Source organism: Ylistrum balloti, unplaced genomic scaffold (genome assembly GCF_031769215.1).
Source record: "Ylistrum balloti isolate Yb309-2 unplaced genomic scaffold, AGI_CSIRO_Ybal_v1 Utg371074, whole genome shotgun sequence".
Lineage (NCBI taxonomy): Eukaryota > Metazoa > Mollusca > Bivalvia > Pectinida > Pectinidae > Ylistrum > Ylistrum balloti.
In genome coordinates, this window is record NW_026782593.1 from 83,472 (window position 1) to 155,560 (window position 72,089).

The 72,089-nt window shown below is 34.2% G+C and overlaps 1 protein-coding gene and 4 long non-coding RNA genes across 6 annotated transcripts in view; 4 read left to right on the top strand and 1 right to left on the bottom strand.

Annotated features, from left to right (window-relative positions):
• Window positions 1-17,689: 17,689 nt before the first annotated feature.
• LOC132560534 (uncharacterized) lies at window positions 17,690-18,816 on the top strand. Its single transcript, XR_009554660.1, has 2 exons — window positions 17,690-17,756; window positions 18,158-18,816. It is a non-coding gene; the product is annotated as an uncharacterized LOC132560534 (long non-coding RNA).
• A 1,415-nt stretch (window positions 18,817-20,231) lies between these two features.
• LOC132560533 (uncharacterized) lies at window positions 20,232-21,351 on the top strand. The gene is made up of 2 exons (XR_009554659.1): window positions 20,232-20,298; window positions 20,693-21,351. It is a non-coding gene; the product is annotated as an uncharacterized LOC132560533 (long non-coding RNA).
• Window positions 21,352-22,429: 1,078 nt separating this feature from the next.
• LOC132560532 (uncharacterized) lies at window positions 22,430-23,549 on the top strand. Its single transcript, XR_009554658.1, has 2 exons — window positions 22,430-22,496; window positions 22,891-23,549. It is a non-coding gene; the product is annotated as an uncharacterized LOC132560532 (long non-coding RNA).
• Window positions 23,550-24,622: 1,073 nt separating this feature from the next.
• Window positions 24,623-25,742, top strand: LOC132560535 (uncharacterized). Its single transcript, XR_009554661.1, has 2 exons — window positions 24,623-24,689; window positions 25,084-25,742. It is a non-coding gene; the product is annotated as an uncharacterized LOC132560535 (long non-coding RNA).
• Window positions 25,743-68,591: 42,849 nt separating this feature from the next.
• LOC132560528 (uncharacterized) overlaps window positions 68,592-72,089 on the bottom strand; it is a 13,593-nt gene continuing 10,095 nt past the window's right edge. For both annotated transcript variants that reach the window (XM_060225197.1, XM_060225196.1), the window contains exons 3-4: window positions 70,939-71,094; window positions 68,592-70,658 (exon numbers count right to left, since the gene is read on the bottom strand). In XM_060225197.1, the coding sequence (XP_060081180.1) occupies window positions 70,519-70,658; window positions 70,939-71,094 (296 nt within the window). In that variant the 3' untranslated portion in view covers window positions 68,592-70,518. The remainder of the gene's footprint in view (window positions 70,659-70,938; window positions 71,095-72,089) is intronic.

Consider the following 72,089-nt stretch of genomic DNA (forward strand, 5'->3'; position numbering starts at 1 on the left):
GAAAGATAAAAGTTGTTTAGCATTTTCTCTAGTTTCGTGAGATATAATCATTAGATCAATACCTCCAAAAATGTTTTTTCGGGTCACTGTTTATACTTGGTAAGTAGTATAACGCTTGCGTGTTTTTGTGTGAATGTATTAATTGTTTTGCACTTTAAATGTACATGTATACTGATGATACGGTTAGGGAGGGAATAAATGAACCATAACCGAAAATAACGTGGACTGGTTTCTTCCATTATAACCCTTCAAACCATATAACATGTTGTTAAAGAGAAAATGAGCGGAAACGAAATTATGACCAAATAACGTTCATTAATATACATGCTCCCGACAATAAAATAGCGGAGTATTTAGTTGATACGTTGTCAGTACCGTAGTTATCACTTTGAGAACTTGCAATTACTTAAAATGGCCTAGAATACGATGACGCACAGAATGGATTTCAGATAAACTTAATTAATCTTTTCACTTTAAGTTCAAAATATATTTTTTTTTTATTTACAAGTCAACAGTATCCTTCGAATCACTAAAACAACACAAATTATTATAAAAACCTGAAAATTGCTATTTTACAACATATCTGCGTGCTCCACCGTTGCTAATTTCTTAATTGTAAATGATGACCTGATAACAAATTCACATAGATACGTATTCCAAATATAAAAATAACCAAATACAGTTAATGAATATTAATGAAAATTTATTGTCTTACTTCCTGTTATCTGTGATAGAAAGCATTCTATTCAATACGACTGATAATCGAAGGAAGTGATAGGTTACCGATAAAACACACAAAATCAAACAAATGAAATAAATGAAAATAGATAAAAATTATCACTTTCGTAACATTTACGTCATAATATACATGATATAAGAAAATCGGAAACAAACCAACCGTTTTTTATACACAAATAAAACTTAGGATTATGCACATTATTACCTTAATTTCTTGCGTATATCATGGAGGATATATAATTTTTCTGCGATTTAAAGCACTGCTTGAAGACTATCTGTGTTTCATTAATCATATATGTAAAAATGAAATCGAGCTTTATGTATTCATTGAAATGATAAGAACAGTGTTCGTTGTTCACAGGAACATGCAGTATTCATTTTAACATTACTGTGAGCGGTTCATGTTTGTATACCTTTAAATCGAACCGATAGAATCATAACGGGGGTAATTTGTATGTAAGAGCTAATGGGAATTATTTCTATGGAATACTTGTATTTGTGTATGAGTAGTTGTCGCTCACCTTGTAAACATAAGACGAAACTTCAGTTAATTTAGATCCATGATTTATATCTATTCAAGGGAATTACGCAAGAAATTGTGGTATTTAAATACATGCTATCGATTAACTGAAAACCTTTCCACTGAAGCAAAACTCAACTTGTAGGCAATAATGCCGCATTTCGGTTTCCCCGTAACATGACTCTATACCCTGAAACGATAACTTTTCTTATAAGAGAAAAGTAGAATCAACAAGGTATTTTTCCAGTGTCGGAAGCAACGAAAAGGAAAGCGCTGTTTACTAGTACTTCTATCGAAAACGAAAGGCATCTGATTTAGAAGTATACAGCAATTCCTCGAAACATTCGTAACGTATTCGATCTAAGCACCATAGATAACGTTTCTAACTATATATAGGATGAAGTAATGTCCCACAGTACATTACGTTCCATGATCCTTCCCACATAATTCTTGTCATTCTGCAAAAAATGTACATATTAGTCGCAATTGTATTAGACATTGGAAACATACAATACTTTTAAAAGTGCGTTCGATTAAAACTGGAACGTGAACAAGATTCTTTTACAATCATCCATTAATCAGAACATACTCAATGATATTTGTGCAATTTGATCAGTATTTTAAATTATTTTGTTGGATTATGATTTCCATAACTCGCCATATAATTGTTCATACATTATGCCTCCAGCAACACTAACGTTACCTATAATGGTAGTTCTGTTGCGGTTAACCTTAATCGTATTTGGAAACGTGACATTACTAACTTGGATCGTCCAAGATTCACATGGTGGATGACGTCGATGACGCAAATAAAAAAAACGTCTCTGGAACACCTGATCTTATTCTCCTTGTACTTATCATGAATCTCTTTGTAAATATTTCTTTTGTTCACAATCTTGCCAGTTTCAATCACATCACAAATAACAAAAAATACCCAATTGAAATACAATGAAGATATATCATTCTTACATACAAGTCATAAATACTATGCCACTATGCAATCGTTTTCTTTTTGTAAATTGTATTTGATAGTACCAATGAATGATCGGATTTAACTTACATCAGTCTTTCTCTATCGAAACAATTCGTCAGAATTTGCAGGAATTCCTTCTTCAAAATTTTCGTCTACAGGATTTGTTTCCAAAAGTCTTGCTACAACAGTATTAGAAGATCAGAATGATATTTCAATAAATGTTTAGAAAGAGCCATAGACTTAAGTGGTCACCTGGATCCTTAAATAATCATAACTTTCTCTGCTGTTGTGAAGCCGTTTAGGTATCACAGACTGTAACATTAAGTTGGTAATAATTCGTAGTGAAAATAGTAAAAAAAAAATATAACCAAAAGTAGTATTTTCTTATATAAACTATTTTCAAAATTAACCCTACTTACTAGAGGGAAACAAGGTATACCAAAAATCATTTTCCTATATGAACTAGAGCAAAATTCACCCTTCCGTAGAGGAAATGGTGGACTCGTTTGTTACTTAAATTACGATTTTGACAGCGATGCTTATCCATAACGATTTTTTATGCTACTGTGTATAAGTGTGGGAAAGGAAAAATGCATTGTGTAAGCATAATAGTCCACGTTTGGTTCCACCCTTCGTATCCCTTGGTAAATGGAACCTAAAATCTATTTTCACCTTTAACTTAATATTGAGGACCACACGATCACTTGTTCTATACTGTGAAGGTATCAAGTCCATCATTCCTTTCAAAGATATATTTTAATTATTTTTAAGATATTCACAAATATATTTATTGAAAGGTAAAAAATCACCAAGCTTTTATCCGAAGTAAATGAAACATCCTTGCATCTGATTGATTGAAAGTTAAGATACAGACAAGACTTTCAAGTATTTACCATAAAGAATGGGTGTGATACAACAGTCGAGATTGTCCAATCTTTTGGCGTTGGAATCCACCAAGGCTGAAATATCAAAAATACTTTTAATTAAATTAATTAGATGTGATATAAAATCTTTCAAATCGTCTCTTCCCTAAGACATGACAAGGATATCTCATTTACGTAAAATCTGTATACTTCAATGACAAGAAAATTTGATATTTCATATAAAAAGATATTGTTTAATAGAATTGATGTTTACAGGAACATTTACAACAGCATTTGTTCTTTTTAAAAGAATCAGCGCCTGAAAGGTTGATTGCATTCCGATATTATTGATTGCTGTCATGGTTATAAACTGATTACCTGCCAGATGTGCCACCGTTCTGTCTACATTCCCAAACCTCACTGAAGCCATAAAAAGGTCAAAGCAAACTCAGTTTGGAATGTATTTCATAGTTTGCATGCAGCAATTATTTAAAATGTAGATATATATATTTATTATATTTATCATCAATGAAATAAAAACAACAGTACGGACAAGCGAATTTTCAACTTTTCAAGGCAACCTGTCCCTTTATCAAGACATAAATATTACATTAATTACATCACACAAATAGAACATAAAACAAACATAAAGTTAAATCGAGAGCGGTTGTGTAAATTTAGGTGTCTCGATAATCCCTTTTTTATTTTAAACTATACGACTTATTTAAACATGTTTCTATATTGTTATATTGTTTAATGATAAGAATTATTTTATTATCAACAGTGAAATTAAAATTTCTGTCATTAATAAACCCGAATAGGAAGGATTGTTTGTTTATAGAAATGGGTATGTAAAGATCAGCTCATATAGGACTGTTTCTAAACTTTGTAATAGGTTTTACACTTCCTGACATCCACATATTGCAAAACGCACATTGTGGACTAGCTTTTATACCATCTTTAAATAGTTTACAATTTGTGGAAAGAATATGGTGTGATATTCAGTATTGAAGCCATTGAATACTAGAATTTTTTCTTACTTTATATAGAATTGTATATATCTTATTCCATTCTTTTTTATCACACTATAACTTTCCGTTTCACTTTACCAGTGACTACATCCTTTCGATTAAGAAGGTTGTAAAACAATTCGGATCGACAAGTGTTTTGAAAACGATCTTAATATTTGGAGATAGGAAAGGCCGTATAATCTAATATTAAAAGTGTCGAGCCTTTGCGAATTGCAGATAATAATCCATGCACTTTTCATCATTATTATTATGACATTTTTAATGGCCCGTCAACATGTAAAAGGTCATTAAGGCCATCAAACGGTAAAACACACAGCGATCCAAAAAGGAAATAACATCAAACAAACTAAAAGGTAAAAGACAAATGTTAAGAATTTAAAATGGTTATATTATCACAAAAGATTAAAAAATTATAAGCCATAATCTTTAGTACGGACCAACATTCTTTTCGGTAACCTAGAATTTTATCAATCTCAACAGTTCCACAAGGGTCTTTAGACTTGTAATGTTACGATAAAAAGTGTCTCGAGTAGACAGATGGTCAATGCAGTCCAATTAACAATGTTTAACGGTGAATGGCTCATTACATCATATGCACCGAAGCTGGCACGTTTTAGAACGTTTTTAAAAAAGGTAGAGAGGGACACGTTTTCTGCATTTTTTATAATATCTGCAATAGTCTATAATCTTGATTTAAACCATGATTTATAGAACATTGATCTACCTGCAATGGCGATATTTATGTTATTTTTAATTGTTTCTGTTAAAAGTGATCTTTCCTCATTAAAATTCCTTAATTTCTTTTTAATCATTCATTTTGTACCCAGCTTTCAACACATCTTATTACATATCAACTTTTTTATTGCAATTCCGTATATGAGTTTATTTACTTGGCTAATCTGAAATATTTTGAACTGATAAAACAGAAATGCGTTTTATGGGAACATTTACAGTTTTTCCCGCAATTTCATGAAATCTGAATCCCTTCCTTCCAGAATGTAGTTCCAAAAGTATTTGATATAATAAAACGTTCCCATTTCACAAACATCAACAGCGTGTCTTTTTTTGATATTTTGTATATCTTATTATTAATTTCACAAAAGCATTGTATACGTTTAAACCAGTTTACATACCATTGCTTGATTCTAGTGTTCGTGCGAGGAAGGTAATCACGTGTTGAACTCTCCAGTTGTTCGTATTTATTTCGATGATCTGTTTATCCAAAGCCGAAAGTGCTAAAATAAAACGCAAAACAAAGAAAATGGCATAGTAATCGCTAGAAAGTCATTCACTTAGATTATTAATAGTTTGACTGATATCGACAGCTGTTTGTTCATTAGAACTTTTGTCTGAGTTTGTTTTTTTCTAATCTCTACTTGATGTCTCACCATTGAAAATATTTTCTATGTATTGTTAAGGAAAGGTTAAGGAAAACAATATCACAGCAACCAGCTTTGGTTTGTAGTTTTCGAACATTTGTTTCATTGTTTAGCCGTAATTTTTTTTTATTTAAATGAAAGTTATCCTTTCTAAATAAAACCAATCGATGAAGTATAAAAAAGCTGGCATCGTGTAGTTTAATGTAATTAAATTAATCTTTCTTATTTGTTGTAGCAGTAGCTTCTCTATATTTTAATAAACAATTGGTCGCTTTCTGATGAAGCTGATAGTCTTTTATGAATAGTTAAATCTGCAAGTTTAAACAATTTTTGCTAAATAATGCATTATCAAATTACACTTTCTATTTTACGGAATATTGTAATCATATTTTAGTGTGAAGTATCTAGCTTGTTTAAAGTGTTCTTACAAAATTAGTTTTGGGGTAACAGATTACGAAATCGGCACAAATAGTTAAATTCTATCAATTGGGTCAATGATAGTTTAAGTGCAAGTAGTGTGAAACTAAGGTCGAATTCAGATAACGTTAACAAGTGGTAAAACATTATCATGCGAAATTACCATAACAACGTATGATAATCCAATTTGGAATATCATTCGAATTACAGAATAAACTGCTATTAACATATCTATCAAATTTCGATATTCATAACCCATTTGCATTTTCTTGTCTAGGCGTTAAGTGATATGGGTTGTAATTAAGCTTTAGATTAGAAAATCATGGATAAGCGTGACATTCGAACGACCACAGCCCATCATATCTTATCAAGTGCATATGCAGAGTTCACCATTAACTGAACCGGATCAGCAACAGTTACCCTTGATTAATTCGAAGTGATAATGATTAAAATCAGCCTTAATAGGAAATGCTGATTGACATATTTTGGTAAGCGTGATTTTCAATAATTGGCTATTTGTTTACCTCGATTTTAATCTAGAGAAATTTGACATAGGACCATATATGATCCGTACCAACCGAATTCCATAATCAGAGAACAATGTTAAAATAGTTTCTATCGGGTACTAAGACAATGATTAAAACATGAGGAAATAAGATAAATCAGCCTTTGAAGGTATGAGAATAAGACAATGAGCTTTTAGACTGAAGTTGAACATAATTGTTTTCGGTATAAAACTGTTAGAATTGATAATCAGAAAAAGAAGTTGATGGTTAATATTCAATACTATGTTATATCATTGTTTTATAGTGTACTAATCAGATACATCGATATACCTAATTTTGATACTAAAAGTGTGTTTACTATGAAATGTAAAAGGCAAAACATAGAAAATGATATTGTTACGAAAACAATCACATCAATAACATCAGCATTGAGAAATAATTTTGGCCGTGTTAACTGTAGGTTAACTTTAATCAGAGAGAAATAGACTAACTGCTATCTCTTCGCAACAATTGATTCTACGGCATCAGGTTACATATATTTGATTTGGAAATGCACTAACCATTTCTAGCCTTCACGGCGTTTGTATGCATCGTCCTTAATTGATCTGCAAAGTAAAATGAAGTTTAAAAACAACAGGTGGTAGTGATTAAGCTTCCTTAGCGGCACGATCTGCTTTTCCTTGTCTGGTATTCCCATGTGTCCAGGAACCCAGCAAAAAGCAATACGAAAGGCAAGTTCATGAATCAATGTATTACAAATGAAAATATCTTCGATATTTCTATTGCTAAGACTTTGTAGTACAGAAACAGATTCTGAATGGATAACAGCTCTCATTACTTTGCTTCATCTTGTGGAACCATGGCCGCGGCAACCTTATCATTATCTTTTGAACCATCAGTATATAAATATAGAAATGTTTTATATTTCAACTGCAATTTCGAGAAAGATGAACGAAAGGTACAACTGTCAGTGACTGATTTAACCATTCCAATAAATACACATTGTTCCGTGAGTTGATATGTAGGAGAAATATCAAAGCAACCAGCATTTGTTTGTAGTTTCCGCTATCTATTTAAAATATTATATTATATGAACATGTTTAGCGTCACACACTGCAAGGCATTGTTTGCCGTGATATCAATCTGAATTACCTTCTAAAATGTTCGTCCTTCTCGACATACCACTCATCCCCTCTATCGTCACTAGAAACAAATATGAAAACATGTTTTATTTCATTCTTTCAAATATCATAAAATACTGATAAGATATATATTCACTGTTTGGTTAAACAATTCTAAATATACTGACATAACGCTATTTAGCTAAAATTCCGAGATTTAATGGCATATATTCATTCTGGTCCCATCTAAGTAATGATATCACTCAGACGTTAGCGATTGAAAACTATGTTATCACTTCGTGCATAACGTGTTCAGGTAAATACAAGATTTAAATTATCAAAGTATTTTTTCACATAACATTTTAGTTCATCAATGTCTTCACCAATATGAAAACAACGTCCGATATATATGAAGTGATGAGTTGATATTTAAAGAAAAAATTACAGGAACCAGTCTTTGGTTGTAATTTATACCTTGGATTTAAAGTATTGCATTTTAATTATATCTTTTAGAATTATTTGGACAAATAATTTCTACACAAAGCGGTATGAAATTATTTGATGATGAATCTGACAGTTTCAATCACAAATATCAGTTATATATATTTTGTATCACGATGGTTTTAAAACATTTTCACGTCTTAATAGTTGACAGTCGTCTCCCGTAACATAAGTTTATTCTAACTTTGTATGACATGGTCAAACAAAGGAATGTATTTGTAAAGTATGTATTTTAAATATGACATCTGAATGATTATGCTTTGGTAAGCGTGATTTTCAATAATTGGCTATTTGTTTACCTCGATTTTAATCTAGAGAAATGTGACATAGGACCATACATGATCCGTACCAACCGAATTCCATAATCAGAGAACAATGTTAAAATAGTTTCTATCGGGTACTAAGACAATGATTAAAACATGATGAAATAAGATAAATCAGCCTTTGAAGGTATGAGAATAAGACAATGAGCTTTTAGACTGAAGTTGAACATAATTGTTTTCGGTATAAAACTGTTAGAATTGATAATCAGAAAAAGAAGTTGATGGTTAATATTCAATACTATGTTATATCATTGTTTTATAGTGTACTAATCAGATACATCTATATACCTAATTTTGATACTAAAAAATGTGTTTACTATGAAATGTAAAAGGCAAAACATAGAAAATGATATTGTTATCAAAAAAATCACATCAATAACATCAGCATTGAGAAATAATTTTGGCCGTGTTAACTGTAGGTTAACTTTAATCAGAGAGAAATAGACTAACTGCTATCTCTTCGCAATAATTGATTCTACGGCATCAGGTTACATATATTTGATTTGGAAATGCACTAACCATTTCTAGCCTTCACGGCGTTTGTATGCATCGTCCTTAATTGATCTGCAAAGTAAAATGAAGTTTAAAACAACAGGTGGTAGTGATTAAGCTTCCTTAGCGGCACGATCTGCTTTTCCTTGTCTGGTATTCCCATGTGTCCAGGAACCCAGCAAAAAGCAATACGAAAGGCAAGTTCATGAATCAATGTATTACAAATGAAAATATCTTCGATATTTCTATTGTTAAGACTTTGTAGTACAGAAACAGAGTCTGAATGGATAACAGCTCTCATTACTTTGCTTCATCTTGTGGAACCATGGCCGCGGCAACCTTATCATTATCTTTTGAACCATCAATATATAAATATAGAAATGTTTTATATTTCAACTGCAATTTCGAGAAAGATGAACGAAAGGTACAACTGTCAGTGACTGATTTAACCATTCCAATAAATACACATTGTTCCGTGAGTTGATATGTAGGAGAAATATCAAAGCAACCAGCATTTGTTTGTAGTTTCCGCTATCTATTTTAAATATTATATTTTCATGAACATGTTTAGCGTCACACACTGCAAGGCATTGTTTGCCGTGATATCAATCTGAATTACCTTCTAAAATGTTCGTCCTTCTCGACATACCACTCATCCCCTCTATCGTCACTAGAAACAAATATGAAAACATGTTTTATTTCATTCTTTCAAATATCATAAATTACTGATAAGATATATATTCACTGTTTGATTAAACAATTCTAAATATACTGACATAACGCTATTTAGCTAAAATTCCGAGATTTAATGGCATATATTCATTCTGGTCCCATCTAAGTGATGATATCACTCAGACGTTAGCGATTGAAAACAATGTTATCACTTCGTGCATAACTTGTTCAGGTAGATACAAGATTTAAATTATCAAAGTATTTTTTCACATAACATTTTAGTTCATCAATGTCTTCACCAATATGAAAACAACGTCCGATATATATGAAGTGATGAGTTGATATTTAGAGAAAAAATTACAGGAACCAGTCTTTGGATGTAATTTATACCTTGGATTTAAAATATTGCATTTTAATTATATCTTTTAGAATTATTTGGTCAAATAATTTCTACACAAAGCGGTATGAAATTATTTGATGATGAATCTGACAGTTTCAATCACAAATATCGGTTATATATATTTTGTATCACGATGGTTTTAAAACATTTTCACGTCTTAATAGTTGACACTCGTCTCCCGTAACATAAATTTATTCTAACTTTGTATGACATGGTCAAACAAAGGAATGTGTTTGTAGTATGTATTTTAAATATGACATCTGAATGATTATGCTTTGGTAAGCGTGATATAAATATTACGTTTCGTTACCTTTACTTTAGATATGGTGCATTAACCTCATTGAATTTATGGAGATCTAAGCACACTTACCAGCCAAAACCATCGCTATAAATATAATCGCCCTGAAAGTGATAAAAAAATAACTACAGAATATGTATTAGAAGACTCAGGGAAAAATATTGACGGCTCACAAAGCACAAACTGATTAAGTAACCCTTAAAATGTTAGAGACATATATAAAATAAAACTAATTCAACGAAGATAAAATGGGTTAAATCCGACCGGTAAACATTATTGGTATTTGCGATATCAATCTTCAGATGGCAAGTACAATATAACAACATCATCAGCGGACAATGGAACAACAATGTTTGCGTTAGCCAGCGTAGTGTCAACAGGCGTTTGAATTATACCAGTAAAATGTCATCTGTTGACGGGAAGGCAAAAACAATTAAGACTGCAATAGGCACGTGATCACCTTATTTGGAATATTAGGTCTTTGCGAGGAGTCCATCTGTCTATTGAACGCCACTTTTTACTCATTCCGACAGACGACGGGACCCATGTTTAGGAATTAAGAAATAAGTCATACTATCAGAATCACATTATGAGTACGACAGCAGTGTTACTGTTTGGATATGCTTGTCTCTATTCTGTCCGCCTCGTTTGCACGTCTTTGATGGTAGTACCGTGATCTTTTCTTCAGGTTGGTAATGTCAATATAATAGAAGTTATCATAACACAACCAGTAGAAGATTAGAGTGTGACGTTTCGATGACTACACGGTCACCTTCATCAGACAAATGGGCAGTGTGGAGCGTACTAGCCCTGGCGTTCGAAGTGAACCAGATGGTACGGAATCGACCAATTTTTTCGGCTGTACTATAATCCTATGTACACTAAGGTAGAAAAATACTGTGATGAGATGGTAAACAGATTATAGACAAAAAATAACCAGATGTCAACGTAATCGATTCGGCTACATCTTTATTTAACACTTGATGACGTATATGCGAGAATCTGTGACCTATGTCTTGTGAGGTTTCATGGCCGCTACAATGCCATGACCACGATAAATGCTTTGAATTGTCTCTTACAGGCCCGTGATGTAAGGGATGCCAACTTGTCTTTTTGTTCTTTTCCTTAGCGTTTCGTTTTCATTCTTTTTGCTTCCATCAAATTCATCGTCAAATTTGTCAAATACTTCTATTCTACCGTGATCAGTTGGTTTGACATTTAGTTGTTTCTCATTTCAATGCCCATACATTGCAAAAATCGGCCTATCCTGTGAACGAGATTCAAAAATTCCAAGCAACATGAAAACAACGGGTTGCATTGATTCAGTTATAACATAGGTCTCCTCAGAACAAGCGTCAGCGTCAGGTCAATAGTATGAGACGATGGGCACAAGAATTGTATCAGAGATGGCTCTACCAAATACTGACATTTTCATACTCAATAAAACACGGTAATGGTTTCGTTTTCATACATTTTTGTGTAATTTCTTTAGTGGGAGGGAATGTGTATTTAGATGACTGTTATTGTTGGACGTAAGCCCCAAAACAAAGCTGTGCTATAAAACCTGTTCAAAAACCTTGGACTATGTCACATTTTTATCTTAATTCAGATGCAACACTCGGTTGACAATACTGACTTCTACTGAATCACAAATGTTGAAAGCAAAAGAGTTTGACTCACAGGCAGCACCAAAATTGTTCATTCGTCCGAATACGCCTACCAGCATCTGAAACATCCCATTTTTTATTTGTGAAACATAAAGAAAATCACATTCATGAAATCGTTATTTTTCACATCGATAAAAAACCACTGCTGCTGACGGCGGAATGTCTAAGCGTGTTGTTTTTTCTTAGATGTATGCACACTCGTGAAAGATACTAATATTCGAACCTCTCATTGAATATATTTGTAATTACTGTAGGTACTGTCGGATTCCTTCTATACAATAATGCACGGTACATGGTCAACATAAAATGTACCCATAAAGTATATAAAATGTGATATGAGGATTCAATTTTGACTAGGATAAGTTTTACGATATCGACAGTTGTAACAGTTAAAGAAATTGTCATAATGCGAGGACTTACTTCGAAGCATCGTTTTGTTTGTACGAAGAACGTATTAGAAACTAACTGGTCTGCTGGTAGGGTATAAGCAGTGTACCTGCTGCCCACATCGCATAATCGGACTTAATCTAGGATCTGATATCTTATCTTCTTTCTGGACAACTATTATGTTAATATCTTCTTAGACAATGCCTCGTTATGGACTTCAATGGAGGCCCTAATTTGAAGACTTTGGATTCTTTCCCCTGACGAGATATCGCCGATTTTTTCACCTGAGATTACACGGTGATCTGAGCTATCACTACTTTCTCTACATTCCTTCATTTCTTTTTATCGGGTGAATTAACCTTATTGAAACCTACGTATCAAGTCTTAACGAAATTTGTCAATCTAGAGTACAAATGACAGGACCCACCATAACCCACAAATGGATTTTTAGATAAGTACGTTTAGGTATGAGGAAAATATCGATGAAAAATAACTACAACCCTTTACAAACAAGATGCAGACTTCTCAGCAATTTTGTTTTGATGAGTTTCAAACTTCAAGCGCCACATTTTAGTAGGGAATCTTGTAGTTATAAACATGTACATATACAATTAGAGAGGTAGCTATCGACAACATCTCAGGACCTATCATTGATGTGTTGATAAGTCGGAAAATTTAAAGGATACCGCTAGATACCAAGAGATAAATACAGCTTACACTTCTCAGGAAATAGCGATAACAACTTTCCACTGGACATGACTAGGGGCTAAGGGAAGCATGTGTATTAAATTTGCAGAAGATCCATCCTGCATCTCACAAGGAAGAGCATTAAGAAAATATATTACCGGACGACGCATGAAATCAGGGAGAGAGAAATTTGAAGAACCCTGCATCTCGTAATGATTGGCGGAAAGTACTACTAGCTTGATGTTCAGCACAATAGTAATAACTGGTTTATCCAACGTCGTAATATGTGCACAAGTGCGTTGTCCTTCTTGATGCATACACAATATTAAAAAAGACGCTTACACCACAATGCCACAGCTTTCCTGTAAAAACGTACGAGCACTCGCTTTTCTAAAAGCAAACAACACCGTTTCCAGCAATCTCTAAATCCAGAATCGCACACAATTATCTCAACAGACAATCATAAATATAATACAACCAACAAACATGCAAACCAACTAAACATCATACAAGACCCGTTCTCAGACCCTATATAAAAAGTACTTCTACACAACCGTGGGATGTATCGCATATAGATTAGATTAGACAACTTAATCCCTCACTATCTATACTCAAATGTAACCAGTTAGAATTAACACATTACTCCTACTTAAAACATAGCCTAAACCATAATCCACCCATCCTACCCATGCATGCACAAGGAAACAAAACCTTAAATCTATCTTTAATAATCTCAGTCTATTATAACATTATCTACTTCAATGTAGAAACCTCTCATAACCTTTCTAAATCAGCACATTCACATAAATCACGTATATAGTGAATAGATGTAGGCTGAAGGAATGGAGTGGAATCAGGAAAGCAATAAACATTTGTAAAGTGATAAAGAAGCTTATTAGACAATAATCTTAGAATGGTTTCCAAGACTGGACACCAACAAAAAGTGCTAATTATAATTTAACCTGCATCGAACTAACCTCTTACTTTAGTTTGGCAGATGGTACCTTAAACGGTGGCTTGTGCGAGGTCAAGAAATAGCGTCACAATGCAACAATTAAGTTTTAGGTATCAAACGGACCTCATAATTACCCTAACACAATCCAAATCTACATAAGCTCCTGACTCTGCCTTTCAGCTTCTGCACCGGTTTCAATAGCTAGAGTTAGGATAAGCACTTCGTCGTCGAGATGATACCTACCAACCAACCAACCATCTTTCTTTCACCGTAAGGCTGTCCTTAGCGGATGAGCTTTCGCTATGATATAGAACCATGCTTCTAATGCTAAATATGGATTTATTTGATAAAACCTTTGGTCTGATGAACCATTTGACAAGAAAGAGCTTATTACGCCAATATACTTATATATTCTGTTTCCAAGAGTGTAGAGGCATAACGTAACATTAGGAACACTATATCGCGCAATGAAACTCAGTAAAAAATTTCCAAAATATTGGGAACAAGAAATAGCCTGTTAGTTTTAATTAAGACATCGTCAATATGTCGGCATGATCCTAACTTCCCTTTTCTATGCTTAAATCTTATATTAAAAAGTAAAACGTCATAAGGCAACTTCATGCAGAACAATTACTAATGTATCGTTGACTAAAATTATTATGAAAATATCACCAGTGATACCTTCGGAAGGATGTGTCTCTCTTATCAAAATTACACTTAAATCTTTTTGTTTGAAATGCATTTAATTCAATTTTTGAATGAAATGTTGAATTAATACATTATCTTATTCATTTTCAACCTTTGACATTTTACAATATAAAATTTGCGGTCGGTTTTGAATGTTTTGCCTCATAATATTGACAAACACTGAACACATACAAACACGCAAAAAGTACACACACATTACTTTCCGAAGGGTTATTTCAAATTCCTTTTTTTCGATTCAGTAATTTTCACCTAAGCATGGTTACAAATTAATCAGTGATAACGTTAAATGTTCACCTGTCTCGACTTTTTCTCGAAATTGATTTATCCTAACATTTAGCAAATGTAAGCAAAATTACCAGAGGAATGAAAAACTGACATATCATGTTTTCGTTGTTACTAATGATTACCTTGAACAGTATGGAGTTGTTCTCCAAGACCTCTATTCACTGTGTCCTGTTCTGTTTTAAATCTCACTACATCTTTGTGGGTTTTGTTTGAAATGAAATAACGATATATTTCTGACAATACAGTACGATATTCACGTCTGTGATATTCTGTGACACGTCTTGATATATTAACGTCATTTCAAAGGTATATTTTTTTCTGAAATTAACAAACCTGATTTCGTTTCCATAGTTTTCGAGATGATCTTTACACGTTCTTCCATGTTCGTTACCTTGGCTGTGTGATCATCCATTATATCTACAACATTGAACACATTATGGTACAATTCAGGTAAATGGTAGCATCACTGCCACATGCCATTGTAAGTATTTTGTATATTACGTGCTCTTGCTATTTGGCGCGAACTAAAGGTGAGTAACGCATGCGCAGCAGGTAAGATCGTCAGTTGGGAGCAGACATTGTCGGGTGTAGACCGGATTGTGTTTGTGTTCGGTGGAAGCGCAAATATCAGCTTGCGGTAAGTTTAAACTTATATTACTCCCATAATAGTGATTGTTATGAGTGTACCTTCTCGTGTATGTATGTTTTGTATTATAAGAGGTGGATTATACCTGGCTACAGGTACGTGCATTCGAGTCTATGTGTGCACGGGCTGTGTGTACATGCGTGAGTATTCGGTCAGGTAAAATGTGTTAAATGTAAACAGAAGTATTGTTAGCTTAAGGATATGACTGTATATATGTTTTAGGCCGAAATTATAGTAATTACTCTGATAATAGAACCAGTTCTCTGCAGGGTTATTGTAAAGGTTATAATAATGTTATTTGTCAAATGTACATGAAGTTAATACCGCTATAACACATACAATTGATATTGATAAACGAAGTAATGTGGTGGTACGTATATTGTAGCTTTTCCCAACCATGAGCTTCGACTCTAGGGTGCATGTACCATGTGACGTCATGTCTGTGTTACTGGATATCTGGTCTGTGTGACCGGATAGCGTCATATACTTCAGTCTGTGTGACTGTTCGTCTGTTGCATCATCTGGACTATTTGCCCTGATGACGTAACGTCATATGACGTCATGCCTTCCTGAGTGGTTGGTCTGTGTGACCAGATGACGGCAGTCTTACTTGATTGTGGTCTGTGTGATCTTATAATGACAGACATTCCTGTGTGGTTTGTCTGCATGTCCTGATGACGTCAGCCTTACCGCTAATTATCTGAACACCTTGGTGACGTCATATCGATCTACTGGATCATCTGTGTGGCTAGATATCGTCATACTTACATTGTGCTGGACTTTGTGCCCAGATACCGCCTACAGGAGGAAAATCTATGTGACCGTAGCTGGTGTGACATGTTGTTGGGTGGACTGTGTGACTAGCCGCAACTCGGGAGGAAAGCTACCGTCTTTGATAGGGCGATTATATATTATAAATAGGAAATTCATCTGTAGATATCATTCATCGTTTTGTGTGAGTGGGACTGAAAGAGAACCCCTGTGTGAGGATGGTTGTGCGTTATATTTTTTCTAATATAATGTAAATAAACTGTATATATTGTACCTATTGTGTTGGCTCTTGTATGGGAATCAGTAGTCAAGTAATCCCGGTCGGATGTCGTGACAATCACACAAACTCGAACACAAAAACACACAAAGCACACACACATAACTTTTTGAAAGGCTATTTCATTTTTTTTTTTTTTCACTTGAATAATTTTCACCTAAACATGGTCACAAATCAATCAGCGATCCTGTTGATTTTTCTCGTGTCTCGACTTTTTCTCGAAGTTGCTTTATCCTAACATTTAGCAAATCTAAGCAAAATTACCAGAGGACTCAAATACTGACATATTGTGTTTTCATTGTTACTAATGATTACCTTGAATGGTTTGGAGTTGTTCTCCCATGTTCGTTACCTTGGCTGTGTGATCATCCATTATATCTACAACATTGAACACATTATGTTACAATTCAGGTAGATGGTAGCATCACACAAACTCGAACACAAACACACACAAAGCACACACACATTACTTTTTGGCACAAATTAATCAGCGATCACGTTGAATGTTCACGTGTCTCGACTTTTTCTCGAAATTGCTTTATCCTAACATTTAGCAAATGTAAGCAAAATAACCAGAGGAATGAAAATCTGACATATCATGTTTTCGTTGTTACTAATGATTACCTTGAACAGTATGGAGTTGTTCTCTAAGACCTCTGTTCACTGTGTCCTGTTCTGTTTTAAATCTCACTACATCTTTGTGGGTTTTGTTTGAAATGAAATAACGATATATTTCTGACAATTCAGTACGATATTCACGTCTGTGATATTCTGTGACACGTCTTTATATATTAACGTCATTTCAAAGGTATATTTTTTTCTGAAATTAACAAACCTGATTTCGTTTCCATAGTTTTCGAGATGATCTTTACACGTTCTTCCATGTTCGTTACCTTGGCTGTGTGATCATCCATTATATCTACAACATTGAACACATTATGGTACAATTCAGGTAGATGGTAGCATCACTGCCACATGCCATTGTAAGTATTTTGTATATTACGTGCTCTTGCTATTTGGCGCGAACTAAAGGTGAGTAACGTATGCGCAGCAGGTAAGATCGTCAGTTGGGAGCAGACATTGTCGGGTGTAGACCGGATTGTGTTTGTGTTCGGTGGAAGCGCAAATATCAGCTTGCGGTAAGTTTAAACTTATATTACTCCCATAATAGGGATTGTTATGAGTGTGCCTTCTCGTGTATGTATGTTTTGTATTATAAGAGGTGGATTATACCTGGCTACAGGTACGTGCATTCGAGTCTATGTGTGCACGGGCTGTGTGTACATGCGTGAGTATTCGGTATTCGGTCAGGTAAAATGTGTTAAATGTAAACAGAAGTATTGTTAGCTTAAGGATATGACTGTATATATGTTTTAGGCCGAAATTATAATAATTACTCTGATAATAGAACCAGTTCTCTGCAGGGTTATTGTAAAGGTTATAATAATGTTATTTGTCAAATGTACATGAAGTTAATACCGCTATAACACATACAATTGATATTGATAAACGAAGTAATGCGGTGGTACGTATATTGTAGCTTTTCCCAACCATGAGCTTCGACTCTAGGGTGCATGTACCATGTGACGTCATGTCTGTGTTACTGGATATCTGGTCTGTGTGACCGGATAGCGTCATATACTTCAGTCTGTGTGACTGTTCGTCTGTTGCATCATCTGGACTATTTGCCCTGATGACGTAACGTCATATGACGTCATGCCTTCCTGAGTGGTTGGTCTGTGTGACCAGATGACGGCAGTCTTACTTGATTGTGGTCTGTGTGATCTTATAATGACAGACATTCCTGTGTGGTTTGTCTGCATGTCCTGATGACGTCAGCCTTACCGCTAATTATCTGAACACCTTGGTGACGTCATATCGATCTACTGGATCATCTGTGTGGCTAGATATCGTCATACTTACATTGTGCTGGACTTTGTGCCCAGATACCGCCTACAGGAGGAAAATCTATGTGACCGTAGCTGGTGTGACTTGTTGTTGGGTGGACTGTGTGACTAGCCGCAACTCGGGAGGAAAGCTACCGTCTTTGATAGGGCGATTATATATTATAAATAGGAAATTCATCTGTAGATATCATTCATCGTTTTGTGTGAGTGGGACTGAAAGAGAACCCCTGTGTGAGGATGGTTGTGCGTTATATTTTTTCTAATATAATGTAAATAAACTGTATATATTGTACCTATTGTGTTGGCTCTTGTATGGGAATCAGTAGTCAAGTAATCCCGGTCGGATGTCGTGACAATCACACAAACTCGAACACATACACACACAAAGCACACACACATTACTTTTTGAAAGGCTATTTCATTTTTTTTTTTTTTTTTCACTTGAATAATTTTCACCTAAACATGGTCACAAATCAACCAGCGATCCTGTTGATTTTTCTCGTGTCTCGACTTTTTCTCGAAGTTGCTTTATCCTAACATTTAGCAAATCTAAGCAAAATTACCAGAGGACTCAAATACTGACATATTGTGTTTTCATTGTTACTAATGATTACCTTGAATGGTTTGGAGTTGTTCTCCCATGTTCGTTACCTTGGCTGTGTGATCATCCATTATATCTACAACATTGAACACATTATGTTACAATTCAGGTAGATGGTAGCATCACACAAACTCGAACACAAACACACACAAAGCACACACATAACTTTTTGAAAGGCTATTTCATTTTTTTTTTCACTTGAATAATTTTCACCTAAACATGGTCACAAATCAATCAGCGATCCCGTTGATTTTTCTCGAAGTTGCTTTTCCTAACATTTAGTCTAAGCAAAATTACCAGAGGACTCAAATACTGACATATTGTGTTTTCATTGTTACTAATGATTACCTTGAACGGTATGGAGTTGTTCTCCCATGTTCGTTACCTTGGCTGTGTGATCATCCATTATATCTACAACATTGAACACATTATGTTACAATTCAGGTAGATGGTAGCATCACACAAACTCGAACACAAACACACACAAAGCACACACACATTACTTTTTGGCACAAATTAATCAGCGATCACGTTGAATGTTCACGTGTCTCGACTTTTTCTCGAAATTGCTTTATCCTAACATTTAGCAAATGTAAGCAAAATAACCAGAGGAATGAAAATCTGACATATCATGTTTTCGTTGTTACTAATGATTACCTTGAACAGTATGGAGTTGTTCTCTAAGACCTCTGTTCACTGTGTCCTGTTCTGTTTTAAATCTCACTACATCTTTGTGGGTTTTGTTTGAAATGAAATAACGATATATTTCTGACAATTCAGTACGATATTCACGTCTGTGATATTCTGTGACACGTCTTTATATATTAACGTCATTTCAAAGGTATATTTTTTTTCTGAAATTAACAAACCTGATTTCGTTTCCATAGTTTTCGAGATGATCTTTACACGTTCTTCCATGTTCGTTACCTTGGCTGTGTGATCATCCATTATATCTACAACATTGAACACATTATGGTACAATTCAGGTAGATGGTAGCATCACTGCCACATGCCATTGTAAGTATTTTGTATATTACGTGCTCTTGCTATTTGGCGCGAACTAAAGGTGAGTAACGTATGCGCAGCAGGTAAGATCGTCAGTTGGGAGCAGACATTGTCGGGTGTAGACCGGATTGTGTTTGTGTTCGGTGGAAGCGCAAATATCAGCTTGCGGTAAGTTTAAACTTATATTACTCCCATAATAGGGATTGTTATGAGTGTGCCTTCTCGTGTATGTATGTTTTGTATTATAAGAGGTGGATTATACCTGGCTACAGGTACGTGCATTCGAGTCTATGTGTGCACGGGCTGTGTGTACATGCGTGAGTATTCGGTCAGGTAAAATGTGTTAAATGTAAACAGAAGTATTGTTAGCTTAAGGATATGACTGTATATATGTTTTAGGCCGAAATTATAATAATTACTCTGATAATAGAACCAGTTCTCTGCAGGGTTATTGTAAAGGTTATAATAATGTTATTTGTCAAATGTACATGAAGTTAATACCGCTATAACACATACAATTGATATTGATAAACGAAGTAATGCGGTGGTACGTATATTGTAGCTTTTCCCAACCATGAGCTTCGACTCTAGGGTGCATGTACCATGTGACGTCATGTCTGTGTTACTGGATATCTGGTCTGTGTGACCGGATAGCGTCATATACTTCAGTCTGTGTGACTGTTCGTCTGTTGCATCATCTGGACTATTTGCCCTGATGACGTAACGTCATATGACGTCATGCCTTCCTGAGTGGTTGGTCTGTGTGACCAGATGACGGCAGTCTTACTTGATTGTGGTCTGTGTGATCTTATAATGACAGACATTCCTGTGTGGTTTGTCTGCATGTCCTGATGACGTCAGCCTTACCGCTAATTATCTGAACACCTTGGTGACGTCATATCGATCTACTGGATCATCTGTGTGGCTAGATATCGTCATACTTACATTGTGCTGGACTTTGTGCCCAGATACCGCCTACAGGAGGAAAATCTATGTGACCGTAGCTGGTGTGACTTGTTGTTGGGTGGACTGTGTGACTAGCCGCAACTCGGGAGGAAAGCTACCGTCTTTGATAGGGCGATTATATATTATAAATAGGAAATTCATCTGTAGATATCATTCATCGTTTTGTGTGAGTGGGACTGAAAGAGAACCCCTGTGTGAGGATGGTTGTGCGTTATATTTTTTCTAATATAATGTAAATAAACTGTATATATTGTACCTATTGTGTTGGCTCTTGTATGGGAATCAGTAGTCAAGTAATCCCGGTCGGATGTCGTGACAATCACACAAACTCGAACACATACACACACAAAGCACACACACATTACTTTTTGAAAGGCTATTTCATTTTTTTTTTTTTTTCACTTGAATAATTTTCACCTAAACATGGTCACAAATCAACCAGCGATCCTGTTGATTTTTCTCGTGTCTCGACTTTTTCTCGAAGTTGCTTTATCCTAACATTTAGCAAATCTAAGCAAAATTACCAGAGGACTCAAATACTGACATATTGTGTTTTCATTGTTACTAATGATTACCTTGAATGGTTTGGAGTTGTTCTCCCATGTTCGTTACCTTGGCTGTGTGATCATCCATTATATCTACAACATTGAACACATTATGTTACAATTCAGGTAGATGGTAGCATCACACAAACTCGAACACAAACACACACAAAGCACACACACATTACTTTTTGGCACAAATTAATCAGCGATCACGTTGAATGTTCACGTGTCTCGACTTTTTCTCGAAATTGCTTTATCCTAACATTTAGCAAACGTAAGCAAAATAACCAGAGGAATGAAAATCTGACATATCATGTTTTCGTTGTTACTAATGATTACCTTGAACAGTATGGAGTTGTTCTCTAAGACCTCTGTTCACTGTGTCCTGTTCTGTTTTAAATCTCACTACATCTTTGTGGGTTTTGTTTGAAATGAAATAACGATATATTTCTGACAATTCAGTACGATATTCACGTCTGTGATATTCTGTGACACGTCTTTATATATTAACGTCATTTCAAAGGTATATTTTTTTTCTGAAATTAACAAACCTGATTTCGTTTCCATAGTTTTCGAGATGATCTTTACACGTTCTTCCATGTTCGTTACCTTGGCTGTGTGATCATCCATTATATCTACAACATTGAACACATTATGGTACAATTCAGGTAGATGGTAGCATCACTGCCACATGCCATTGTAAGTATTTTGTATATTACGTGCTCTTGCTATTTGGCGCGAACTAAAGGTGAGTAACGTATGCGCAGCAGGTAAGATCGTCAGTTGGGAGCAGACATTGTCGGGTGTAGACCGGATTGTGTTTGTGTTCGGTGGAAGCGCAAATATCAGCTTGCGGTAAGTTTAAACTTATATTACTCCCATAATAGGGATTGTTATGAGTGTGCCTTCTCGTGTATGTATGTTTTGTATTATAAGAGGTGGATTATACCTGGCTACAGGTACGTGCATTCGAGTCTATGTGTGCACGGGCTGTGTGTACATGCGTGAGTATTCGGTCAGGTAAAATGTGTTAAATGTAAACAGAAGTATTGTTAGCTTAAGGATATGACTGTATATATGTTTTAGGCCGAAATTATAATAATTACTCTGATAATAGAACCAGTTCTCTGCAGGGTTATTGTAAAGGTTATAATAATGTTATTTGTCAAATGTACATGAAGTTAATACCGCTATAACACATACAATTGATATTGATAAACGAAGTAATGCGGTGGTACGTATATTGTAGCTTTTCCCAACCATGAGCTTCGACTCTAGGGTGCATGTACCATGTGACGTCATGTCTGTGTTACTGGATATCTGGTCTGTGTGACCGGATAGCGTCATATACTTCAGTCTGTGTGACTGTTCGTCTGTTGCATCATCTGGACTATTTGCCCTGATGACGTAACGTCATATGACGTCATGCCTTCCTGAGTGGTTGGTCTGTGTGACCAGATGACGGCAGTCTTACTTGATTGTGGTCTGTGTGATCTTATAATGACAGACATTCCTGTGTGGTTTGTCTGCATGTCCTGATGACGTCAGCCTTACCGCTAATTATCTGAACACCTTGGTGACGTCATATCGATCTACTGGATCATCTGTGTGGCTAGATATCGTCATACTTACATTGTGCTGGACTTTGTGCCCAGATACCGCCTACAGGAGGAAAATCTATGTGACCGTAGCTGGTGTGACTTGTTGTTGGGTGGACTGTGTGACTAGCCGCAACTCGGGAGGAAAGCTACCGTCTTTGATAGGGCGATTATATATTATAAATAGGAAATTCATCTGTAGATATCATTCATCGTTTTGTGTGAGTGGGACTGAAAGAGAACCCCTGTGTGAGGATGGTTGTGCGTTATATTTTTTCTAATATAATGTAAATAAACTGTATATATTGTACCTATTGTGTTGGCTCTTGTATGGGAATCAGTAGTCAAGTAATCCCGGTCGGATGTCGTGACAATCACACAAACTCGAACACAAACACACACAAAGCACACACACATTACTTTTTGAAAGGCTATTTCATTTTTTTTTTCACTTGAATAATTTTCACCTAAACATGGTCACAAATCAACCAGCGATCCTGTTGATTTTTCTCGTGTCTCGACTTTTTCTCGAAGTTGCTTTATCCTAACATTTAGCAAATCTAAGCAAAATTACCAGAGGACTCAAATACTGACATATTGTGTTTTCATTGTTACTAATGATTACCTTGAATGGTTTGGAGTTGTTCTCCCATGTTCGTTACCTTGGCTGTGTGATCATCCATTATATCTACAACATTGAACACATTATGTTACAATTCAGGTAGATGGTAGCATCACACAAACTCGAACACAAACACACACAAAGCACACACACATTACTTTTTGGCACAAATTAATCAGCGATCACGTTGAATGTTCACGTGTCTCGACTTTTTCTCGAAATTGCTTTATCCTAACATTTAGCAAATGTAAGCAAAATAACCAGAGGAATGAAAATCTGACATATCATGTTTTCGTTGTTACTAATGATTACCTTGAACAGTATGGAGTTGTTCTCTAAGACCTCTGTTCACTGTGTCCTGTTCTGTTTTAAATCTCACTACATCTTTGTGGGTTTTGTTTGAAATGAAATAACGATATATTTCTGACAATTCAGTACGATATTCACGTCTGTGATATTCTGTGACACGTCTTTATATATTAACGTCATTTCAAAGGTATATTTTTTTTCTGAAATTAACAAACCTGATTTCGTTTCCATAGTTTTCGAGATGATCTTTACACGTTCTTCCATGTTCGTTACCTTGGCTGTGTGATCATCCATTATATCTACAACATTGAACACATTATGGTACAATTCAGGTAGATGGTAGCATCACTGCCACATGCCATTGTAAGTATTTTGTATATTACGTGCTCTTGCTATTTGGCGCGAACTAAAGGTGAGTAACGTATGCGCAGCAGGTAAGATCGTCAGTTGGGAGCAGACATTGTCGGGTGTAGACCGGATTGTGTTTGTGTTCGGTGGAAGCGCAAATATCAGCTTGCGGTAAGTTTAAACTTATATTACTCCCATAATAGGGATTGTTATGAGTGTGCCTTCTCGTGTATGTATGTTTTGTATTATAAGAGGTGGATTACACCTGGCTACAGGTACGTGCATTCGAGTCTATGTGTGCACGGGCTGTGTGTACATGCGTGAGTATTCGGTCAGGTAAAATGTGTTAAATGTAAACAGAAGTATTGTTAGCTTAAGGATATGACTGTATATATGTTTTAGGCCGAAATTATAATAATTACTCTGATAATAGAACCAGTTCTCTGCAGGGTTATTGTAAAGGTTATAATAATGTTATTTGTCAAATGTACATGAAGTTAATACCGCTATAACACATACAATTGATATTGATAAACGAAGTAATGCGGTGGTACGTATATTGTAGCTTTTCCCAACCATGAGCTTCGACTCTAGGGTGCATGTACCATGTGACGTCATGTCTGTGTTACTGGATATCTGGTCTGTGTGACCGGATAGCGTCATATACTTCAGTCTGTGTGACTGTTCGTCTGTTGCATCATCTGGACTATTTGCCCTGATGACGTAACGTCATATGACGTCATGCCTTCCTGAGTGGTTGGTCTGTGTGACCAGATGACGGCAGTCTTACTTGATTGTGGTCTGTGTGATCTTATAATGACAGACATTCCTGTGTGGTTTGTCTGCATGTCCTGATGACGTCAGCCTTACCGCTAATTATCTGAACACCTTGGTGACGTCATATCGATCTACTGGATCATCTGTGTGGCTAGATATCGTCATACTTACATTGTGCTGGACTTTGTGCCCAGATACCGCCTACAGGAGGAAAATCTATGTGACCGTAGCTGGTGTGACTTGTTGTTGGGTGGACTGTGTGACTAGCCGCAACTCGGGAGGAAAGCTACCGTCTTTGATAGGGCGATTATATATTATAAATAGGAAATTCATCTGTAGATATCATTCATCGTTTTGTGTGAGTGGGACTGAAAGAGAACCCCTGTGTGAGGATGGTTGTGCGTTATATTTTTTCTAATATAATGTAAATAAACTGTATATATTGTACCTATTGTGTTGGCTCTTGTATGGGAATCAGTAGTCAAGTAATCCCGGTCGGATGTCGTGACAATCACACAAACTCGAACACATACACACACAAAGCACACACACATTACTTTTTGAAAGGCTATTTCATTTTTTTTTTTTTTCACTTGAATAATTTTCACCTAAACATGGTCACAAATCAACCAGCGATCCTGTTGATTTTTCTCGTGTCTCGACTTTTTCTCGAAGTTGCTTTATCCTAACATTTAGCAAATCTAAGCAAAATTACCAGAGGACTCAAATACTGACATATTGTGTTTTCATTGTTACTAATGATTACCTTGAATGGTTTGGAGTTGTTCTCCCATGTTCGTTACCTTGGCTGTGTGATCATCCATTATATCTACAACATTGAACACATTATGTTACAATTCAGGTAGATGGTAGCATCACACAAACTCGAACACAAACACACACAAAGCACACACACATTACTTTTTGGCACAAATTAATCAGCGATCACGTTGAATGTTCACGTGTCTCGACTTTTTCTCGAAATTGCTTTATCCTAACATTTAGCAAATGTAAGCAAAATAACCAGAGGAATGAAAATCTGACATATCATGTTTTCGTTGTTACTAATGATTACCTTGAACAGTATGGAGTTGTTCTCTAAGACCTCTGTTCACTGTGTCCTGTTCTGTTTTAAATCTCACTACATCTTTGTGGGTTTTGTTTGAAATGAAATAACGATATATTTCTGACAATTCAGTACGATATTCACGTCTGTGATATTCTGTGACACGTCTTTATATATTAACGTCATTTCAAAGGTATATTTTTTTTCTGAAATTAACAAACCTGATTTCGTTTCCATAGTTTTCGAGATGATCTTTACACGTTCTTCCATGTTCGTTACCTTGGCTGTGTGATCATCCATTATATCTACAACATTGAACACATTATGGTACAATTCAGGTAGATGGTAGCATCACTGCCACATGCCATTGTAAGTATTTTGTATATTACGTGCTCTTGCTATTTGGCGCGAACTAAAGGTGAGTAACGTATGCGCAGCAGGTAAGATCGTCAGTTGGGAGCAGACATTGTCGGGTGTAGACCGGATTGTGTTTGTGTTCGGTGGAAGCGCAAATATCAGCTTGCGGTAAGTTTAAACTTATATTACTCCCATAATAGGGATTGTTATGAGTGTGCCTTCTCGTGTATGTATGTTTTGTATTATAAGAGGTGGATTATACCTGGCTACAGGTACGTGCATTCGAGTCTGTGTGTGCACGGACTGTGTATACATGCGTGAGTATTCGGTCAGGTAAAATGTGTTAAATGTAAACAGAAGTATTGTTAGCTTAATGATATGACTGTATATATGTTTTAGGCCTAAATTATAGTAATTACTCTGATAATAGAACCAGTTCTCTGCACGGTTATTGTAAGGTTATTATAGTGTTATTTGTCAAATGTACATGTAGTTAATACCGCTTTACATTATCGATCTAAGCATATCAATACTATAGAAAGAAAACTAATAAGTAAAAACTAATAACGATATCTTAATCAGTTACAATTTTGGGCAGATGAAACTGGATTTAATTTTTTACAATAAGTTTGTATGCATTTTGTCAAATGCGGAAACACCTAGACGATCCAATTAATTTGTGCAATATATGCTAATGGAAATTGTCGTTCCTTCCAATATTTTTACCTATTTTCACAAACATAATAAATCGAATGGTTATATAGATGAAGCAACCATCATACCAAATGAAAGTGAAAATTGTTTTCGTCATCATGTGTTATTTTGCATGATTTTCACTTCTAAGATCCCGTTGTGTGAAAGTGATTTGCCGTCCATATACTCCATGTTGTGTGACGAGAGTTCTCAAGCAGATCACCAGGTGTAAAATCGATGTCACACTGACGCTCTATGAAAAGAAAGTTACGAAATAGATATTCAGCTGATATGAAAATATACATTGTTTTAACGATATTAATTCAAATTTGTGAAATGGTCAACCTAAGCCTGTATTCATGAATAAAAACAAACTTGTATTGAAATATTCATGAATGAGTTATTGTGTGTATCACGTCTTTTTCAGAAACGATAATGTTAAGCTTTCCACACAATCTGTTGTTTCAATTTTCCTGACCATTTTGCAATAAAGCATTAAGAACATTGTTTTTTTATCTGACGGGTCTGTCTTCGTAAGAAACTGAGTCAAATAAATTACGTGTTTCTCGTTAAGCAAAATGATCGTCCTGTAAACTCCAAAAACCTATGATACAAGAAATGTATTACATTGACAATAATTCACAATTGATTGTTTATATCGCACATGTTTATATATACATATATACAGGAAAGCAACCAAGAAACACTCCTTCTTTTGGTTACGAATGTCTAGTACAAATGCCATTGACATATGTTTGGGTAACTTTTTCTAAAACATAATAAATTGAATGGTAACATAGGTACAGCACCCTATCATAAAACGAGCCCAAATCTGAAAGAATAATAAATTGTTTTCGTACCATCATGATGTGTATTTTGCATGATGTTCACTTCTAAGAAGTCAGAGTGAAATCAGTGATTTGCAACTCCAGTGAATACTCCATGTCAACGAGACGAGAGTTCTCAAGCAGATCACCAGGTGTAAAATCGATGTCACACTGACGCTCTATGAAAAGAAAACGAAATAGAAAGCTGATATGAAAATATACATTGTTTTAAAATATTAATTCAAATTTGTGAAATGGTCAACCTAAGCCTGTATTCATGAATAAAAACAAACTTGTATTGAAATATTCATGAATGAGTTATTGTGTGTATCACGTCTTTTTCCACACGATAATGTTTTTCCACACAATCTGTTTTTCAATTTTCCTGACCATTTTGCAATAAAGCATTAAGAACATTGTTTTTTTATCTGACGGGTCTGTCTTCGTAAGAAACTGAGTCAAATAAATTACGTGTTTCTCGTTAAGCAAAATGATCGTCCTGTAAACTCCGAAAACCTATGATACAAGAAATGTATTACATTGACAATAATTCACAATTGATTGTTTATATCGCACATGTTTATATATACATATATACAGGAAAGCAACCAAGAAACACTCCTTCTTTTGGTTACGAATGTCTAGTACAAATGCCATTGACATATGTTTGGGTAACTTTTTCTAAAACATAATAAATTGAATGGTAACATAGGTACAGCACCCTATCATAAAACGAGCCCAAATCTGAAAGAATAAGAAAATTGTTTTCGTACCATCATGATGTGTATTTTGCATGATGTTCACTTCTAAGATCCCGTTAGTCAGAGTGAAATCAGTGATTTGCCACTCCAGTGAATACTCCATGTCATGGCTGACGAGACGAGAGTTCTCAAGCAGATCACCAGGTGTAAAATCGATGTCACACTGACGCTCTATGAAAAGAAAGTTACGAAATAGATATTCAGCTGATATGAAAATATACATTGTTTTAACGATATTAATTCAAATTTGTGAAATGGTCAACCTAAGCCTGTATTCATGAATAAAAACAAACTTGTATTGAAATATTCATGAATGAGTTATTGTGTGTATCACGTCTTTTTCAGAAACGATAATGTTAAGCTTTCCACACAATCTGTTGTTTCAATTTTCCTGACCATTTTGCAATAAAGCATTAAGAACATTGTTTTTTTATCTGACGGGTCTGTCTTCGTAAGAAACTGAGTCAAATAAATTACGTGTTTCTCGTTAAGCAAAATGATCGTCCTGTAAACTCCGAAAACCTATGATACAAGAAATGTATTACATTGACAATAATTCACAATTGATTGTTTATATCGCACATGTTTATATATACATATATACAGGAAAGCAACCAAGAAACACTCCTTCTTTTGGTTACGAATGTCTAGTACAAATGCCATTGACATATGTTTGGGTAACTTTTTCTAAAACATAATAAATTGAATGGTAACATAGGTACAGCACCCTATCATAAAACGAGCCCAAATCTGAAAGAATAAGAAAATTGTTTTCGTACCATCATGATGTGTATTTTGCATGATGTTCACTTCTAAGATCCCGTTAGTCAGAGTGAAATCAGTGATTTGCAACTCCAGTGAATACTCCATGTCATGGCTTAAGAGACGAGAGTTCTCAAGCAGATCACCAGGTGTAAAATCGATGTCACACTGACGCTCTATGAAAAGAAAGTTACGAAATAGATATTCAGCTGATATGAAAATATACATTGTTTTAACGATATTAATTCAAATTTGTGAAATGGTCAACCTAATGCCTGTATTCATGAATAAAAACAAACTTGTATTGAAATATTCATGAATGAGTTATTGTGTGTATCACGTCTTTTTCAGAAACGATAATGTTAAGCTTTCCACACAATCTGTTGTTTCAATTTTCCTGACCATTTTGCAATAAAGCATTAAGAACATTGTTTTTTTATCTGACGGGTCTGTCTTCGTAAGAAACTGAGTCAAATAAATTACGTGTTTCTCGTTAAGCAAAATGATCGTCCTGTAAACTCCGAAAACCTATGATACAAGAAATGTATTACATTGACAATAATTCACAATTGATTGTTTATATCGCACATGTTTATATATACATATATACAGGAAAGCAACCAAGAAACACTCCTTCTTTTGGTTACGAATGTCTAGTACAAATGCCATTGACATATGTTTGGGTAACTTTTTCTAAAACATAATAAATTGAATGGTAACATAGGTACAGCACCCTATCATAAAACGAGCCCAAATCTGAAAGAATAAGAAAATTGTTTTCGTACCATCATGATGTGTATTTTGCATGATGTTCACTTCTAAGATCCCGTTAGTCAGAGTGAAATCAGTGATTTGCAACTCCAGTGAATACTCCATGTCATGGCTGACGAGACGAGAGTTCTCAAGCAGATCACCAGGTGTAAAATCGATGTCACACTGACGCTCTATGAAAAGAAAGTTACGAAATAAATATTCTGTTGATATGAGAATATAAATTGTTTTAACGATATTAATTCAAATTTGTGAAATGGCCAATGTAACTTGTATTCAACAAAAAGGAAAATAAACTATGTCGAAATATTCACGAATGAGCTATTGTGTATATCACGTTAATTTTAAACACGATAATGTTAAGTTTTCCACACAATCTGTTGTTCCAATTTCCCTGTACATTTTTCATGTCATATCTATGCTTCTGATAAGCATTTTATTTGATATTAGATATGACAGGATCGTAATAATTTTTAAACTATTATGAGCACTTATGACTTTTGTTAAACCATGTATCTTCAAATTATTACACTATGTCCAAACAATGATGATAAAGTATCTGCAATGAAAGTGCAGTAGGCGCTTAAGATGACTGAGTAAAAAAATTCTTAGCGACCTTTTCGGTCAAGTAAATCAAAATAATGTTTTAATGTAACTTTTAACAAGAATGCAGAAGCTGGTATGATATAAACACATTTTGTTTAAAAGTTTTGTATGTTTGAAAATTGAAATGCGAAGGTTGATAACTAAAACCAATTTTGGATCTTCTGCTTTTTACAATACATTCCTCTTTTCTGTGTTTGCTTCTTAAACTCATTCTTTTCGCTCTCTTTAAGATACTCTCTAAAACTCTGTTTTCTTATTCTCCAACTTACATTTTTATATTGTCACATGATATCAAATTGAGTTGTGTCCTTGATAAGTATTATTAATGAAATAACAACTAATGCTAACGTATATCTTTCTTTTTAAATCAGTCAAAATGTGTACTTTACAACAGCATGTCACAGTGTGAATGAGCAAAAAAAATCTCTTTCATCGCGCGACACACCTATAGTCTATTTCACAACAGTTTCTAACTCAAAATATTAACTCTTTTCTCGGATTCTTATTCCTATAGGGCATAAGTCCTTTTGGCCTAAAGGTTTAACTAATTACTCTCGTCGGCATGTGATTGGAATTAATCATATTGTTCAATGATGTTGTCAATAGTTACTTCATGAAGACTCCGCTTCAAAATGATCCTGACTTTTCATGTGACTATCAGATTTTATTTTTCTCATAGCACGCAAAATCAAAGAGAAAGAAATTAAACAGGACGAAATTTGTTTTCTTACCATTACGACGTTTGTTGCGCCAATTCTTCACAGCATTGATTGGCCAGTCAGTGCTTAGTACCGCCGTGGAATTGTCGGTGGTTCTGATATCATCGATGGCACACTGACGTTCTGTGATGTCACTCTGGCGTGCTGTGTAATATACATTAAAAAGATAAATTTTCTGTCCATACGTGATTTTAATACGAATTTACAAATGGCAATTCAAATTCACTAAAATTACCTGTCATAACAACTTCAGTCTGTCTGTATATGAACAAATGAAAAGAACATTGTATGGAAATCTTTATAGAATAAACTTATAGAGTCTCTTACGGCAATATTTGCACAGATATCGACAGGTGGTGTTAACTTTAACTCTACATGTTCTTTAGATTTTGATGCAGTTCTTTCATGTAAGGTGTACATTTTCTAACTATTGGAATGGATATTTACTGACAAGATTGTATTGCTTTCACAGTCGTAACAATCCAGTAGGATTGTTCTGAATATGATTTTTATCATATTACACTCTCATAAGGGTATTAATTTGTTTTCTCTTAATTTTACATTCTTGGCTTCACCTGTTGTCAAATCATCGCTTTCTTGCTTTTCAGCTTTAGTTTTAACATTCTCTTCTGATTCCAAACTTTTGCCGTGTAAAGCACGACGTGTTCCTACTGCAGCTGGCAAAGCAGCTTTTATATGTATCGAAACATCGGAGTTGTTGTTTCTGTTTTGTTTTATATATACATATACCGATAACACTGTGTTCGAAGATAATCCGGATCGAGCCAATCTAATTTCTTGTCAGAAAGAAAGATCCTGCTATGAACTTGTTTTCATATCAATTTTGTCGATTATTGCAATAGAAAGCAAATCCAAAAACAATCAACGGATGTCTGAATGATTATAGTTGTGTATGTTTGAAAATTGAAATGCTAAGGTTGATAACTGAAACCAATTTTGGATCTTCTGCTTTTTACAATACATTCATCATTTCTGTGTTTGCTTCTTAAACTCATTCTTTTCGCTCTCTTTAAGATACTCTCTAAAACTCTGTTTTCTTATTCTCCCACTTATATTTTTATATTGTCTCATGATATCAAATTGAGTTGTGTCTTTGATAAGTATTATTAATGAAATAACAACTAATGCTAACGTATATCTTTTTACACCTATAGTCTATTTCACATCAGTTTCTTGCTCAAAATATTAACTCTTTTCTCTGATTCTTATTCCTATACAGCATAAGTCCCTTTGGCCAAAAGGTTTCACTAATTACTCTCGTCGGCATGTGATGGGAATTAATCAGGTTGTTCAATGAGGTTGTCAACAATTACTTAAAGAAGACTCCGCTTCAAAATGATCCTGACTGTTCGTGGGACTGTCAGATTTTATTTTTCTCATAACATGCCAAATCAAAGAGAAAGAAATTAAACAGGACGAAATTTGTTTTCTTACCATTACGACGTTTGTTGCGCCAATTCTTCACAGCATTGATTGGCCAGTCAGTGCTTAGTACCGCCGTGGAATTGTCGGTGGTTCTGATATCATCGATGGCACACTGACGTTCTGTGATGTCACTCTGGCGTGCTGTGTAATATACATTAAAAAGATAAATTTTCTGTCCATACGTGATTTTAATACGAATTTACAAATGGCAATTCAAATTCACTAAAATTACCTGTCATAACAACTTCAGTCTGTCTGTATATGAACAAATGAAAAGAACATTGTATGGAAATCTTTATAGAATAAACTTATAGAGTCTCTATTAGGGCAATGTTTGCAGAGATATTGACAGGTGGTGTTAACTTTAACTCTACATGTTCTTTAGATTTTGATGCAGTTCTTTCATGTAAGGTGTACATTGCTAACTATTGGAATGGATATTTACTGACAAGATTGTATTGCTTTCACAGTCGTAACAATCCAGTAGGATTGTTCTGAATATGATTTTTATCATATTACACTCTCATAAGGGTATTAATTTGTTTTCTCTTAATTTTACATTCTTGGCTTCACCTGTTGTCAAATCATCGCTTTCTTGCTTTTCAACTTTAGTTTTAACATTCTCTTCTGATTCCAAACTTTTGCCGTGTAAAGCACGACGTGTTCCTACTGCAGCTGGCAAAGCAGCTTTTATATGTATCGAAACATCGGAGTTGTTGTTTCTGTTTTGTTTTATATATACATATACCGATAACACTGTGTTCGAAGATAATCCGGATCGAGCCAATCTAATTTCTTGTCAGAAAGAAAGATCCTGCTATGAACTTGTTTTCATATCAATTTTGTCGATTATTGCAATAGAAAGCAAATCCAAAAACAATCAACGGATGTCTGAATGATTATAGTTGTGTATGTTTGAAAATTGAAATGCTAAGGTTGATAACTGAAACCAATTTTGGATCTTCTGCTTTTTACAATACATTCATCATTTCTGTGTTTGCTTCTTAAACTCATTCTTTTCGCTCTCTTTAAGATACTCTCTAAAACTCTGTTTTCTTATTCTCCCACTTATATTTTTATATTGTCTCATGATATCAAATTGAGTTGTGTCTTTGATAAGTATTATTAATGAAATAACAACTAATGCTAACGTATATCTTTTTACACCTATAGTCTATTTCACATCAGTTTCTTGCTCAAAATATTAACTCTTTTCTCTGATTCTTATTCCTACAGCATAAGTCCCTTTGGCCAAAAGGTTTCACTAATTACTCTCGTCGGCATGTGATGGGAATTAATCAGGTTGTTCAATGAGGTTGTCAACAATTACTTAAAGAAGACTCCGCTTCAAAATGATCCTGACTGTTCGTGGGACTGTCAGATTTTATTTTTCTCATAACATGCCAAATCAAAGAGAAAGAAATTAAACAGGACGAAATTTGTTTTCTTACCATTACGACGTTTGTTGCGCCAATTCTTCACAGCATTGATTGGCCAGTCAGTGCTTAGTACCGCCGTGGAATTGTCGGTGGTTCTGATATCATCGATGGCACACTGACGTTCTGTGATGTCACTCTGGCGTGCTGTGTAATATACATTAAAAAGATCAATTTTCTGTCCATACGTGATTTTAATACGAATTTACAAATGGCAATTCAAATTCACTAAAATTACCTGTCATAACAACTTCAGTCTGTCTGTATATGAACAAATGAAAAGAACATTGTATTGAAATCTTTATAGAATAGACTGATAGAGTCTCTTTTAGGGCAATGTTTGCAGAGATATCGACAGGTGGTGTTAACTTTAACTCTACATGTTCTTTAGATTTTGATGCAGTTCTTTCATGTAAGGTGTACATTGCTAACTATTGGAATGGATATTTACTGACAAGATTGTATTGCTTTCACAGTCGTAACAATCCAGTAGGATTGTTCTGAATATGATTTTTATCATATTACACTCTCATAAGGGTATTAATTTGTTTTCTCTTAATTTTACATTCTTGGCTTCACCTGTTGTCAAATCATCGCTTTCTTGCTTTTCAGCTTTAGTTTTAACATTCTCTTCTGATTCCAAACTTTTGCCGTGTAAAGCACGACGTGTTCCTACTGCAGCTGGCAAAGCAGCTTTTACATGTATCGAAACATCGGAGTTGTTGTTTCTGTTTTGTTTTATATATACATATACCGATAACACTGTGTTCGAAGATAATCCGGATCGAGCCAATCTAATTTCTTGTCAGAAAGAAAGATCCTGCTATGAACTTGTTTTCATATCAATTTTGTCGATTATTGCAATAGAAAGCAAATCCAAAAACAATCAACGGATGTCTGAATGATTATAGTTGTGTATGTTTGAAAATTGAAATGCTAAGGTTGATAACTGAAACCAATTTTGGATCTTCTGCTTTTTACAATACATTCATCATTTCTGTGTTTGCTTCTTAAACTCATTCTTTTCGCTCTCTTTAAGATACTCTCTAAAACTCTGTTTTCTTATTCTCCCACTTATATTTTTATATTGTCTCATGATATCAAATTGAGTTGTGTCTTTGATAAGTATTATCAATGAAATAACAACTAATGCTAACGTATATCTTTTTACACCTATAGTCTATTTCACATCAGTTTCTTGCTCAAAATATTAACTCTTTTCTCTGATTCTTATTCCTATACAGCATAAGTCCCTTTGGCCAAAAGGTTTCACTAATTACTCTCGTCGGCATGTGATGGGAATTAATCATGTTGTTCAATGAGGTTGTCAACAATTACTTAAAGAAGACTCCGCTTCAAAATGATCCTGACTGTTCGTGGGACTGTCAGATTTTATTTTTCTCATAACATGCCAAATCAAAGAGAAAGAAATTAAACAGGACGAAATTTGTTTTCTTACCATTACGACGTTTGTTGCGCCAATTCTTCACAGCATTGATTGGCCAGTCAGTGCTTAGTACCGCCGTGGAATTGTCGGTGGTTCTGATATCATCGATGGCACACTGACGTTCTGTGATGTCACTCTGGCGTGCTGTGTAATATACATTAAAAAGATAAATTTTCTGTCCATACGTGATTTTAATACGAATTTACAAATGGCAATTCAAATTCACTAAAATTACCTGTCATAACAACTTCAGTCTGTCTGTATATGAACAAATGAAAAGAACATTGTATTGAAATCTTTATAGAATAAACTTATAGAGTCTCTTACGGCAATATTTGCAGAGATATCGACAGGTGGTGTTAACTTTAACTCTACATGTTCTTTAGATTTTGATGCAGTTCTTTCATGTAAGGTGTACATTTTCTAACTATTGGAATGGATATTTACTGACAAGATTGTATTGCTTTCACAGTCGTAACAATCCAGTAGGATTGTTCTGAATATGATTTTTATCATATTACACTCTCATAAGGGTATTAATTTGTTTTCTCTTAATTTTACATTCTTGGCTTCACCTGTTGTCAAATCATCGCTTTCTTGCTTTTCAGCTTTAGTTTTAACATTCTCTTCTGATTCCAAACTTTTGCCGTGTAAAGCACGACGTGTTCCTACTGCAGCTGGCAAAGCAGCTTTTACATGTATCGAAACATCGGAGTTGTTGTTTCTGTTTTGTTTTATATATACATATACCGATAACACTGTGTTCGAAGATAATCCGGATCGAGCCAATCTAATTTCTTGTCAGAAAGAAAGATCCTGCTATGAACTTGTTTTCATATCAATTTTGTCGATTATTGCAATAGAAAGCAAATCCAAAAACAATCAACGGATGTCTGAATGATTATAGTTGTGTATGTTTGAAAATTGAAATGCTAAGGTTGATAACTGAAACCAATTTTGGATCTTCTGCTTTTTACAATACATTCATCATTTCTGTGTTTGCTTCTTAAACTCATTCTTTTCGCTCTCTTTAAGATACTCTCTAAAACTCTGTTTTCTTATTCTCCCACTTATATTTTTATATTGTCTCATGATATCAAATTGAGTTGTGTCTTTGATAAGTATTATCAATGAAATAACAACTAATGCTAACGTATATCTTTTTACACCTATAGTCTATTTCACATCAGTTTCTTGCTCAAAATATTAACTCTTTTCTCTGATTCTTATTCCTATACAGCATAAGTCCCTTTGGCCAAAAGGTTTCACTAATTACTCTCGTCGGCATGTGATGGGAATTAATCATGTTGTTCAATGAGGTTGTCAACAATTACTTAAAGAAGACTCCGCTTCAAAATGATCCTGACTGTTCGTGGGACTGTCAGATTTTATTTTCTCATAACATGCCAAATCAAAGAGAAAGAAATTAAACAGGACGAAATTTGTTTTCTTACCATTACGACGTTTGTTGCGCCAATTCTTCACAGCATTGATTGGCCAGTCAGTGCTTAGTACCGCCGTGGAATTGTCGGTGGTTCTGATATCATCGATGGCACACTGACGTTCTGTGATGTCACTCTGGCGTGCTGTGTAATATACATTAAAAAGATAAATTTTCTGTCCATACGTGATTTTAATACGAATTTACAAATGGCAATTCAAATTCACTAAAATTACCTGTCATAACAACTTCAGTCTGTCTGTATATGAACAAATGAAAAGAACATTGTATTGAAATCTTTATAGAATAAACTTATAGAGTCTCTTACGGCAATATTTGCAGAGATATCGACAGGTGGTGTTAACTTTAACTCTACATGTTCTTTAGATTTTGATGCAGTTCTTTCATGTAAGGTGTACATTTTCTAACTATTGGAATGGATATTTACTGACAAGATTGTATTGCTTTCACAGTCGTAACAATCCAGTAGGATTGTTCTGAATATGATTTTTATCATATTACACTCTCATAAGGGTATTAATTTGTTTTCTCTTAATTTTACATTCTTGGCTTCACCTGTTGTCAAATCATCGCTTTCTTGCTTTTCAGCTTTAGTTTTAACATTCTCTTCTGATTCCAAACTTTTGCCGTGTAAAGCACGACGTGTTCCTACTGCAGCTGGCAAAGCAGCTTTTACATGTATCGAAACATCGGAGTTGTTGTTTCTGTTTTGTTTTATATATACATATACCGATAACACTGTGTTCGAAGATAATCCGGATCGAGCCAATCTAATTTCTTGTCAGAAAGAAAGATCCTGCTATGAACTTGTTTTCATATCAATTTTGTCGATTATTGCAATAGAAAGCAAATCCAAAAACAATCAACGGATGTCTGAATGATTATAGTTGTGTATGTTTGAAAATTGAAATGCTAAGGTTGATAACTGAAACCAATTTTGGATCTTCTGCTTTTTACAATACATTCATCATTTCTGTGTTTGCTTCTTAAACTCATTCTTTTCGCTCTCTTTAAGATACTCTCTAAAACTCTGTTTTCTTATTCTCCCACTTATATTTTTATATTGTCTCATGATATCAAATTGAGTTGTGTCTTTGATAAGTATTATCAATGAAATAACAACTAATGCTAACGTATATCTTTTTACACCTATAGTCTATTTCACATCAGTTTCTTGCTCAAAATATTAACTCTTTTCTCTGATTCTTATTCCTATACAGCATAAGTCCCTTTGGCCAAAAGGTTTCACTAATTACTCTCGTCGGCATGTGATGGGAATTAATCATGTTGTTCAATGAGGTTGTCAACAATTACTTAAAGAAGACTCCGCTTCAAAATGATCCTGACTGTTCGTGGGACTGTCAGATTTTATTTTCTCATAACATGCCAAATCAAAGAGAAAGAAATTAAACAGGACGAAATTTGTTTTCTTACCATTACGACGTTTGTTGCGCCAATTCTTCACAGCATTGATTGGCCAGTCAGTGCTTAGTACCGCCGTGGAATTGTCGGTGGTTCTGATATCATCGATGGCACACTGACGTTCTGTGATGTCACTCTGGCGTGCTGTGTAATATACATTAAAAAGATAAATTTTCTGTCCATACGTGATTTTAATACGAATTTACAAATGGCAATTCAAATTCACTAAAATTACCTGTCATAACAACTTCAGTCTGTCTGTATATGAACAAATGAAAAGAACATTGTATGGAAATCTTTATAGAATAAACTTATAGAGTCTCTTACGGCAATATTTGCAGAGATATCGACAGGTGGTGTTAACTTTAACTCTACATGTTCTTTAGATTTTGATGCAGTTCTTTCATGTAAGGTGTACATTTTCTAACTATTGGAATGGATATTTACTGACAAGATTGTATTGCTTTCACAGTCGTAACAATCCAGTAGGATTGTTCTGAATATGATTTTTATCATATTACACTCTCATAAGGGTATTAATTTGTTTTCTCTTAATTTTACATTCTTGGCTTCACCTGTTGTCAAATCATCGCTTTCTTGCTTTTCAGCTTTAGTTTTAACATTCTCTTCTGATTCCAAACTTTTGCCGTGTAAAGCACGACGTGTTCCTACTGCAGCTGGCAAAGCAGCTTTTACATGTATCGAAACATCGGAGTTGTTGTTTCTGTTTTGTTTTATATATACATATACCGATAACACTGTGTTCGAAGATAATCCGGATCGAGCCAATCTAATTTCTTGTCAGAAAGAAAGATCCTGCTATGAACTTGTTTTCATATCAATTTTGTCGATTATTGCAATAGAAAGCAAATCCAAAAACAATCAACGGATGTCTGAATGATTATAGTTGTGTATGTTTGAAAATTGAAATGCTAAGGTTGATAACTGAAACCAATTTTGGATCTTCTGCTTTTTACAATACATTCATCATTTCTGTGTTTGCTTCTTAAACTCATTCTTTTCGCTCTCTTTAAGATACTCTCTAAAACTCTGTTTTCTTATTCTCCCACTTATATTTTTATATTGTCTCATGATATCAAATTGAGTTGTGTCTTTGATAAGTATTATCAATGAAATAACAACTAATGCTAACGTATATCTTTTTACACCTATAGTCTATTTCACATCAGTTTCTTGCTCAAAATATTAACTCTTTTCTCTGATTCTTATTCCTATACAGCATAAGTCCCTTTGGCCAAAAGGTTTCACTAATTACTCTCGTCGGCATGTGATGGGAATTAATCATGTTGTTCAATGAGGTTGTCAACAATTACTTAAAGAAGACTCCGCTTCAAAATGATCCTGACTGTTCGTGGGACTGTCAGATTTTATTTTTCTCATAACATGCCAAATCAAAGAGAAAGAAATTAAACAGGACGAAATTTGTTTTCTTACCATTACGACGTTTGTTGCGCCAATTCTTCACAGCATTGATTGGCCAGTCAGTGCTTAGTACCGCCGTGGAATTGTCGGTGGTTCTGATATCATCGATGGCACACTGACGTTCTGTGATGTCACTCTGGCGTGCTGTGTAATATACATTAAAAAGATAAATTTTCTGTCCATACGTGATTTTAATACGAATTTACAAATGGCAATTCAAATTCACTAAAATTACCTGTCATAACAACTTCAGTCTGTCTGTATATGAACAAATGAAAAGAACATTGTATTGAAATCTTTATAGAATAAACTTATAGAGTCTCTTACGGCAATATTTGCAGAGATATCGACAGGTGGTGTTAACTTTAACTCTACATGTTCTTTAGATTTTGATGCAGTTCTTTCATGTAAGGTGTACATTTTCTAACTATTGGAATGGATATTTACTGACAAGATTGTATTGCTTTCACAGTCGTAACAATCCAGTAGGATTGTTCTGAATATGATTTTTATCATATTACACTCTCATAAGGGTATTAATTTGTTTTCTCTTAATTTTACATTCTTGGCTTCACCTGTTGTCAAATCATCGCTTTCTTGCTTTTCAGCTTTAGTTTTAACATTCTCTTCTGATTCCAAACTTTTGCCGTGTAAAGCACGACGTGTTCCTACTGCAGCTGGCAAAGCAGCTTTTACATGTATCGAAACATCGGAGTTGTTGTTTCTGTTTTGTTTTATATATACATATACCGATAACACTGTGTTCGAAGATAATCCGGATCGAGCCAATCTAATTTCTTGTCAGAAAGAAAGATCCTGCTATGAACTTGTTTTCATATCAATTTTGTCGATTATTGCAATAGAAAGCAAATCCAAAAACAATCAACGGATGTCTGAATGATTATAGTTGTGTATGTTTGAAAATTGAAATGCTAAGGTTGATAACTGAAACCAATTTTGGATCTTCTGCTTTTTACAATACATTCATCATTTCTGTGTTTGCTTCTTAAACTCATTCTTTTCGCTCTCTTTAAGATACTCTCTAAAACTCTGTTTTCTTATTCTCCCACTTATATTTTTATATTGTCTCATGATATCAAATTGAGTTGTGTCTTTGATAAGTATTATCAATGAAATAACAACTAATGCTAACGTATATCTTTTTACACCTATAGTCTATTTCACATCAGTTTCTTGCTCAAAATATTAACTCTTTTCTCTGATTCTTATTCCTATACAGCATAAGTCCCTTTGGCCAAAAGGTTTCACTAATTACTCTCGTCGGCATGTGATGGGAATTAATCATGTTGTTCAATGAGGTTGTCAACAATTACTTAAAGAAGACTCCGCTTCAAAATGATCCTGACTGTTCGTGGGACTGTCAGATTTTATTTTCTCATAACATGCCAAATCAAAGAGAAAGAAATTAAACAGGACGAAATTTGTTTTCTTACCATTACGACGTTTGTTGCGCCAATTCTTCACAGCATTGATTGGCCAGTCAGTGCTTAGTACCGCCGTGGAATTGTCGGTGGTTCTGATATCATCGATGGCACACTGACGTTCTGTGATGTCACTCTGGCGTGCTGTGTAATATACATTAAAAAGATAAATTTTCTGTCCATACGTGATTTTAATACGAATTTACAAATGGCAATTCAAATTCACTAAAATTACCTGTCATAACAACTTCAGTCTGTCTGTATATGAACAAATGAAAAGAACATTGTATGGAAATCTTTATAGAATAAACTTATAGAGTCTCTTACGGCAATATTTGCAGAGATATCGACAGGTGGTGTTAACTTTAACTCTACATGTTCTTTAGATTTTGATGCAGTTCTTTCATGTAAGGTGTACATTTTCTAACTATTGGAATGGATATTTACTGACAAGATTGTATTGCTTTCACAGTCGTAACAATCCAGTAGGATTGTTCTGAATATGATTTTTATCATATTACACTCTCATAAGGGTATTAATTTGTTTTCTCTTAATTTTACATTCTTGGCTTCACCTGTTGTCAAATCATCGCTTTCTTGCTTTTCAGCTTTAGTTTTAACATTCTCTTCTGATTCCAAACTTTTGCCGTGTAAAGCACGACGTGTTCCTACTGCAGCTGGCAAAGCAGCTTTTACATGTATCGAAACATCGGAGTTGTTGTTTCTGTTTTGTTTTATATATACATATACCGATAACACTGTGTTCGAAGATAATCCGGATCGAGCCAATCTAATTTCTTGTCAGAAAGAAAGATCCTGCTATGAACTTGTTTTCATATCAATTTTGTCGATTATTGCAATAGAAAGCAAATCCAAAAACAATCAACGGATGTCTGAATGATTATAGTTGTGTATGTTTGAAAATTGAAATGCTAAGGTTGATAACTGAAACCAATTTTGGATCTTCTGCTTTTTACAATACATTCATCATTTCTGTGTTTGCTTCTTAAACTCATTCTTTTCGCTCTCTTTAAGATACTCTCTAAAACTCTGTTTTCTTATTCTCCCACTTATATTTTTATATTGTCTCATGATATCAAATTGAGTTGTGTCTTTGATAAGTATTATCAATGAAATAACAACTAATGCTAACGTATATCTTTTTACACCTATAGTCTATTTCACATCAGTTTCTTGCTCAAAATATTAACTCTTTTCTCTGATTCTTATTCCTATACAGCATAAGTCCCTTTGGCCAAAAGGTTTCACTAATTACTCTCGTCGGCATGTGATGGGAATTAATCATGTTGTTCAATGAGGTTGTCAACAATTACTTAAAGAAGACTCCGCTTCAAAATGATCCTGACTGTTCGTGGGACTGTCAGATTTTATTTTTCTCATAACATGCCAAATCAAAGAGAAAGAAATTAAACAGGACGAAATTTGTTTTCTTACCATTACGACGTTTGTTGCGCCAATTCTTCACAGCATTGATTGGCCAGTCAGTGCTTAGTACCGCCGTGGAATTGTCGGTGGTTCTGATATCATCGATGGCACACTGACGTTCTGTGATGTCACTCTGGCGTGCTGTGTAATATACATTAAAAAGATAAATTTTCTGTCCATACGTGATTTTAATACGAATTTACAAATGGCAATTCAAATTCACTAAAATTACCTGTCATAACAACTTCAGTCTGTCTGTATATGAACAAATGAAAAGAACATTGTATTGAAATCTTTATAGAATAAACTTATAGAGTCTCTTACGGCAATATTTGCAGAGATATCGACAGGTGGTGTTAACTTTAACTCTACATGTTCTTTAGATTTTGATGCAGTTCTTTCATGTAAGGTGTACATTTTCTAACTATTGGAATGGATATTTACTGACAAGATTGTATTGCTTTCACAGTCGTAACAATCCAGTAGGATTGTTCTGAATATGATTTTTATCATATTACACTCTCATAAATTTGTTTTCTCTTAATTTTACATTCTTGGCTTCACCTGTTGTCAAATCATCGCTTTCTTGCTTTTCAGCTTTAGTTTTAACATTCTCTTCTGATTCCAAACTTTTGCCGTGTAAAGCACGACGTGTTCCTACTGCAGCTGGCAAAGCAGCTTTTACATGTATCGAAACATCGGAGTTGTTGTTTCTGTTTTTTTTTATATATACATATACCGATAACACTGTGTTCGAAGATAATCCGGATCGAGCCAATCTAATTTCTTGTCAGAAAGAAAGATCCTGCTATGAACTTGTTTTCATATCAATTTTGTCGATTATTGCAATAGAAAGCAAATCCAAAAACAATCAACGGATGTCTGAATGATTATAGTTGTGTATGTTTGAAAATTGAAATGCTAAGGTTGATAACTGAAACCAATTTTGGATCTTCTGCTTTTTACAATACATTCATCATTTCTGTGTTTGCTTCTTAAACTCATTCTTTTCGCTCTCTTTAAGATACTCTCTAAAACTCTGTTTTCTTATTCTCCCACTTATATTTTTATATTGTCTCATGATATCAAATTGAGTTGTGTCTTTGATAAGTATTATCAATGAAATAACAACTAATGCTAACGTATATCTTTTTACACCTATAGTCTATTTCACATCAGTTTCTTGCTCAAAATATTAACTCTTTTCTCTGATTCTTATTCCTATACAGCATAAGTCCCTTTGGCCAAAAGGTTTCACTAATTACTCTCGTCGGCATGTGATGGGAATTAATCATGTTGTTCAATGAGGTTGTCAACAATTACTTAAAGAAGACTCCGCTTCAAAATGATCCTGACTGTTCGTGGGACTGTCAGATTTTATTTTCTCATAACATGCCAAATCAAAGAGAAAGAAATTAAACAGGACGAAATTTGTTTTCTTACCATTACGACGTTTGTTGCGCCAATTCTTCACAGCATTGATTGGCCAGTCAGTGCTTAGTACCGCCGTGGAATTGTCGGTGGTTCTGATATCATCGATGGCACACTGACGTTCTGTGATGTCACTCTGGCGTGCTGTGTAATATACATTAAAAAGATAAATTTTCTGTCCATACGTGATTTTAATACGAATTTACAAATGGCAATTCAAATTCACTAAAATTACCTGTCATAACAACTTCAGTCTGTCTGTATATGAACAAATGAAAAGAACATTGTATGGAAATCTTTATAGAATAAACTTATAGAGTCTCTTACGGCAATATTTGCAGAGATATCGACAGGTGGTGTTAACTTTAACTCTACATGTTCTTTAGATTTTGATGCAGTTCTTTCATGTAAGGTGTACATTTTCTAACTATTGGAATGGATATTTACTGACAAGATTGTATTGCTTTCACAGTCGTAACAATCCAGTAGGATTGTTCTGAATATGATTTTTATCATATTACACTCTCATAAGGGTATTAATTTGTTTTCTCTTAATTTTACATTCTTGGCTTCACCTGTTGTCAAATCATCGCTTTCTTGCTTTTCAGCTTTAGTTTTAACATTCTCTTCTGATTCCAAACTTTTGCCGTGTAAAGCACGACGTGTTCCTACTGCAGCTGGCAAAGCAGCTTTTACATGTATCGAAACATCGGAGTTGTTGTTTCTGTTTTGTTTTATATATACATATACCGATAACACTGTGTTCGAAGATAATCCGGATCGAGCCAATCTAATTTCTTGTCAGAAAGAAAGATCCTGCTATGAACTTGTTTTCATATCAATTTTGTCGATTATTGCAATAGAAAGCAAATCCAAAAACAATCAACGGATGTCTGAATGATTATAGTTGTGTATGTTTGAAAATTGAAATGCTAAGGTTGATAACTGAAACCAATTTTGGATCTTCTGCTTTTTACAATACATTCATCATTTCTGTGTTTGCTTCTTAAACTCATTCTTTTCGCTCTCTTTAAGATACTCTCTAAAACTCTGTTTTCTTATTCTCCCACTTATATTTTTATATTGTCTCATGATATCAAATTGAGTTGTGTCTTTGATAAGTATTATCAATGAAATAACAACTAATGCTAACGTATATCTTTTTACACCTATAGTCTATTTCACATCAGTTTCTTGCTCAAAATATTAACTCTTTTCTCTGATTCTTATTCCTATACAGCATAAGTCCCTTTGGCCAAAAGGTTTCACTAATTACTCTCGTCGGCATGTGATGGGAATTAATCATGTTGTTCAATGAGGTTGTCAACAATTACTTAAAGAAGACTCCGCTTCAAAATGATCCTGACTGTTCGTGGGACTGTCAGATTTTATTTTCTCATAACATGCCAAATCAAAGAGAAAGAAATTAAACAGGACGAAATTTGTTTTCTTACCATTACGACGTTTGTTGCGCCAATTCTTCACAGCATTGATTGGCCAGTCAGTGCTTAGTACCGCCGTGGAATTGTCGGTGGTTCTGATATCATCGATGGCACACTGACGTTCTGTGATGTCACTCTGGCGTGCTGTGTAATATACATTAAAAAGATAAATTTTCTGTCCATACGTGATTTTAATACGAATTTACAAATGGCAATTCAAATTCACTAAAATTACCTGTCATAACAACTTCAGTCTGTCTGTATATGAACAAATGAAAAGAACATTGTATGGAAATCTTTATAGAATAAACTTATAGAGTCTCTTACGGCAATATTTGCAGAGATATCGACAGGTGGTGTTAACTTTAACTCTACATGTTCTTTAGATTTTGATGCAGTTCTTTCATGTAAGGTGTACATTTTCTAACTATTGGAATGGATATTTACTGACAAGATTGTATTGCTTTCACAGTCGTAACAATCCAGTAGGATTGTTCTGAATATGATTTTTATCATATTACACTCTCATAAGGGTATTAATTTGTTTTCTCTTAATTTTACATTCTTGGCTTCACCTGTTGTCAAATCATCGCTTTCTTGCTTTTCAGCTTTAGTTTTAACATTCTCTTCTGATTCCAAACTTTTGCCGTGTAAAGCACGACGTGTTCCTACTGCAGCTGGCAAAGCAGCTTTTACATGTATCGAAACATCGGAGTTGTTGTTTCTGTTTTGTTTTATATATACATATACCGATAACACTGTGTTCGAAGATAATCCGGATCGAGCCAATCTAATTTCTTGTCAGAAAGAAAGATCCTGCTATGAACTTGTTTTCATATCAATTTTGTCGATTATTGCAATAGAAAGCAAATCCAAAAACAATCAACGGATGTCTGAATGATTATAGTTGTGTATGTTTGAAAATTGAAATGCTAAGGTTGATAACTGAAACCAATTTTGGATCTTCTGCTTTTTACAATACATTCATCATTTCTGTGTTTGCTTCTTAAACTCATTCTTTTCGCTCTCTTTAAGATACTCTCTAAAACTCTGTTTTCTTATTCTCCCACTTATATTTTTATATTGTCTCATGATATCAAATTGAGTTGTGTCTTTGATAAGTATTATCAATGAAATAACAACTAATGCTAACGTATATCTTTTTACACCTATAGTCTATTTCACATCAGTTTCTTGCTCAAAATATTAACTCTTTTCTCTGATTCTTATTCCTATACAGCATAAGTCCCTTTGGCCAAAAGGTTTCACTAATTACTCTCGTCGGCATGTGATGGGAATTAATCATGTTGTTCAATGAGGTTGTCAACAATTACTTAAAGAAGACTCCGCTTCAAAATGATCCTGACTGTTCGTGGGACTGTCAGATTTTATTTTCTCATAACATGCCAAATCAAAGAGAAAGAAATTAAACAGGACGAAATTTGTTTTCTTACCATTACGACGTTTGTTGCGCCAATTCTTCACAGCATTGATTGGCCAGTCAGTGCTTAGTACCGCCGTGGAATTGTCGGTGGTTCTGATATCATCGATGGCACACTGACGTTCTGTGATGTCACTCTGGCGTGCTGTGTAATATACATTAAAAAGATAAATTTTCTGTCCATACGTGATTTTAATACGAATTTACAAATGGCAATTCAAATTCACTAAAATTACCTGTCATAACAACTTCAGTCTGTCTGTATATGAACAAATGAAAAGAACATTGTATGGAAATCTTTATAGAATAAACTTATAGAGTCTCTTACGGCAATATTTGCAGAGATATCGACAGGTGGTGTTAACTTTAACTCTACATGTTCTTTAGATTTTGATGCAGTTCTTTCATGTAAGGTGTACATTTTCTAACTATTGGAATGGATATTTACTGACAAGATTGTATTGCTTTCACAGTCGTAACAATCCAGTAGGATTGTTCTGAATATGATTTTTATCATATTACACTCTCATAAGGGTATTAATTTGTTTTCTCTTAATTTTACATTCTTGGCTTCACCTGTTGTCAAATCATCGCTTTCTTGCTTTTCAGCTTTAGTTTTAACATTCTCTTCTGATTCCAAACTTTTGCCGTGTAAAGCACGACGTGTTCCTACTGCAGCTGGCAAAGCAGCTTTTACATGTATCGAAACATCGGAGTTGTTGTTTCTGTTTTGTTTTATATATACATATACCGATAACACTGTGTTCGAAGATAATCCGGATCGAGCCAATCTAATTTCTTGTCAGAAAGAAAGATCCTGCTATGAACTTGTTTTCATATCAATTTTGTCGATTATTGCAATAGAAAGCAAATCCAAAAACAATCAACGGATGTCTGAATGATTATAGTTGTGTATGTTTGAAAATTGAAATGCTAAGGTTGATAACTGAAACCAATTTTGGATCTTCTGCTTTTTACAATACATTCATCATTTCTGTGTTTGCTTCTTAAACTCATTCTTTTCGCTCTCTTTAAGATACTCTCTAAAACTCTGTTTTCTTATTCTCCCACTTATATTTTTATATTGTCTCATGATATCAAATTGAGTTGTGTCTTTGATAAGTATTATCAATGAAATAACAACTAATGCTAACGTATATCTTTTTACACCTATAGTCTATTTCACATCAGTTTCTTGCTCAAAATATTAACTCTTTTCTCTGATTCTTATTCCTATACAGCATAAGTCCCTTTGGCCAAAAGGTTTCACTAATTACTCTCGTCGGCATGTGATGGGAATTAATCAGGTTGTTCAATGAGGTTGTCAACAATTACTTAAAGAAGACTCCGCTTCAAAATGATCCTGACTGTTCGTGGGACTGTCAGATTTTATTTTTCTCATAACATGCCAAATCAAAGAGAAAGAAATTAAACAGGACGAAATTTGTTTTCTTACCATTACGACGTTTGTTGCGCCAATTCTTCACAGCATTGATTGGCCAGTCAGTGCTTAGTACCGCCGTGGAATTGTCGGTGGTTCTGATATCATCGATGGCACACTGACGTTCTGTGATGTCACTCTGGCGTGCTGTGTAATATACATTAAAAAGATAAATTTTCTGTCCATACGTGATTTTAATACGAATTTACAAATGGCAATTCAAATTCACTAAAATTACCTGTCATAACAACTTCAGTCTGTCTGTATATGAACAAATGAAAAGAACATTGTATTGAAATCTTTATAGAATAAACTTATAGAGTCTCTTACGGCAATATTTGCAGAGATATCGACAGGTGGTGTTAACTTTAACTCTACATGTTCTTTAGATTTTGATGCAGTTCTTTCATGTAAGGTGTACATTTTCTAACTATTGGAATGGATATTTACTGACAAGATTGTATTGCTTTCACAGTCGTAACAATCCAGTAGGATTGTTCTGAATATGATTTTTATCATATTACACTCTCATAAGGGTATTAATTTGTTTTCTCTTAATTTTACATTCTTGGCTTCACCTGTTGTCAAATCATCGCTTTCTTGCTTTTCAGCTTTAGTTTTAACATTCTCTTCTGATTCCAAACTTTTGCCGTGTAAAGCACGACGTGTTCCTACTGCAGCTGGCAAAGCAGCTTTTACATGTATCGAAACATCGGAGTTGTTGTTTCTGTTTTGTTTTATATATACATATACCGATAACACTATGTTCGAAGATAATCCGGATCGAGCCAATCTAATTTCTTGTCAGAAAGAAAGATCCTGCTATGAACTTGTTTTCATATCAATTTTGTCGATTATTGCAATAGAAAGCAAATCCAAAAACAATCAACGGATGTCTGAATGATTATAGTTGTGTATGTTTGAAAATTGAAATGCTAAGGTTGATAACTGAAACCAATTTTGGATCTTCTGCTTTTTACAATACATTCATCATTTCTGTGTTTGCTTCTTAAACTCATTCTTTTCGCTCTCTTTAAGATACTCTCTAAAACTCTGTTTTCTTATTCTCCCACTTATATTTTTATATTGTCTCATGATATCAAATTGAGTTGTGTCTTTGATAAGTATTATCAATGAAATAACAACTAATGCTAACGTATATCTTTTTACACCTATAGTCTATTTCACATCAGTTTCTTGCTCAAAATATTAACTCTTTTCTCTGATTCTTATTCCTATACAGCATAAGTCCCTTTGGCCAAAAGGTTTCACTAATTACTCTCGTCGGCATGTGATGGGAATTAATCATGTTGTTCAATGAGGTTGTCAACAATTACTTAAAGAAGACTCCGCTTCAAAATGATCCTGACTGTTCGTGGGACTGTCAGATTTTATTTTCTCATAACATGCCAAATCAAAGAGAAAGAAATTAAACAGGACGAAATTTGTTTTCTTACCATTACGACGTTTGTTGCGCCAATTCTTCACAGCATTGATTGGCCAGTCAGTGCTTAGTACCGCCGTGGAATTGTCGGTGGTTCTGATATCATCGATGGCACACTGACGTTCTGTGATGTCACTCTGGCGTGCTGTGTAATATACATTAAAAAGATAAATTTTCTGTCCATACGTGATTTTAATACGAATTTACAAATGGCAATTCAAATTCACTAAAATTAGCTGTCATAGCAACTTCAGTTTTAGCTTTAGTTTTAACTTTCTCTTCTGATTCCAAACTTATGTCGTGTACAGCAGGACTTGTTCCTACTGCAGCTGGCAAATCACCTTTTACACATAAGGAAACATCGGAGTTGTTGATTCTGTTCTGTTATATATATATATATATATTGATACCGAAAGCACCGTTTTCGAAAAAAATCCAGATCTGGCCGATCTAATTTCTCGTTAGAAAGATAGATTATGCGATGAACTCGTTTTCATATGTCATTTTCCTAGCTTGTCTCATCATTAGGAACATTTCGATATAAGATAATGACTTGAAGTGACGCCTTTTTATGCAGTTGGTTTCATCTTTTAAAATGATAATTTCTTTCCAGTCTCATTTGATGGTTTTTTCAAATGATAATATCTAACATCTATTTCCCTCTATCAGCTTTTACCGTGGTACATAGATTTTTATTTTGATCTGAATGATGTCTTCTTGTTCATAAGCTTCAGAATATCAGAAATGCTCATTATTTATCAATTATTTAGCAATATTATTTTATCTTATATGTCTTTTTTTCAAAGGATTATATTTAGAACTCTGTTTATATTTGTTCTCTCTATCAGATTTTTTTTTTTATGGCACATAAACTTATTTTCTCTATTCTTTGTAGCATTTTGATTTTTTAAACATTTCAGTCTTTCATATACATTGAAAGGGAGATAATTCAGCAACTTTGAACAGTTGAAAAATTGTTAATGTATATCGTCTTATTGCATTTGAAATATCAACGTTATTTCATGAAACCATGCAGATATCTTTTGCTGAATTATTCATACATTTATGAATATTACAGAATATGTTTTGATTTCTTTGATTTTACTGTCATTATGTGGATGTTGTCTTCATGTAATTTATAAAGTTAAGAATATAAAAATGATCATTATGTATTATATTGCAACATTATTTTATTTCATATTTCATTTGATGATTTTTTTCAAAGGATTATATCTAGCACTCTGTCTCTTATACAAATTTTTTCTTGACATATAAACTTTTTATGGAATGTTATCTTCTTGTGATTAAAAATTTCAGAATATCAGAAATGATAATTATTTATTAATGACTTTGCAACATTGTTTTATTCTATACATTAAGCTTACTTTAAATAACGATGGTTATAATACTTTAACGGGAGAGAAATCGAAAACCTTTTTTATGTTTGAAGAATGTGTGTAATTATTTGTGTTAAGAAAACAATACCAGGTGTTAAATAAAGAAGTAACAGATGGTAGTGAATGCTTACAAACAGCACATAACACATAGTATCAACATTATGAAAAAGATGATATTTTAGAGTAAAAAGAGCACCAAAATACATTACGAGTACTACGAAAGTTCAGCAAAATGACGAGTACACTGACCTATCGTTTTCTTTTCAATTTTTATATCTATATTCGCCCCTTTAAAATGTAGTATGTCTTTCAAAAAGTTGTTAGTCATCAAAACTTTTGACTTGTCACAAGATTAATTCATCTGTTTTCATAGGTCTTTTAACATTTGGCATATCTGCATTCTTTAAAATGAAACTCACCTTGTACAGCTGAAAGTGCACCTACAAAACATCAAGTACGTCTTATTGCACCTGCCTCTTACCGAACATGTCCATAAAACGTTCAATCAACAGAACATTCATCCTGTTTGAACTCAAGTTAGGATATAACTATTTCAAAATCATTAGATTACGTTATAATTATTTGCATAAGGACCTTCAAATTCTTTGAATAGTTTTATGGCTACAATATTAAACGGGTACACATTGGTTACACATTTCTGTAAATGAACTAATCTCAATAACACAATCAAAAAGCTATTAAAATACTGGACAAACAAGATTTTACCTTTTTGGGACATGTCGTTGACTCTCGGTTCATTATCAGAAAACAACCTGATAACTAACATGCAAATACCATTCTCCAATTTGATTGAAACTTCTTCAGTTTTAACATGGATGATTGTTCCATCTCTCCTTCTTGCATCGGTATAAAAGCTTAAGTCATGTTGGGAAAGCTCTGCAAGTGATGCATAAAGTCAAATTCACTATTTGCTAGTCGTTAGCCGTATCAAGAGCATAAGCAGGATAAAAAGATATGAAAGTATAATTCATGATTGCAATTTTCATTTCATAGTTTCTAGCATCTCTTTAAAACACATGTCTTATATTTCAGAGAAAAGAAATGTACTGTTGTACTTTTCATCGAAAATATAACTTTGTTAAGATCATTCAAAGTTATTTTTCAAAGAGGAAAATAATAACTTCATTTATAGTTATAATGTATCAATAGTAACTGTTCCTTCAGACCAATTAAGGACAAAAAATCACGGATTCTTTTCCGATTATGACGTCATTTTTTTATTATTTTAAACAAATAAGTTATATTTAAAGATTGAGATTATCAGTTTTTTTCTCTGTGCTTACATAGTAGTAATATCTGTTTTTACTTGTAAACTGTTGCTTACACATTCAGGACACAACATTTAAGATACTTCTTTCGAATATCTTTTCTTAAAATTATTTAGTAGATATCCAAGACAACTTATTTTTTTATTATTATTTATTTTGCAAAGACAAAACTACTCCCAAAGTGTCTCTTACAACAATATATAAGCCATTGCTAATTTTCAAATATTGTCGCAAAAAAATATCCTCCGTTAAACATGATATCAAAAATATTCAATTAAAGTTAGATGTGTTACCTAGTCTTCACATTACCTTTGCATGAAGCAGGAAATCCATCCTTGTCAAGAATAGTCTATAATGAAAAGAATAAAACTGATTGTTAACCAATAATTTTTGCAATAATAAGTAACATTGAACGTTTTGTTTTCATTATTACAACAGGTCGGTGTTTGTTGTGTAGATGATATCACCGGAGTTCAGTCAGATTGTGTTCCCATAGCATTATTCACTAGAAGCGATTAAACTTGGATTTGATCATTTCTCTTCTATTTGAAAAACAAGGTCTCCCTTGACTCAGCCTCACTTTTGGTCTTAATTTGAGCGTTCGACCCTGTTAAGTTGGATCTGTGCTCTGTTACCTGGTCGAGTCATGCAAGAGTCTTTAAAATGGTAGTTAAATAAAAATGCTAAACGTTCAGTGTTAGGGCCGAGCAAAAACATGTTTGCTCGTCCATATAATAAGACCGAGTGAAATGAACTGCTGGACGCCCTTTATAGTATTCTTGAGTGTTTGAGCACTATAATGTTGGAAAGGATCGCAGCCTACTTTATATACATCCACCTCGCATATACACTCACCCCGCATACACAGCTGTTGATAGAACGTTAAGCAATATAAAACCAAAGTAAAGTATATTATTCGTCCTATCCTGTATCAACAATATGTTTGCTGGTTTGTTAGTTAGGTTTATCGTCCTGTGAATAGCCAGAGCAATTTTGAGGCGAGGTCCACCTCACCGGTTACCTCACTGAACAGAGGGGAAGTCCGTCGCATGCTTTCCATAGCAATTAGGGTAAAATTTATTTTCTAAGGACAAAACCACGACATCATAGTCTTTCTCGAATGTGCAATTGAGATTACGTAGGTTAACGATCTACTAAAGCCTGTTTCACATCAGTCGTGCGATTTTTTCGTCATACGACTTCCGCCGCAAACACAATCGCTACCTATTCGCACCCGTCGCACATACTGCAGATTTGCAAAGCGGTCTCCGTACGTTGTTTGCACGGTTGACTCACGAACCGTACGGTGTTCGCAGATTGATCGTACGAAAAAAAAAAACAAAGCGACGTGTTCACACGGCTGTCATGCGGTTATCGTGAGGCTGCCGCACAAATTCTCAAGGCACCCGAAATACTGCCGTAAGAATTTGCAAGGTTTCTTACGACCACCGCACGGCAAGCACGAATTTGCAAGACAGCTGTATTGTGTTCGTGCAATCGCAATTAGGTGGAGGAATTATCTCCTCTTGTCCAGATTTGTGCGTGTACACCAGCTGTTCTCTGGTTGCGAAACCATCCAATGATCTTTTCCGCTGTGAACAGAAATAAAAATGAATTCATTATACCAAGGATTATATCACATTTTGGCTATCATTGTGGGGGGAAATGACACGAAACAAATCGATACATATCTAGTAAAACTACTTATTTTGCGTAAAAGTCTCTAGGTACATTCGAACATGAAATCAACGTAGACACACAGTTTACACATGGTCGATCTGCTTTTCCGTGACGCCAAACTTAATATCACAAGATTATATTAATACCTAGGTAGAAGGTAAAGGTAAAAATTACAAACTTACCGGGCTCATTCAGTTGTGCAGCTATGATTTCTAGTTGCTTGTCCTTATACTGCCTGTCGGCGTATCTCCGATGACGTTTTTGATAAAACTCTGGATGTTCGCTAGACCACTGCACAAGTGGATTCTCGTGCTGTGAAGTATAGGCATATTTTGTCACTCCTGCACAAGCACGTGCCTTCTTCATCTGAATCCAGGCTTGGTTGTACCTCGGTTGTCTCGGGTTCCATGGGGGAGGTTCAGCAATCGGAACCTTCCCCTTTCCCTTCTGAGATCTTTGTTTTGGAGGCATGACCTTCTCTTCCTGAGCTCTCGACAGCGATTGATGACGAACAAGACAGAAAAACTTTTTAAAAGAGGAGGGATGACGCTAACTTTTTGCAAGACATTTGCTGGACAGCCGTGCGAATTTATACGTTGTTCGTACGTTCCGCAGTAGTCTTTAGATAGACATTCACCAGACGAAAGGCATTTGCAAGTCAGCCGCAAGATGTTCGTACGATCACCGTGCATCCTTCGCAGGACAAACGCAAGTATAAAATCGTACGATTGATATGCGATGGTCTCAAGGTAGCCATACAGTTGCCAAGTGGCAACCGTACAGTTGCCGTGTCAACTCCAAAAATCGCGAGGAAAATGAGCATGTTGAAAACCCAGCTTGCGACGACTGCGGCGTTGCGAATTTGTACGGCAGTAGTAGGGAGTCCGCATGAAGTCCTGCGATTTGTCAAAAAAATTTCCCGTACGGCTGTCGTAAGACTGATGTGAAACAGGCTTTACCGAGCAATCTCGTCCCTTCTGTACATTTCAACTTTGTACAACTTTCTAAAAGAAAGAGGAACGGTTCCGGATAGTTTTCTTCATTATACATCCTTTATCCTTATTTGACAGTCTTTTTTATTGTCCTTGCAAATAAGTGATAGATGATATTGTTATAAACAGTCGTAATCGTAATCTCAAACTCGGTGGGACCATGGGAAAATACAGAAAACATCTTGTATTCGATTTTCAAAAGAAAAAAAAAAGAAAACTTATTTAAAACATAATCGTTATATAATTATGCTGTATTAGCTCCATGTACCTTGCGTTATGCCAATCCTGCAGTGGCGATTTACTATTTCTCGTTGTCAGAGAATAACCTTTAGTTGAAATTTGTTGATCCAGAATTTTGTTTAAATGACTCAAAATGTTTTTGTTAAACCGAGCTAAGTCAAAATCCATATGTTAAGAAATCAACATGTCATCATATGATATTGACATGATGAAGGGAACGATTGAAATGCGTGAAATATTTATTACCCCTGTTATGTATCCTTCTGTCGTTATAACAGAGTGGCTGATTACAGCAACCACCACCGATATCCGCAGGAACATACAGTTCCGCATGGCACGGAAACTGCCCGGACAACTCTACCTGAAATAAAACAGCTTGCGTATAACACAGTTTCATCGCCTAAGTGTCTAAGTAATAGATACGCAGATTTTTATTCCTTGACAGAAGATAAATATTCTTAGAATTTTTTTTTTTTTTTTTGCATTGACTGGTTTTACTCTTTTGTCATAACGGCATCAATAATTAGATGTCTTTTTCACAAATAGACTTAGATAACTGCAATTGACGTAAGAAAGAATTTAATTGTGGTCAACAAGCTGCAATCTCGTTTTCAAGGCGATAAATACTAAATTATCCATATATTACATCCAAGATATATTTTATCGACTGATATTTCCGCGAGGGAGATATTTTCATTTATTCGTGATTTATTCACGAAATTTTCCATTCACAAAAAGGACGACGATTATGAAGCTTAGTCTGAAATACTATACATGTGATTCAAATAAGATTTTTAAAATTTGGTGTGATACAAGAAAAAAAACCTTAACATCACATATTTGATTTTGTTCAATTGCACTTACTTGTAATGATGTCTACTCACAGTACTAACAGCTGTATGGAACACCCAAGAGTCTATAAAGAGAAAATCGAAAAAGTAAATTTCTGAAAAACATTTCTTGCATGTATTACTATTTAATATTATATATGATATGGGAAAAGGCATACCTTGTAATAGCCTATATTGCAATAGTTTTGAAAGGATTCGCATAGTATAGTTAATGTTTTCTATTAATGAAAGTAATAACATAATATCTTGGATGTAAATGGTATAAATATCGATATTTCTGTAAGGTAAACTAATTGCCTGTTCTCTACTCATTGACTTTTCTGGTTTGGGTGACCTTTGAGAAAACTGCATTACGTTTCCACTAATAACTATGTAGCATTTTAGGTTACCGAGACACACAGTCCTACAACCAAGCAAAGGTATACATCTTTGGACGATTTGATTGCTGTGTCTCCGTCCTGGGGTAAAGACATTGCAACTGTTTAGTAAGAGGGTCAGACGTGCAAAGAGAGGAAGAGTTGAGAGGGCACACTTTGCAAACAAATTGTAAATCGCCTTTGGAGTTTTTAAACATATGGACACAGCTATCTACAGATGGAACTGACACTATTTGTGCAAGGTGTATCAGATTCAAGTACATCTGCTGGATTCAGACACGATGCTACCTCTCTGACACCAACTGGATTCCTCTCATCACTTTTAAAACATTTTTGAAAAATGACTGCATCTTTAAATAGTGATTAGTCTGTACTTCTTCTTAAAGACGTACTTCATAAATTCTCATATCGAACTATTAAAAGTGCAATAAAATGTTGTAAAATATTGTTTTTATTTTAGTCCCTGTTAAACAACTATTGCTAATGTATTTGGATATCTAAGAGGCATAGGCTTATTGGCGGCTAATACATTGTTATGCTGTTGATGGGGTGGATTGATATTCCATAGGTTCTTTTATGATAACCATATTTGCCATCAAATATTATAACAATATTTTCAATGAAAAGTATTATTCAAATGCTATAAAAAAACAATAGATATTTAAGATTGGAAAGAAATTTAAGAGAAAAAAACATATTGTCCAGGCTATTTCTACATTATGGAATTAATTTGTTTTATACAGTTAATGATAGACCATATGTGCACCTTATAATGATCAAATAATTATATAAATAACGAACTATTTCTATACCAATATAACAAAACAAAAAAACAATCAATAAAATTATGTTTCGTGAAGGTTACAAATTAAGAATTTATCAAAGTTGGTGAACATGTGGACCACTTGGACTTGTTTAATCTTAAAACATCCAAGTGTATCTTTTATATTGCCATTTAGAGTACTACAAACATACACAGCTTCCAAGAAATCTGAATGTGGGTGGTTTCCAGTGAAACTGTTTACACCAGCTTGAACCCCACGTTTTACTGTAAATAAGGTATCCGTATGTGAGGTGATTTTTAGTTTGGTTTGACTATATTTTATTGCTAAAAAACAAATGAATTGGGCGCAATTATAAATGCCCTTTCCTGTTAATATACATATATATATATATATAGCATATGATGACTTTTCTAAATTGAATTTTTAACATGAAATTTTGACATTGTCTTAAGAGAGAGAGCGAGCTCTGTATTCATGTGTACAAATACTATTCACAAAGTGACGTTGAAATAGAGGGTTAGTGGTGAGGACGCACATTTTATACCAGAAATTATTATATTATACAACCGAGGACTAATTTTAGTAATCAGTTAAATAAAGAATCCCTTCAAGTTTCAATCAAGAATATTTTTATTCTAAAAATTCTTGTTGATATTACAACGTTATAAATCTTTAAATGTGTCATTCAGAAAAAAACTTTATTTGAGTCGAATGACTTGAAGGCAAATCTTAATCAATTGGAAATGACATTATTTTCCAAATGTATAATCAAGGAGCGGTTAGCGTAAATGTTGATTGTTTACTTAAAACCAGGTATGCCGTGTTACCGCCTGATTCGACCTAAAGGTGACCAAAAGTAAAATAGAAAAATAGTTTTTCTACTTCGATGAATTCAGAAAGGTTATCTCAAATGAGCGATCTCCAAATACCAATTATCAAAAAAATATATACATATTTGAAATGTGTCACCTATTACTTTTTTACAGATCGTCAAAGTTGCTAAATAAAGCACTAAACCATGGGTGTTTCCCAGGCTTCAATTGCAATTTTGACGCACATCGTACACAGGTACCAACTTTTAGGCAACTGAACCAAATCCAGTGTGACCAGATCAGATCCTATCCTCGTAAATTTGTACAAAATTGAAAAATCACACCGGACAAAAATCACCACAATTGCATTATGTACATTCTCTAGGATTACGATCAACATTACTAAAATGACCAACCTCAATGTTCAACTTATGCGAAGACATACGAATTTTAGGTATTTCTTTCAAATAATTACAACCGATTGGTTTGGTCAAATAATTCTGTAAACAAAATCTATCACATACATATTTATACAAAATACATTTTGTAGAAGTCTCAATCTTTTCTTTACATTCTTGCTGAAACATATCGTACATTCTACACTTCATAATATCTATATCCCTACCTACCGGATTACCATTTTGCAACATATACCATAATCCCATCTGAAATAATTCATTCCTTATAAAATCAAACCACCCATTCCCATTATTAACCATTTCCTGATAACAAGCACTTAAAATACAATTATCAGAGTTTCTTATTTTAAACCAATACTTAAACATTCTTAAATTTCTAACATAACCCAAAGGTAGTCTACCCAGCTCGTAATAAACCATGAAATTTGGTGTGCTTCTTTTTACACCTAACAATTTTTTACAAAAATTTAAATGTAAATTTTCAATGTCCGGTGATTTATGTAATCCCCAGACTTCACATCCATAAGTTAAAATACTAGCTACATATGTATCAAAAACATGAAGTTGTGTTTCTATATTAAAATAATTTTTCTTACAAACATTTGATACTGCAGAAAGCGCTTTCTTACCCTGTTCCGCAAATTTTTTTTGCGTTTTTCTGAATTTTCCATTGAAATTTAATAAGACACCTAAATAATTAAACTCATCCACATTTCCTAGTGCACATCCATTATAAAACCATTGGTCTTCTTTTCTTAATTTTCCACCGTTTCTAAAAACTAAATCTGTAGTTTTATCAGTATTAACTGTTAAACCCCATTCGTTTGTGTATTTCAATAATGAATCTTACATTTTTTGTAGCCCTTCTGCAGTCTCAGCTAAAAGCACCTTGTCATCTGCGTACATCAGTAAGAAAAGACTAATAGTTTGTAATTCAATTGCAGGACAATCATTAGTTAAAAAACTCATCTCGCAGTCATTAATATACATAGAAAACATTATCGGGGATAAACTTTCCCCTTGAAACAATCCATTCTTACAATCGAAGAAATCTGATATATTATTATTATATTTCACACAGTATTTTAACATCATTATAAAGTGAACGTATTATAGCTAACATTTTGCCTTCTACACCCTCTTTAATAAGTTTAAACCATAAGTTCTGTCTGTTAACAAAGTCGAATGTTTTTTTTGTAATCAATAAAGCAACAATATAACCATTTCTTATGTTTACAGCGTTTTGCTTATTAAAGTATGTAGCACAAATATAGCATCAACCGTTGACATATTTTTCTTAAATCCAAACTGAACATCGCTCAGTTTTGAATACACCGTGTCAAAAACAATCAACCTATTATTCAAAATTGATGTAAAAAGTTTACCTAAACAACTTATTAAAGTTATACCTCTATCGCTATTAGTATTGTTCCTATCACCTTTTTTAAAACAGGTATCATATTACCTTTTGACCAAGACTTCGGATAGTTTCCAGATTTAGAAACATAATTAAACAATTTAACGAGACTGTAAAAACTATAACTTCGTTATGAAATTTCTGTATGTAGTTGCCCCTTGTTACGTAGTATATTGTGGTGTAGTATTATGGATGTCTAGACATGTAAAGAAGCTACCTACCTCACATTATGTGTTAATTCTGGTTACCAAATAATCTACAGACTGTAAAACCATCAATATTATCAGATTATTTCTTGGGTTTGAACTTTAGTTCACAAAAACGTAATATTCCTTTCTGTGAATAACTTCAATGTGTCTTTTAACACAAAAAATAACACCTAAATTTATATGCATCACACACCTGTACTTTAAAAAAAAACTTTTGAAAAGTCACGTGCGCACTTACAGATAAATGAAATTTGAATCTAGTGAACGTGTATGTAAATAAGATACCAAGACCTTATATCAAACGGCAAATGTACGTGTAACTAATATGCATCACGTGTGCTCTGATGAAACAACACGTATGTATCAAAAACATCAAATTTGTAAAGTATCCATGCATCTATGATCGATCTCTTAAATGAAATTAGGCACAAGTTATCACAATCTATAGTTATCATATATCGACATTTATACTACAGGAATATATGAAAAGTTGTCAGGTTGATGCTTGTTAAACGTAAGCATAATTGAAACCATTTAATCCGCTAAATAGTAGCAAGTGAATTAAATGAATAACTCTGTTTTGAGTGTAAAAACGACCATTATAAATTTTTACCAACGCACACCAACTGAACGGATCTGAATGGGCCTAGGTTCTCATTGCTTCAAACGTCTCCAGAGAGCGTTATTTCTCGAAAAAAAAATTCGTTCAATTATATGTAAAGAAAACTCCAAGACTTTTCATAATTTCATATTAGATTGAAAATCGTATGTACAAATAAAACAGCACGCGTCCTGAAATGCTTTTATTTTCTTTGCTAATTGTTTAAATTATTCTTCAAATAAATTTCTCTGGTGTTGTACAATTAGCGATATACAAAGTAGGAACATGTACGCATATTCATCACTTCCTGTCGTTTTTTGCGCAATATTTATAACCAAGTCTTCAGGAATTGGTTGCGATATTTATCTTAAAAATATGTGATGATTGCACGAAACATTTTTACATGCCATCGATATAATATAATATTAATATAATATATATTATAACATAATATTAATATAATATGATATAATGCAATATTGTGCTGCTTGATTAGCAGTTGTCGGTATTATTTTAACGATATTAATCGTTATTATTTAAATGGGTTTATTTGTGTAAAATAGTTTAGCTATCAAACAAAAGATATTTAAGTAATTCGATAATATACACGATGATTTTTGAAATAAATGGTTTATTTTAGCTCGGGGATTTCCATATATAAATAGTGCTTATTATCAGGTCTAAAAATAAACTTAATTGCTTTTTCATATTATTGTAAGTTTAATATATAACATAGAAGTATAAATGCTTGAGTATCCGTCTGCATACAAAGCATCTCTTACTGCTATCAATAGTGTAATTACCCATGTAATCAGAATACTAAAAAGATGCGAAAAATACTCACCTTATCGGAAAAAAATTCCCTGGCCAAAAGTGCTTATGTAGCTTATGACGTCAGACTCACAACTATTTGCGAGGTAATGTCTTTATAAGCTAAAATTTTCAAATGGAACGAAATGGCACACGACCAATCAAATGGGTGGAAAAAGCGTCATATTCTGATACAGAGAAATAAATTTTGTAGAAGAACATCAACATTTTATTATGGTATGTATTATCACTAAACCAACTTTACATTGAATTTATTAAATATAAAGAGAGCATTGAAGACAATAAAGTAGATCTGGTGACTCCATTTTTGTTAGGGATCTCGACATTTTCCTCACTTGCCTATCGTCCTTTCTTTCTGAGCGATGTTTTCTGTATTTGGCGTTTCTCTCTTGACACTGGTTCTCGTGGAACCCTGGCTGGTATGGCAACGTCTACCCATGGAAACACAAAAACGGTGCATTGTATCAATTTTCTTGATCAAATTCAAACTGTATCGTTTGAAATTCCATCAATATAAAATGAAAGTTCATATAAAATGTAAAAATACCTTTACTTGTGTATATCTTCTCCGTTAGATTAATACCTTGACTTACTTACCCTACTTGAAGTGTGCAAAATATATCTTTGCCGAGCTGGAAAACTGTTCATTGAAGGGTGGATATAACCGCTCTACCGAGCTAAAAGTAAGGCATCGTAGGGATACCGAAAGGATTTCTAAATAAGGTTGAAAAATTCTGTGATTTGAAGAACGAAATGCGCATTCCAGGATCTCTTCGATTTATAATATCGAAATGTTGTGGGAAACTGCATGTGGTGTGGCATTGGGTGTGTTCTATGTCATTTTACTGAGTCTATTTATAGCACTGAATGGGTTTTAATTCTGTTACTAAAAATACCGTACTACATGTAGGTCAGATATACCAGGTTCGCTAGTACCGATAACAATATTTGTTTGCATGTGTTATCTATGTCAAGTTATTTCGCTGTAAGTTGACAGGTGTTGTATGGTAAGGTGAAGCCCATGGTAAAGAAGAACCGCGTTGAATAGCTAAAATATTTGTGAAAAAGTTTATTAGTAAGAAAATAATGTAATGCTTCACAATAGCATGCTACATCGGTATCAATTTATTTTCCTGTAGAATGGCTGATGCCAACAACAATTCATAATCCTACGGACTGACTGACCTCGGCAAAAATTATTTTCCTATAACTTTGCTGGTATCGATAACAATTTATTTTCTTGTTAGTTTGCTGGTATCGATAACAATTTATTTTCTTGTTAGTTTGCTGGTACTAATAACAATTTATTTTCCTGTAGGTTTGCGGGTATCGATAACAATTTATTTTCCTATAAGTTTGCTGGTACGGATAACAATTTATTTTCTTGTTAGTTTGCTGGTACTAATAACAATTTATTTTCTTGTTAGTTTGCTGGTATCGATAACAATTTATTTTCCTATAAGTTTCTTGGTACGTATAACCATTTATTTTCTTGTTAGTTTGCTGGTACTAATAACAATTTATTTTCTTGTTAGTTTGCTGGTATCGATAACAATCTATTTTCCTGTAGGTTTGCTGGTACGGATAACCATTTATTTTCTTGCTAGTATCTGTTGCAATTATTTATTACAAGAACGTATGACGACAAGCAAAGGAAATTAACTCCAATCAATTTATTTGAACATTTCAAGTAAACAGTAATCTCTATAAACACATAATGGTAAGGTATTTGAAGAACTATGTGCGAGTGACGATTTGTAATGATCAATATTAGTTCAAACGCCGGCATGTGTATACTGTCCATAATGTTCATCATTGTAACGTAATTGGAAACCAAAGTTATTTGCGACAATAAATTATTGTTTTAGAAAGAATTCCGTGTATTATGAAGTCACATCAGCCTTTGATTGTAAAAACGATTTGCCAGTTACAACAAGAAAGTGTGTCTCATGTATACAGTACAGTGTGTCATATATACAGTGCAGTGTGTCATATATACAGTACAGTGTGTCATATATACAGTACAGTGTGTCATATATACAGTACAGTGTGTCATATATACAGTACAGTGTGTCATATATACAGTACAGTGTGTCATATAAACAGAACAGTGTGTCATATATACAGTACAGTGTGTCATATATACGGTACAGTGTGTCATATATACAGTACAGTGTGTCATATATACGGTACAGTGTGTCATATATACGGTACAGTGTGTCATATATACAGTACAGTGTGTCAGGTATACAGTGTGTCATATATACAGTACAGTGTGTCATATATACTGTACAGTGTGTTATATATACAGTACAGTGTGTCATATATACGGTACAGTGTGTTATATATACAGTACAGTGTGTCATATATACAGTACAGTGTGTCATATATACAGTACAGTGTGTCATATATACGGTACAGTGTGTCATATATACAGTACAGTGTGTCATATATACGGTACAGTGTGTCATATATACAGTACAGTGTGTCATATATACAGTACAGTGTGTCATATATACGGTACAGTGTGTCATATATACAGTACAGTGTGTCATATATACGGTACAGTGTGTCATATATACAGTACAGTGTGTCATATATACGGTACAGCGTGTCATATATACAGTACAGTGTGTCATGTATACAGTACAGTGTGTCATATATACAGAGTGTCATATATACGGTACAGTGTGTTATATATACAAGTCAGTGTGTCATATATACAGTACAGTGTGTCATATATACAGTACAGTGTGTCATATATACAGAGTGTCATATATACAGTGCAGTGTGTCATATATACAGTACAGTGTGTCATATATACAGTGCAGTGTGTCATATATACAGTACAGTGTGTCATATATACAGTACAGTGTGTCATATATACAGTGCATTGTGTCATATATACAGTACAGTGTGTCATGTATACAGTAGAGTGTGTCATATATACAGTACAGTGTGTCATATATACAGTACAGTGTGTCATATATACAGTACAGTGTGTCATGTATACAGTACAGTGTGTCATATATACAGTGTGTCATATATACGGTACAGTGTGTCATATATACAGTACAGTGTGTCATATATACAGTACAGTGTGTCATATATACAGTACAGTGTGTCATATGTACGGTACAGTGTGTCATATATACAGTGTGTCATATATACGGTACAGTGTGTCATATATACAGTACAGTGTGTCATATATACAGTGCAGTGTGTCATATATACAGTACAGTGTGTCATGTATACAGTACAGTGTGTCATATATACGGTACAGTGTGTCATGTATACAGTGTGTCATATATACAGTACAGTGTGTCATATATCCAGTACAGTGTGTCATATATACAGTACAGTGTGTCATATATACAGTACAGTGTGTCATATATACAGTACAGTGTGTCATATATACAGTGCAGTGTGTCATATATACAGTACAGTGTGTCATGTATACAGTACAGTGTGTCATATATACAGTACAGTGTGTCATATATACAGTACAGTGTGTCATATATACAGTACAGTGTGTCATATATACAGTACAGTGTGTCATATATACAGTACAGTACAGTGTGTCATGTATACAGTACAGTGTGTCATATATACAGTGTGTCATATATACGGTACAGTGTGTCATATATACAGTACAGTGTGTCATATATACAGTACAGTGTGTCATATATACAGTACAGTGTGTCATATATACAGTGTGTCATATATACAGTGTGTCATATATACGGTACAGTGTGTCATATATACTGTCATATATACAGTGTGTCATATATACAGTACAGTGTGTCATATATACTGTACAGTGTGTTATATATACAGTACAGTGTGTCATATATACGGTACAGTGTTTCATGTATACAGTGTGTCATATATACGGCACAGTGTGTTATATATACAGTACAGTGTGTCATATATACGGTACAGTGTGTCATATATACAGTACAGCGTGTCATGTATACAGTGTGTCATATATACAGTACAGTGTGTCATATATACAGTGCAGTGTGTTATATATACAGTACAGTGTGTCATATATACAGTACAGTGTGTCATATATACGGTACAGTGTGTCATATATACAGTACAGTGTGTCATATATACAGAGTGTCATATATACGGTACAGTGTGTTATATATACAGTACAGTGTGTCATATATACGGTACAGTGTTTCATGTATACAGTGTGTCATATATACGTCACAGTGTGTTATATATACAGTACAGTGTGTCATATATACGGTACAGTGTGTCATATATACGGTAAAGTGTGTCATATATACGGCACAGTGTGTTATATATACAGTACAGTGTGTCATATAAACAGTACAGTGTGTCATATATACGGTAAAGTGTGTCATATATACGGTAAAGTGTGTCATATATACGGTAAAGTGTGTCATATATACGGTAAAGTGTGTCATATATACGGAACAGTGTGTTATATATACGGTACAGTGTGTCATATATACAGTACAGTGTGTCATATATACGGTACAGTGTGTCATATATACGGTAAAGTGTGTCATATATACGGCACAGTGTGTCATATATACGGTAAAGTGTGTCATATATACGGTAAAGTGTGTCATATATACGGTAAAGTGTGTCATATATACGGAACAGTGTGTTATATATACGGTACAGTGTGTCATATATACAGTACAGTGTGTCATATATACAGTGCAGTGTGTCATATATACGGTACCGTGTGTCATATATACGGCACAGTGTGTCATATATACAGTACAGTGTGTCATATATCCAGTACAGTGTGTCATATATACAGTGTGTCATATATACAGTACAGTGTGTCATATATACAGTACAGTGTGTCATATATACGGTACAGTGTTTCATGTATACAGTGTGTCATATATACGTCAAAGTGTGTTATATATACAGTACAGTGTGTCATATATACGGTACAGTGTGTCATATATACGGTAAAGTGTGTCATATATACGGCACAGTGTGTTATATATACAGTACAGTGTGTCATATAAACAGTACAGTGTGTCATATATACGGTAAAGTGTGTCATATATACGGTAAAGTGTGTCATATATACGGAACAGTGTGTTATATATACGGTACAGTGTGTCATATATACAGTACAGTGTGTCATATATACGGTACAGTGTGTCATATATACGGTAAAGTGTGTCATATATACGGTAAAGTGTGTCATATATACGGCACAGTGTGTCATATATACGGTAAAGTGTGTCATATATACAGTACAGTGTGTCATATATACAGTGTGTCATATATACGGTACAGTGTGTCATATATACAGTACAGTGTGTCATATATACAGTGTGTCATATATACGGTACAGTGTGTTATATATACACTACAGTGTGTCATATATACGGTATAGTGTGTCATATACACAGTACAGTGTTTCATGTATACGGAGTGTCATATATACGATACAGTGTGTTAAATATACAGTACAGTGTGTCATATATACAGTACAGTGTGTCATATATACGGTACAGTGTGTCATATATACAGTACAGTGTGTTATATATACAGTTCAGTGTCATATATACAGTGTGTCATTTATACAGTACAGTGTGTCATGTATACAGTGTGTCATATATACAGTACAGTGTGTCATATATACGATACAGTGTGTTATATATACAGTTCAGTGTCATATATACGATACAGTGTGTTAAATATACAGTACAGTGTGTTATATATACAATACAGTGTGTCATATATACAGTACAGTGTGTTATATATACAGTACAGTGTGTTATATATACAGTTCAGTGTCATATATACAGTGTGTCATTTATACAGTACAGTGTGTCATATATACAGTGTGTCATAGGTCATATATACAGTACAGTGTGTTATATATACAGTTCAGTGTCATATATACAGTGTGTCATATATTTTACAGTGTGTCATATATGCAGCACAGTTTGTCATATATACAGCGCAGTGTGTCCTCTTTAGCTCATTTCTGTAATGATATATTCTGCAACTGACCAGTTATGTGTACCACAAACAAACTCACAAAGTTCAGGTGACAAATTGACAATATTTAATCGGCTGAGCATAGCTTTTCCTTGATTCCGAATCCCAATAATATTGGGTTGGCAGTTCTCCGATTTAAACGTAACAAAAAAGAAACACATCCAGTTATCTATAAGTTTTTTTTAAACTTTGATAAACAAACATGTAAACAAACCAAACAAATGTACATTGTATTTTCATACCTGATGAAAGAAGCATTTTTTCTAACCATTTTTTTCAAAATCCAATATTTTTTCTCATTAGATATTGATCATTATTATAAAATAAAATTTTCAAGCGTTATAGAAGATGTTTTTGCCTAAAATATCACACAATACCGGAAAACAATTTTCTTCATCTTTTATTATCATTTTCAAATTTCTTCACTTATACAGTTTTAAAAACCTAGCCAAAATGATGGCAAAGATTATTTTAATGAGGTACAATGCACTGATAATCCATATCTCAGTACTTAGGTATACCACCTTCTTAGATGAACTGGTCAATATATTTTTTTGAAATGTAACTTGATTAAAACACACACAAAATAATACGTATTTTCAAACATTCGTTAATTTGATTTAAACGATAAACACATCAGATGTATCTTTAACAAAACTCACTATACTATTCTTATCTTGAATAAACACTTAAGTTACATATCTTGATTAGAAATTCGCATTAGAATACGTATCTTGAGTAGATATTCGCATTAGAATAGTATCTTGGGTAGACATTCGCATTAGAATAGTATCTTGGGTAGACATTCGCATTACGATACGTAGCTTGGGTAGACATTCGCATTAGAATAGTATCTTGGGTAGACATTCGCATTACGATACGTATCCTGGGTTGATATTCGCATTAGAATAGTATTTTGGGTAGACATTCGCATTAGAATAGTTTTTTGGGTAGACATTCGCATTAGAATAGTATCTTGGGTAGACATTCGCATTACGATACGTAGCTTGGGTAGACATTCGCATTAGAATAGTATCTTGGGTAGACATTCGCATTACGATACGTAGCTTGGGTAGACATTCGCATTAGAATAGTATTTTGGGTAGATATTCGCATTAGAATAGTATCTTGGGTAGACATTCGCATTACGATACGTATTTTGATGAGAAATTACATAAAATCAATCCATCGATATCTATTTAATCAGACATTCTGTACAACATATTTAAGATATGAATACGCTTCTTGTACTGTTAGAGAAGTGAAAATGGCATCACACGTTTAAAATTTGGAATGAAAAATTACACATCATCAAATGAATTTAGATTTAAAAAATGGTTTTAATTAGCATCAGTTGATTTTCGCCAGATTCGCAGTCAATGATTGTATTACGGTGATGTGAAAGCACATACTGACGATCAGATTTATCAGATAAAATACTAAACACATGATATTCTTCGTGTCGTCATCCAATTAGCATACTCTCTAAGGTGCTATTTCCTGTAACACTCTCCGAGGACGCATCCTACTCGCTGGAGATTCTACTTCCTCTTAGAGTTTTACTTCGGAGAACCTGTATCACTGTAGTAATGTGATAATCGTACCACATGGCAAAATGGCGACAAACTTGATTGTTTGCACGTTTAGTTTTGCATCAAAACAGTGTTTGAATGTGCTTTTGTAAGGCATTAGCTAGATGACTATATATAAATGTATTGTTTGCTACATAATTTACATAATATCACGTGCTGACACCGTGTTCCCGTCGTATTGAAAATTTCAATGTGAATACGTGTTATAGTTGTCATTTCTGTGTTAATTACATTCCAAACATCGTTAACCAGACAATACCTTACAAAAGATTATATTAAAACGCTTTTTGATGTAAAACTAGGCGTGTAAACATACTAAGCGTTTGAGGTTAACGCCATCTTGGGATATGTGTACCCAATGGTACGATTATCATATATAATGTCCAATGATTTATAGAAGAATACGTGAACAAGTTCTTATTTTCGACACATTGCAAGAATAATCAGAACTCCGGCCAAAGCAAACAAAACGCCTCCAGCTGTAGAAAGTCCGAAGGCCCAGCCCAGATTGCTGTGTTCCGATCCAAAGATAATAACACCAATTATGATGGCACCAGCTGAAAAATTGTCAGAAACGAAATATTAAAATGAAGAACATATATTTGATTTTACATGTAAACAAAATCCAAACGAAACGTGATTATTTCAGAAACGACCATTATGATGATAGAAAGATAATAGTAAGATTTCATTGCTTAAAACAACTCGAATAATCGCAATATCTTTCGGAAATTTCCGGCAATCTTCTGTTTCCGAAGGTAACTGGAAAGTTTCCCGAGAAGCTACGATTGACTGTCATATGTCATTTGGTCCTACATATTCATTCAAAATTCTCACCTGATGCAAAACAAACCAATACGTCAAGAATTCCAAGTATTTTGTTTCCTGAAACTTTTGGCACGCACATGTACAGCACGGTGCAAAATAGCACCACCAGGGTTCCAACGAATCCAAGTCCTTCAAAAGCTCTGATCTGGTCAAACTTTGCAAAAGCTGTAAAAAAAAATCAAGTATTAACTTTTTTCAATTCATTTGTGTTTGTTTTTGTTTTTTGAAGGGAGGGGTGAGGGGTTCTGAATTAAATGTTTTAGTATTTTATTTTAATTTTTATGTATTTCTGCTTATAAATGAACGCGTTGATTCATCTGTGCCTTCATATTGTGTGAAGGGAGAAGTGATGAAAAGTGTTACAAAGAAGGAAAGGGGCGAATTAGGTACGGTCTCCATAGATACGAACAGATTATGATAATACCATTTACTACTAATTATTTGTTTGTATTGAAAGTTACGTGCTCGCAACAACTAAGACATCTGGAGACCGCTGTATCTAGCTTTCATAAGTACAGATGTGAGTATTGATGTATCCCGCGTACACAAACCATACTCGGGAACTAACGAATTCGGATTACAAAACAGAAGTAGGAAAACCTCGTGTATCGAAAAAAAATGTGTACATATTCCTACTGGAAGGCGAGCAATTTAATTATCTCACACACAAATATTGTTGTCAGAGGCAAAAAGCATCAAATACATGAGATCCCAGTGGTGGCCCTTCGTGCGTTTGTTTGTTCTCGCACCAAGAGGGATTTTGTACAATTAACGTCCATGAAATTTATCCTCGAGTTATGTCCCTTTGATCAACAAGCAACACGCTGTGTAACTAGTTCTTTTATCACCAATCCAGTTCACAAGGACGATAGAATTAATGTTCGTGTCTTGAATTTGGCGTTGTAATGGACACCTGAACTTCGTGGATTCATCTCGCCCCTTCCCTCTCCCTCCCCCCCTTTCCCCTCCCATTCCCTAACTTTTTTAAAATCGAAACTGGAGGGAGGGAGGGAAGGGAGAAAGGAAGGAAGAGGGAGGAAGGAAGGAAGGAGAATGTATAGTAAACAAAGCTACTTGGAAAACAAGCTCTGTGTGAAGTAAAAAAGAAAAAGATACAATATTCATCTTAGTACGAGGAAGGAAGGAAGAATGGAGGGAGG